This window comes from Etheostoma cragini, chromosome 5 (assembly GCF_013103735.1).
Source record: "Etheostoma cragini isolate CJK2018 chromosome 5, CSU_Ecrag_1.0, whole genome shotgun sequence".
In the NCBI taxonomy this organism is placed as follows: domain Eukaryota; kingdom Metazoa; phylum Chordata; class Actinopteri; order Perciformes; family Percidae; genus Etheostoma; species Etheostoma cragini.
Window position 1 is genome coordinate 22,355,786 of NC_048411.1, and position 72,089 is coordinate 22,427,874.

The 72,089-nt window shown below is 38.5% G+C and overlaps 2 protein-coding genes across 2 annotated transcripts; both read left to right on the plus strand.

The window, feature by feature from the left end:
• Positions 1-37,759: 37,759 nt before the first annotated feature.
• jak2b (Janus kinase 2b) lies at positions 37,760-58,688 on the plus strand. The gene is made up of 24 exons (XM_034871005.1): positions 37,760-38,279; positions 40,247-40,483; positions 41,377-41,500; positions 41,608-41,725; positions 44,159-44,304; positions 44,900-45,191; positions 46,372-46,491; positions 46,748-46,905; positions 47,434-47,545; positions 47,783-47,969; positions 48,081-48,205; positions 48,391-48,525; positions 49,708-49,795; positions 50,761-50,888; positions 51,099-51,237; positions 51,596-51,747; positions 51,871-52,021; positions 52,379-52,515; positions 53,235-53,424; positions 54,042-54,166; positions 54,267-54,439; positions 55,820-55,937; positions 56,873-56,986; positions 58,063-58,688. The coding sequence occupies exons 2-24, from the start codon at positions 40,261-40,263 to the stop codon at positions 58,168-58,170; spliced, it is 3,363 nt and encodes a 1,120-aa protein (XP_034726896.1). The 5' UTR covers positions 37,760-38,279; positions 40,247-40,260; the 3' UTR covers positions 58,171-58,688.
• A 5,310-nt stretch (positions 58,689-63,998) lies between these two features.
• On the plus strand, positions 63,999-69,223 carry zgc:114041 (uncharacterized protein LOC574425 homolog). The gene is made up of 5 exons (XM_034871007.1): positions 63,999-64,178; positions 65,066-65,301; positions 65,377-65,520; positions 67,642-68,418; positions 68,856-69,223. Exons 2-5 carry the CDS (start codon positions 65,103-65,105, stop codon positions 69,035-69,037), a joined length of 1,302 nt encoding a protein of 433 aa, XP_034726898.1. The 5' UTR covers positions 63,999-64,178; positions 65,066-65,102; the 3' UTR covers positions 69,038-69,223.
• The last annotated feature ends 2,866 nt before the right edge of the window (positions 69,224-72,089 follow it).

Below are 72,089 nucleotides of genomic sequence, written 5' to 3' on the forward strand. Positions count from 1 at the left end.
TATAAACAACATGAAATCAAGAAGAGTGTTAACTTTTCCTGCTCCAGCTTTTCCCACCGGGGTCAGAAAGCACAGGGGAGACACTTTGTTGTCTCCCTATGTTTTGTTTCATGCTCACAGATGCCTTTACAACTCTCGATTGTTGAATTGATGCCCGAAGAGTGATATCTACTGTGTGAAATGATGCAATTTGCTCGTTGAAACAATATGGATTTGAAATGGATGTTATATGCGCTCGCAAGATATGACATAAACCTGATGCTATACATCTGCATATGTGATGAGTTGTGAGAATATGTAGGTTACAGTATTACTTGTATGATAAGTTCAGGCTAACTCTGTCAGATTTTTTTTTTAAATCAATCAATCAATGACCAATAAATCTATGATACATTTTATTGACAAATAAACCAAAAACTATGGATCTATTGAAACTGAAATAAAACATAAGTTTACTTCAGAACAATCTTGCCTCAAGATCTATTTATTGGCTGTTATAAAAGTTTATATTACCACTTGTTATTCATCAGTGGATGGAGTTCAATTGTTGCACACATTTCCATTTTTAATTTCCATTTTTTTTCTTAAAATGCACAGAATTCTTTTTATTTTCATTTCCACAACAAACTCAAAAACTCAACTCAAAAAGATCATGTTAAATACTTTAAAGCTCCACAACATCTTCAGTACTAAATGGACCTTTAGGCGAGACTGTTTGGTCCAACAGTTGTTGTCCAAGATCAAAAATGACCTTTGCTCCTTGATTGAAATTATTTAGAGACAATACACCCCATCAAAATAAAATAATGCATTTGAAAGAATTTTAGATTTATTGAGAGGAGTTTGTGGATGAATGAATCGTTCCAGGTCAAGACTGTTCTCTTGGCACAATCAGCTATCTGGAGACTTGGTGACAGCTTGAATAACACACACACACACACACACACACACACACACAAGCACACACACACACTCACTCACTCACTCACTCACACTCTCTCTCTCTCTGTCTCTCTCTCTCTCACACTTTGTCACACTCTCCAGCTTTCATTCTGTTTCATTCACACACACATAGAGAGAGTGGTAGCAGTGTGGCTAGCACTATCAGACCATGTGGTATGGTGTTAATCACACCTATGTCCATTACTGCTTCAGCACAAGGCGCCCTTAGTATGTGTATGCGCGCGCGCGCACACACACACACACACACGCACATACACATTGACACACACACCAAAATAAAGTAAACACACACACCCGTGGAGAGAGAGGAAATGTAGACAGCAATGGTCTGGAAATAGATGGACAAAAGAAAGGAGGAGGAGCAAGTAGTTTCCTACTTTTAACAAAAAATAATTTACAATCTGCTTCACTTCAGTAAAGCTTCAAATAAGAATTGTTTCACAACTTTATTAAATGTTAAACAATTGTTTATGTTTTAAAGGAAATATGTAAAAATATATTCCAATTTTACCATCACATTATAACTCAATAAATAGTTAATCCAACACTTCTCATAAGAAGTAAGTACTTTGAGCCTTTTGTGGACAGCCGGTCTAAACATCCGGGATTTCAAAAAGGTGTTAAAAGTGTCAGCAACAAAGTCAGGGACATTATAGGGGGAGCCAAAGCTGCATTTTTTCGGGGCTGTAAAGAGTCACGGAATTTGAAATTTTCTGCCACTTCTTTTAAGCTATGGTTGCTATCATTGGGAGGGCTGAAGAGTAATAATTCAAAGCAATTACTTTGTGTTTGTTACTAAGAGCATCACCTTACATACAGTGATGTCAATTTGTACATTGTTAATAAAATAAGTGTTGATTCAAGTTTCTTTAAAATTGTAAAAGTTTGTAAATACTAGGGGTGGGAAAAATATGTATTCTTAGATGTATTGCAATTCTCTCTAGAATGATTCAATGCGCAATTCTGATGAGTTAATAACTGATACAAATCAGAAAACACAAAACAGAGTAACTGACAGAGGATAGAGGATTTATGGAAGGGCGGGATTTAATAGGGGGCGGGCCAATCCATCACCAATGAAGATGGAACTGTCTGTTCACTTCAATAATACCTCACACAAGGGTCTACCTTGTGAGAGGTATGGCCTGAGTAATTGGGCGTGGTTAAAGTATAGGGGCGGCTCCATGTCCACACATTATAAGTTTCATGTAAATGGGATGATGTTTGTCATATAAGGATGATTTCCTTTTGCCAGCGGGGGTTGCTATGACCAAAAGTCAATGTTGGCCTATAAATGTTCTCAGGCCTATATGCTTGTCAATCATGAGAAATTCCGGTCAAATTGAATAATGCACACTAAAGTAACAACTTCTTTGTTTATTGATAAATAATGAAAATGGCCGCCACACCCACACCATTGGATAAGAAGTTTTGATTTTAATAACTTTTCATCGTTAACGTCTTAAGGTATCACAGACCTAATTTGAAGTAGATCTGATGAAATCTCTAGAAGGAGTTTGTTAAATAATAGCACCTTGACGTTTAGTTCTACTTCCTGTTGCCACTAGGTGGCGCTATGACTTTGAGTGAATACCGGCCTTTATATGTCCTTAGGGTTTGACTCTTAGGAATCATGAAAAGTTATAATATCTCATCTTTAACGTCTTAAGATGGTAAAAATAAAATTTGAAGTCGATCAGATGAAATCTCTAGGAGGAGTTCGTTAAAGTACCTACATGTGGAAATCGCCAAAATCGCACTAATTTCGAGCTTTCCATTCAATATGGCAGACTTCCTGTTTGGGTTTAGGGTATGGCTCCTATGACTTGTCTTGAATGTCTTGAAATGCCTTACATGTGTACCAAGTGTCGTCTAAATTAAACGTACTGTGGGGGCTCAATTTTTTAAGTTTTATAGGGGGCGCTAGCGAGCCACATACGTGAATTTATACCAGACTCTGTGTGACAGCCAATCTTGGTGAGTTAATGAGTATGTGAAGCCCCTCGAAAAGGCAATTAATTTGCCTAAAGAAAGAAAGTGAGAAAGAAAGAAAGAAAGAAAGAAAGAAAGAAAGAGAATAATAATTCTTTCACTTTCAATAGGGCCTTCCTCGCTGTTGGCGCTCGGGCCCTAATAAAGGTGTCATGCAGGTACATCATAATGTTGTATGCTTTCTGTTAACATAAACTACAACCTGTACCTAATAGAACTTAACCAAGGATGAACTTAAAAACAATCATGTGTGTATTACTGTAGCTTCATTTCTATTCCTCATTTCTGCTGTGTTGCAGGTCTCTGCTGGCCAGTTGGAATTTACATTGATTCTGTATGCAGAATCGTGTTTGTTTTATTGTCCAAGCAAGGCAATTATTAAAGTAGGAAAAATCTGTGATGTGTTTTCTGATTGGATACTAAAATATTACAGCCGTGATGAATAATACAATCAGATGGACTAATGTGTTGTTTTTCTGGAATTGCAAATTCTGGACTGTCCTGGGATTGAAACAGAACAAAATGTGGCAATTGGCGGTCTGAAAGGAATGTTCAAAACATGTCACTGTAATATCCATAATAATCCATATGTGATTGCATTCTTCCTGAACTACTCTGCTGCTTTTTATTTTACAAGAGTGATCTTGTAGCTGGCCGGCTGAGCCTCAAAAGTTAAACAGTGAAATAGATTTATATCTAGAATGAGAGTTTCCATTCCCCTTCTTCCCTCAAAAGGCAAAATCTGTTTGTCTGTGTTAACAATGTCACATCAACTTCAAATATTTGGACTAGTTCAGGGGCACTTGATTTACCTCAGCAGACTGGAACAGCCGCCAACGCAGATGCATTACTGGTGAGATTCACGTAAATCAAGCGCTCTGGTTTCTGCTGTGTTTGCTGGAGGATCAAGCTGCAGCGAAGGACCATGGAGCTTTCAGTCTTGATCAAGATTTAAAATGTGTGTGCGCACGTCTCTGTGTGCATAAAGTATACTTTCAGTGTCACAAGGTTAAGACCAGCCCTCACTACCTCCAGCATGTTGCCCACCATTGTCATTCCTGTCACCCTCTGCTGTATACTATTGAAAAGTAAATCCTAGTTCCGTGAAATAATCTTTTATACATTGACCTGTTTTGGTTATGGAAGGCCTCTGTATAGCCAGCCTCCCCGCGCCCATAGTTGAAAAAGAGACTGCGGAACTAAATAAAAAATCCACATGCCTTCACTTCACATCATGTTTTGACTTAGAGACAAAATTTCACACCCAAACAATGTCCGGGCCTTTCATGTACATTTACAGTAGCCTGAGCGCATAAAAGGCTTGTGATTGGTCACGCAGTGAGTGAGGGCCACTGCTCCAGGACTTGACTGTACACCACCCAGTATTACTCAGTGTGTGTGTGTGTGTGTGTGTGTGTGTGTGTGTGTGTGTGTGTGTGTGTGTGTGTGTGTGTGTGTGTGTGTGTGTGTGTTGGGGTCAATATATCCCTGAGCCAAAGCCCTCTACTACCCTCGAGTGGTCAAAATGCAGAACTGACAGGGCTTACCTGATAGGTACAGGCAGCTGTGTGCAATATGTAGCTGTGTTTCGGTCTAGACTCATTTGTATTTGGGACTTACTCACTTCTGCCCCTCTGTGTGTTTGTACGTCACGCTTGCTTGCATGTCTCTGAGTGTTTGTCTGTGTGTGTGCGTGCGTGCCAGTGTGTGTGTTTGTGTCCTTGTGTGTGTGTGTGTGTAAAGATGTGTGTGTATGCACTGTGCATGCCCATGCCTCTTATTTAAACGAGAGATTAGCGGATAGAGAGGGAGCAGCAGAGCAAAACGAACAAATATCCAAACACTGTGGTGCAGAGGTGGTAGAGGTTTGGAACGGGGGAATGACGGGATGAGGCGTAAAAGAAATAACACTTATGTTTGTGGTTGTTCATAAAAATAAATGCAAGGGGCTGTGTTGGTGGGGGGCATGTTACTTAAGGGCGTTTTCACACGTGTAGTTTGTTTTCTTTGGTCCAAATTAGTTGGTGAGTTTGGAAACTTGCAGAGATTTGCCCTTGGTTGGATTAGTTTGATTTGGTTTCACACTTGGAAAAATCCAACAGTACCAAAATGCACCGTTACAAATCACGCAAGAACGTCCACTACTCTAATTTGTCGGGTGTTTCTGGGAGCGGTTGGAAGAAAGTAAATACAGGAACAAGGTCGTGTTTCCTGGACTAGTGCATATTTTGCATCTCCATGGTCAAACCAGCTCATTTCATTAAAAATGATCAGACATTGTTTTGTTAGGGGTGTTACTACATCTGCTCTGGTAACCGAGACATTGCTCTACGCTTCCCTCCAATTTTAGCAGCAGCTGGTTTAACCACAAAAATATTTGTGACGGACGGCGAGCTTGACGGGAGTCTATTCCTGTGATAGAAACACTGCAAGCTGCTACAGTTTGCTGCTCTGCTGCATCACAGACTGCTAAACACACCTGACTACAGGTGACATTAGATCAGACTCTGGAGTTCGTGTAGTCGGTACGGTTGGAGTACGGGTCACTTTCTCACCACAAACAAAGTTCTGTTGGTGAGCACCAGAGTTCGATTGCGGCGTTCTCACCTGCCAAAACTCCAACAGGTTGTTGGTCAAAACGCCCTAAGGTTCTCAGTAAACTGTAGAAATACAGTGTTCACAATACAAAGTAATATACCAGGATTGTGAGTTTGCATGCATTTGCTTGACAAATGCAGTTCCCTGCCAGAAGATGTTGTGTTGTGGTCCTTTTTTCTTGGCACCCCAGCTACATCAATAGTGACCTAATTCAAGAAGGGGGTGCAATTTTCCGGGCAGGACTGTTGTTTGTTTGATCGTTGACTTTAAGAAAGACAGAGTGATGATAAACAGTTTATAAATATATGCCTTACGCATGATGCATGATTGGCACCCCTGCATACTGTATCCCATGTTCTGCTTGTGCGCATCCTCCGAAATTAAAGCTGCATTACAAGTTGCAATTAAGCACCGGTGGGGTCAGTTGTGAGGTAAAGACAGCAGTAGACTGTTTTGGAAAGTTTTGAATAGAGCTTGTTGCCTCTGCCGCTTTTTCTGCCATACTCTTAACATGCACCCACTGGTATCTTCCTCTGTATTTGCCATAACGTTGTTACTGGATTCCCTTCACCAAAACCTGGTCCTAGTTTGCTTCTGTGGTGTGCTGCCCACTACAAGTTGGTGTTAGTGTTTCACTATCTGGCCTTTACTGCTCAGTCCTGCACAGTTTAGGGCAAAATTTGCGAAAATAAAACCTTGACAGATTAAAATTCACAATTGAAAAATGTGTATTGGATCTTGTTTTCAGTTTACGGTTGTACAGACATTCCTTTTGTTGGAAGTCTTTTGGATTTCTTTCATTGCATTACCGCTGTTGGCCACTTTGACAAATTGGTAGCAGGACTGAACTTACTTAACTGAACTTGTACAGCTCTTGAAGGTAGAATTCCCTCTGATCTTCCCCCTAGTAGATATCCTTTTTAGTTTATTGGCTAAAACGAATGCGCTGGCAGGTATGTAAATCATGTCCCAGCCACTATGGTACCTATGTCTAGGTGTCAGTAAATTTATCAAGAGCCTCAAGAAAGTCTAAAACATGCAGGGAAAGAGTAAAAGGGAGGATATGCCAAGGATGGCAGAAAAAAGATGAGAATCGAAAAAAGAGATTAGTTAACTCTGAAGAGGGAGACAATGAATGAAAGAGAATGGGGCCAACCAGAGAAGAAAAGTGGAGAAAACTGGGCAAAGTCAAAACTTAAAGGGCAAACAAACAGAATGATCGAAACAAAGACATGAAGAAACAGAAGAGAGAAAGCGGAAGAGGATGATATGATTCAAGCCTTTTAATTCATCCTAAACCTAAACTAAATTATAACTTGTTTGAAAGCCTTGTTCTTAATCTTCAACATTCAACACGGAAAACATTGCAGCCAATTATATTTGTTGTTATTTACGGAGCTCCAGGGCCGTGTAACAAATTTCTATCTGAATTCTCAGAGTTTTTATCATGTGTAGTCCTTAAATCAGACAATCTTCTTATCTTAGGTGATTTTAATATCCATGTGGACGTTGACAATGATAGCCTTAGAATTACTTTCAACTCCTTATTAGATTCAATTGGTTTCAGTCAGAGTGGACATAAGGCCACAAGCTGTTTTAACCACACCCTCAACCTTATGCTGGCATATGGCACTGAAATTGAAATAATATTTCCGCAGAATCTGGTATTATCAGACCATTTTTTAATAACTTTCAAATGCCTACTACCCAACTATACTAAATTAGATAAAAGATTCTACACTAGATGTTTGTCTGCCAGTGTTATAGCTAAATTTAAGGAAGATATTCCAACAACATTTAACTCAATGTTTAAGCTTTAATATAACAAAGGACCTTTATGTTAACTTATTCCCTCCCAAATTTATAAATTTGTCGATGGTGCTACAACCTGCCTACGGATGATTTTAGACTCTGTTGCTCCTCGCAAAAAGAAGATAATGAAGCAAAGGAAACTAGCACCTTGGTATAACTGACGCACTCGCAAATTAAAACAAATCTTGCTAAAACTTGAAAGTAAATGTCGTTCCACCAAACGAAGAAGAAGAATCTCGTTTAGATTGGCAAGACTGTCTGAAAAACTATAGGAAGGCCCTCAGAAATGCCAGGTCAGACTATTACTTATCACTAATAAAAGAAAATAAGAACAACCCAAGGTTTCTTTTCAGCACTGTAGCCAGGCTGACAGGCTGTCACAGCTCTATTGAGCCATCTATTTCTATAGCTTTGAGTAGCAACAACTTCATAAGCATCTGAAATGATCAAATTAAAACAATTAGAGATAAAATTCATCACCTTTTGGAGGACTACTAGAAAGAACAAAAAGACCTGACATATACATGGTCTACTTTTATCCTATTGACCTTCAACAATTAATGTTAGACCCCATCCCAACGAGGCTACATAAAGAATCGTTACGCGTGGTTGGGGCTTTGTAAATTATAAAATTTAGTCTAGACATTCTCTATCTGTAAAGTGTCTCAAGATAACTTTTGTTATGATTTGATAATACAAATTAAATTGAATTGAGATGAATTGAATTGAATCAGAAGAGGATATAAAGGGAAAAAAGTTGAGTGGGCAGAGAAAATAGAAGAGCAAGAAGGATGTTGGCCAAAAAGGAAAACAGAGACAGTGGATGAGGTGGAAAACAGCATTATTGAGTGTGCAATAGAACGAGCTGCTGAGAGAGGGAATTGAAAGAGGAAAAGAAAAATGGATGGATGGATGGATTGGGAAAAGAGAGACAGAGGCAGCAGAGTTGGTGAACCGTTCATGTGGAACTCATCTCTCTCCATTGTTGACACTCTGTGACCTGTATCTCACACACACACACACACACACACACACACACACACACACAAAGTGCTTGGTGAACAGGTTGGAACATACACACAAATGTGCAGCCAAAAACTGTAGAGACAGAAAATAACTGTAACTACATTTAGTCCAACTGACAACAACACATATTTGATTTCTGTTGATCTGAAAACAATCCTGGTTCAGAGAACAGGGTTTAAATCAATTGATTTCCAATATTAAAGGAGCGGCAGGAGTTTTAGGGATCTCTTGTCTGAAATAATACCATCTGTAGAATATAATCTGTATAGGGGAGCCTCCAGCTCACCCAGTGGAGTGTGCGTCCCATGTGGGCTGGGTCCTTGGCAGTGGTCCAGGATTGGGTACGACCCTCGCTCCTTTGCTGCATGTCTTCCCACCCCTCTCTCCCCTTTCCTGTCTTCAAGCTATCCTTTCAATTAAAAGCCATAAAAGCCCAAAAGTAATCTGAATATAATGTTCATAACTACTGTATGTTTTCATTAGGGTATAATCATCTGAAACTAAGAATTATTTTGTTTTTGTCAGTATGAGTCCTAGGGAGCGGGGTCCTCTTTTACGGAGTCTGCCATGTTGCACTGCCATGTTTTTTTTTACAGTAGAATCGAATCGAATTTAATGTAGAATCCCTTTTATTGTGATTATCCATATGGGCATTGAGATTAAAAGAATCTCATTTTCCAGTGCCAACATACAGTATTTGTAAAAAATATAACAACATGGACTAAAATAAGTTGTGCAAAAAAAAGGGGGGGTGAGGTGTACAGTTGAGAGTAGCCTAAAACAGACGCCCTTTTTCCCGCCTTCTACACACTTGGAAAGGGAGCGGAGAGTGGAAGAGTATTCTGTTGGTTGTATTCTGTACTTCATTGCAAGATGCCACTTAATCCTACACACTGCTCCTTTAAACACATTAAAAGTTTGTGTTAGACAATTTATCTTTGCAAACACTAGAGAAGAGTTTACATGAGGAAACATCGCTTTCAACTATACGGATGCACTGCAATATCAAGTAATTACAACTATCCTAAACATTAAGGGTGGTTCTACATCAAGCATTGATCTGTTTTTGCTATTGATCTGTTTACACTGGATAAATAATGCCCTTGATGATGTGTTTGCGAAGCCTCAGTTTTACTGGGCTTGGTCGCAGTCCTTTTTTAAGCAGGATTCAATGTGAATTTTCACATACACAATTGGTTGTCCCTATGAAATATTCTCCTTGGAGCCAGATGTGTCATGACAATCTAGATAAAATATAGGGCCCGAGAATCTTCAGTTACTCTGGGGAAATAATGCACTGAGAGTCTCCGTGCATTAATCTCAATCTGAGACGTAAACACCCTTAACATGTTAACTTTAATAAAAATGAAAAAAAATAACCAGTTGAAATGAGTTTATAGTCTTTGTGCAGGTAGGACAAATGTTAATGTTGTGCTGTACAGTCATATTGCAAACCTGTTTTCTGTGTCAACCTCATAAATTAATTTAAATAATCATTAAAACATCCAGTGACAAATTCAAGTTGTAGGTGCAATTATTAAGCCACCCTTTCTGTTTTTTAAACCTGCGAATAACACTGTAATGTATGTTAAGGATTTCATTTTGAAAGTGCTTTTGCCAAGAAATCACAGATATCCTTTGTAGACTCTGTTGATGCAATTTGTGTGTGTGTATTTTGTCTTGTCTCTGATTTAGTTGCTGATGTAAAGCCTGTTTAAAACAGAATCTCAGTGGTGTTGAAGGCAGACTCTAACACACACACACACACACACACACACACACACAAAACACTCTCACACAGACAAGGCTTTCAAATGTGTAGAAGCACTTATACAGATTACGTCTTTCTCTCCACTATAAAGGCTCTCACACACACACACACACACACACACACAGTCTCTCTAACATTCAATTACCTCTATCTATTCTCTATACAAGCCCACACACACACACACACAATCATTCAATTACGCTAAACTTGTTGTTATCGATTTTCATTCACAGAAGCATGCACATTTTGTTCTAACGTGTGTGTGTGTGTGTGTGTGTGTGTGTGTGTGTGTGTGTGTGTGTGTGTGTGTGTGTGTGTGTGTGTGTGTGTGTGTGTGTGTTTGTGTTTGTGTTTGGAGAATGAATGGGTCAGGCAGGTGGTGTGTGTCTGTCTGGCATTTCTATCTTTGTGAGGACATTTTTGGAAAGTGAGGACAGTATGTTCGGTCCCCAATTCTTCAAAGGTCTGTTTGAGGGTTAAAACTTGGTTTTAGGCTTAATGTTGGTCTTAAGTTAACCTTAGGTGTTAGGTGTGGCATTTATTTGTGTTGGTTAAATGTTAAGGTTAAGGTGGAATTTTGGGGGCCTAATGGTCTAAACACACACAAAAAAAGATCTTTGGAAGATCTTTGTGTTGATTTCCTTCAGATCCCTCTCATTATCTTCTTATTTCTATATAACTGGCATTAAGCCTCATTAAAAGTGTGCAATTCCCAATCAAGTTTCAACTAGAGTCATTAATACAGTCATGTCTCAGTTTGTGCCGTGCAGAACAATATTGCATGTGTTTACACTCACTCTCCCCTTTTAAGGTGCTCTAAGCAATGTTAGGTGACGTTACTTCTTGTTGACGATTGAAGTATTTTCAAACAAAATGAGACTTGCTTGTCCCCCCACCCCTACTCCTCATCCCGTCCCCCCCCCTACCTTGTGTGCTTCCACGCACTAACCAAATCCTTCTTGGCTGGAACACGAATTGTGTATGCTTCGTGGTACAGGTTGGCAGTTTATTTTTGTTGCTGTTTGTAGACCCTGGGCTGTGTACAGAGGCCGTGTTTTTTTACAGTGTGTTCTGGGGGCAGGCAGCTTGCGGAAAGTGAGAAGATATTTGCTGTGTGTGGCAACAAATGTTGTAGCCTAAAACATGCGTGACGTCACTTAGAGCACCTTTAACTTTGCAGTATCGGGCTGCACTTTGTCCATGAGGATCTTTGAAAGTAACGTGTGAATGTGCTTGCATGTGAAACTTTAAAGGACCAATGAATATGAAAGCTATACAGAATTAACAAGAGAAGGCTTGTTAACCTGATCTAAATAAATGGCCCTATTGACTCTATTTGCTCACACATAAACATGCACACTCGATACAAGGAGCAAATTAATCAAAAGAAAGCAATCATGGAGTGTTTCACACCCACATGTAACCAGACCCACTGTACATGTATTAAAGGTCCCATGACATGGTGGTCTTTGGATGCTTTTATGTATACCTTAGTAGCTAATACCATATCTGAAATCTCTCTCCCAATTTTCAGCCTTGGTGCAGAATTACAGCCACTAGAACCAGTCCCTCTATGAGCCTTCCTTTGTATGTGCCATTTCTGAGTTTGTAGTTGTTAGGGGAGGAGGGGGGCAAGGTGGAGGCTGGGGAACGCATATTAATGTTAAAAAACCTCATAAAGTGACATTTTCATGCCATGGGACATTTAAGTAATTGCAGCTATATACACACACACACACACAAATACACACACACACACAAAGCACAAAACACCATAACCTGCATCAGGCTTTATATTTTAGTCCACATTCACTAACAAACAGTTTTTGTAACCATCTTTCCATCAGGCATCACTGTCATGGAAAGGTGTTTTGGCAAAGCAGCCCATATTAACAGAAGCTGGTAAGTGTCCAATGTGTCTTGGATGCCTATTACAATCAATGTGCGTGCGTAAGTGCATGTGTGCGTGTGGGTCACTGCTTTCAGATCAGGTCCTGCTCAGCACCATTTTGATTTCCCCACTGAAATCACCAGCTGTACCGGCTCTGCACGAACACACACACACACACACACACACTGTGTCTATTTGTAATGGGGCTTTTTGTGAGTCACATAACACAGGCTGTCTATTTCTCCATCCCAGCTGAAACGGGGGAAACATTTCTGTTGTGTGAGGAAAAATTAACCAGAATAGATGGTTTTCTACCACATCTTTTTTCTTGAATTACATTATTTTACATTTGTCAGGTCTGCTTTTACACAATAGATAATAGTATGTTGTATTGACCATAGATAATGTTTTACACTGCAGTTTCTTTTGAAGCCTCTCTACATTTTTGTTTTGTTGGGTTTAGTAAATGCATGCATTTCCATTGCTGCACAATTTCAATACAAAAATGAATGAGCCTTCTCAGAGTAGCTTTATAGAATGTTTCACTGCCCAATGTGAGTCATTTCTTATGTTACGTGGCAGTTGGTTCCACAGTTGAGGGCCTGAAACAGAAAAGGCTCTGTCACCTTTTAGCTTAAGCCGGGACCGTGGGACATTAAGGAAACCTTGACTGGAGGATATGAGGGACCTGGGGGATGAATGGGGATGAATTATACTAGCTATGTAGCTTGGGGCCAGGGGTTAAGAGCTTCAAAAACTATCAGCAGTATTTTAAATTGTATCCCAGACTGGACTCGATGCCAGTGCAAGAAGGCTAGGACTCTTTTGTTTTTGTGAGCAGCCTAGCTACCGCATTTTGGACCTTCTGAGGCCATGATACCAGTGTCAGAGGGAGACCAAAGTAAAGAGAGTTCCAATGGTCTAAGCGGGAGGTTATGAATGCATGGATAACTTTTTCCAGATCATTATATGACAGAACAGACTTGAGTTTAGAAAGGATTTCTTAATTGATAAAAAATGGTCTTTACAACAGATGATATTTGTTTGTCCAGGATAAGATACGAGTCTAAAATAACACCCGGGTTACGTGCATGGGATTTAACATAGGAGTTGCCAGATTTAAGTGGGATGTACTGTTGGAAGTCACCTGCATAGACATGAAATGACAAATAACATTTTCTGATGAGATTACCTAGGGGGTAGAAGATGAATATAAGATACATTGAAAAACTAGTGGAGCTTTTGTCCCTCATGAACCTCATGTTTCATCTCACACACACGCAGGCAGGCTCGCTGCCATGTCCACATGCAGTACGCGGTCGGAGCCAGCCACACTGTGTAAGACTTGACAGGCTCACACACCCACTAAGAGTCCGTGTTTATAGCCTACTTATTTTTTTTCTACACCAACCAGCTGATTCCACGGAATGGTTAGTGTTGAGTGAACGGCTTTTGAACTACCGCCTTTCACAGCAGTGGGAGGGCCCAATTCTCCCTGCTGTGTAAACAGCCGACACACAGGCATGCGCGCGGCACATAGCGAGGTAAGCTATCATGCTATCTCGCGTTCAGATAACTGACTCATGTGGTGTCATGTGGGGCTCCAAACAAAAACAAAACAAATGTGAGGAAGGTGCCTTTCACAAGGAATGGCAGAGAGAGGTAGTAACGAAGTACAAATACTTTGTTACTGTACGTAGATTTTTCAGATATTTTTACTTTACTTTACTATTTATTTTTTTGGCGACTCTTTACTTTTACTCCTTACATTTCAACAGGAATGTTGGTACTTTCGAACCCTTACAGTTGACAAAATTGGCTTGTTACTTTAATTTTGTACATTAGGTCATCCATCAGGTGTGAATGTGAGTGCATGTCGGAGAATAGCGCGTACACGCGCCTCACACCGTGAGCGGGCGCGCATGGCATAGAGAGAAAAAAGTGAGAGAAAAGAAAATGAGACTAGCTGTCCGGACTAGGGCTGTAATCAACCAAAGAAAATCTTGGTCGACTGAGGGGCAGAGGGGCGGAAAAAAAAACGTTAGATTAATTAACTGTAGGCTACTGTCCCACAGTACTTGTCCTTGTAGGATATTTGCAGTATATTAAAAGTTTTTGACCTAATTATTTTACACTGAAATGCCACTCGTCCGTCATCTCTGACAGCGCTGCATCAGCGCTCGGCTTCGCGGCTGAGACACAAATAGACTATTCGTTTAAAGCTTTTACTCTTAAACACAAAATCCACGTCCACTTTAATGTTTACTGTATGTTTAAACATATTTGTGGTCAAGCTCAGTGCCTCGCTGGGTTGTATTAACTCTGAAACTTTCGCCTTGAGTCCCTCACATTCTGCAGTTATTCCATGCATGATTGTGTGGCGTGCTGGCACTGTATATTAAAAAGTTCTTAAAACCTCAGCCCTCCATAACAGCAATGGGCCTCATATCCTGAGCAATAAAGTCGGAAATTCCTTTCCGTCATATTATTTTTTGCATTTGGATGATAGAGGCTTAACCTCCAGCAGGGTCTGGGTGTGTCTGGAGCATGCTATCGTCGTCGTTGCGGGTGGGGGCGTCATTAGTTATAAAACGATTATTAGACTATGAAATATGCCAATTTGGATATGTTCATATAGCCTACTCAAAACAGACAGGGCAACCTAACACAGAAAAGTTGGCTGACCGTTTTTCAGTGATATGCAAACTAATGATTACAGAATCACAATTGAATTCATATCTTGCTACTCAATCAGAATGTTATTAACCTGGACTCCCAGACTCTGTCACAATCAATTATGTGATGTTTTATGCCTATTGGAAGACATCCATTTACAATGTAGGCAATGGCATATAAAGAGCCTTTTTACAATGTCCACTGAAGTTTCTTAGCTTGCACTCTAGTAAAACTTGTGTGGTTCAGGTAGCTTTGGTTCAGGTCATTCACAAGGCTACTTTTACTTTTATACTTTAAGTACATTTCCAAGCCTGTGTACTTACTTTGTTACTTTTACTTGAGTAAAGAAGTTAAATCAATACTTATACTTTTACCAGAGTATTTTTTAACACAAGTGTTTGTACTTCTACTTGAGTACGGGAAGTGTGTACTTTTGCCATCTCTGGGGGTAATTGAATCCCACTCTTGTTCAGATGCTATGGAGCAGATTCGGGCGAGCAAAGGTGGTTCTGTTTGCTTCACAAGAAAATACACAGTGCACACAGTGGTTTTCTATGAATAGACGGGACAACCCACCTCTTGGGGATGACGAGTTTTCTCACCGACCATGGCCTAGAGCTCTCCTATAGACTTTCCCCCCGGTCCCTCTGATTCCTTGCCTCCTAGCACGCATCCAGGAGGAAAGCCTATTGTCAATATGGTGGCACAGATAAGCCAGCGGCCCTGGACCTGGTCGCTGAACGAGACAGCTCAGAGAGGCTAGGCTTGCCCCAAGCCGTTGTGCACACGATCCAGGGTGCAAGAGCCCCCTCCACTAAAGGGTGTTACGCGGAGCGGTGGGTCCCCTTTCCAATGCTGGTGTGTGGAGAAAGGTGCAGTGCCCACGTTGTGTCCTCCGCCCCTAGTGTTAATTTACCACCAGACATTGGTGGATAATGACTTGGCTCTGTCTACAGTTAAAGCCTACATAGCAGCCATCTCGTCCTGCCATGAGAGCTATGTAGAGAGGTCAGTTTACGCACACCCACTGGTAAAACGTTTTTTTAAGGGGGTCAGACAACAGAAACCCTCGTGTGCACTCTCTCACACCTCAATATGATTTTGCCTTGATGCTCCAAACTCCGCGGAATCCTCCTTTCAAACCTCTGGCACAAGCCTCTCTCAGGATGCTGTACTATGTAACATACAGTATTTGCAGACATAAGAGAGACCCGTGCGAGGCACAGGGCACAAAAGAAATCTTCACGACTGCGCATGTGCAAAAGGATAGCAACCGCTAGAGGGCTATGCCTTTAATCAGAGAATTTTGAGTTAAAATATGTATCTATCGTTTATTATACAACACTCACTGCAGGTGGGTGAAATTCCAATTGTTGTGAAGTTGAAGTAAAATAAAATATTAAGCCATGGGGAAAACAAGGCCATTGTGTCCGGATATCTTGCTTTATTAACAGCTGTGACCTAATTAGAAACAATGCATTGAACAACTGACAGTGAACATGTACTGACTTCCAGAATAACTCAAAGTTTAATACAACTTATGTGGCCTTCTTTCAAAAACTTCCACACATCTTGTCAAGGATAAGTAGGGCAGAAAATCACCACAGCCACAAAGCAGGGAAAAAAACACCGTCTGGCTGCAATAGTTTGCTCACGTAATCCTTTCAGTGGCCCTCACAGATGTTGATAAGAGAGAGAAAAAAGGCCATATTTGCTTGTTTGTTTATTATGATAGGTGTTGAGTAAAGCCCGAAGGCAAGGTAGTCGGGCATTACACCTGGATCCAGCTTAAACCCTATAGTGTGTTTCTGCCTGATTCCTCATAAGCTTTGCTGTTATTACTTTATTTCCCAACAGATGGATTCAAATTGCAACAGGAGAGCCATGGGAGAGAGGGGGAGGTGAAGAGGAGTTGAGGAATAGAGAGAGGAATAGAGGCAGTGTGTGGTAAGGGACGGGAAAATGAAAAGAAATAGAGACAAGAGTGCATAGGATTAAAGAAAGAGGAGACAGAGGAGCAGAGGAAAGTAGATTTGCCTGGAGGAAGCAGAGGCAGGAAGGCGAGAAAAGGGCTCAGCTTTGTTTATAACACCCCGCAACTATTGTTTTAAAAGGCTTCCGCTACCCCAGGTATGATTTAGCATGCAGTGAGGAGTTGCAGTGTTACCTGAGGGTGTGCATGTGTGTTTATACTTTTGCACAGATGACTTCAAGTTTAAGACCTTTCAAATATTTAGCCAAATAATGTGTGTGAGAGCATGACTTCCCCCCTGAGGTCTGTTATCAGCATATGTTGGTTGTTAGTATATACAGTATCTGTAATTGTGTTTGTATGTCTGTTTGTTCAGTGCAGTGAAAATTAAAGCCAAGGTGCAGTTTTTTAACTTTTATTTATTAATGGAAGGTTCACTGAGATGAAGCGTTTCTTTTGCAGGAACATCCTGATCACATTCACACAGTTACACATTCATACGTGGAAGCTGACCTGTACAACCATTCTGATCTGCTTAGGGTGACCAGCTGAGAATGGGTCAAATTTGGGACGAGACAGGAGGGGGAACAAATGTCTGATTTATTATTTTCATTCAGAAATTCCACTGTCTGTCATGTGAACCCAAAAATAGAAATAAGAATCTTTAATGTCATGAACTCAAGTGTCATTATGAAAAAAATAAAACAAACACAAAGTCTATATATATATTGTTCTATTCAATTATGCTGTTAGTTATGTAGTTTGCTTCTAGCATGCAGCCTGATGTCTGACTCCACCTCGTGTCAAATTCCAAACCCCTTCCCACATACACTGAAAAACGCTTTGTTTGCATCACGTAAAACTGCAGTTATCCAGGGGTATGTCCCTACCCAGTCCTCCCGGTACCCGCAGAAACATTTTTAGCTATGCGTTAATCGGGTTCACCAGCCTGAGCCTCCCGGTCACAAGCTTGCTTCTCTAACCTTTAGGCCACCAATGCCCCGAGCTGCCATAACTGCAGTTTATCTAAGGGCCCCTTGAGGCTGGCTCCAAAAGGTACTCAATCCCCATAGACCCACAGATTTGGTCTCTATAGTTAAGTTCCCACTTTTTTGACAGCTGTGAGCTAAATTTATTTATGACTCATGTGTTGATATTATATTTAGGCTTAAAGTTCTGCATAATTAGAGTGTTCCACCTTGAGTGAAGTCCTTTGCCTGATTTTACAGGAAAGAGAAAGAAGTTCAGTGTAAAAGCCTCCACACATAATTAGATTTTTGTTTTTGTTTGTTGTTTGTTGTTTTTGCAAACATAATGAGACATAAACACACTGAATACATATCAAGACAGCAGATGAAATCTGCCCCTTTGCCTGATTACCTGAGCAGCAGAATTTTGAAAGTGACCCTGTATTGTACCAATGAAGTGACATGAGTACCGGAGCGATGTGTTCAAATATGTCTGTCTTTGCTCCAAGTTGCCCCTTCTTTTTAAATAAATAATATACAACCAAGAAAGCCAACATCACCAATATAATCTGAGGGGTTCCTCCAGCAAACAGCAGCAGTTTTTTTATTTATTTAATTGATGTTGTCAGACCTTTACGATTTATAATTCTCTTCATTGATAAATTAAAAAGAGAGTCATCATTTAGGAGTATGACAGTTGGGAAATAAGGAATATGTAATACAGTTTAATATTTGGTTAATTTTTCCTGAATATAGGCTGATTCTGTCTGACATATAAACATAATAATATCTTGTGATGAAAATCTTGAAATTGTGATGCTTAAAGATACTTTTTGTTCTTTTTTTTTTTAACGGACTACCAGTTTCCAAGTGGTACAAGTCCTGACAACAATCAAAAACAGAAAAAGAATATAACAAACATGAGATCAGTTTATAGCTTTGCTTAACTTACAGTTTTGGGTCAAGCATATAGTTACAGGGAAGTTATTTGAAGTTACTGGAGCAGGTTAGGGAAGCAGGTTAGAGTAGCTAAACTGCCCAGGTACAGACAGCAGCTAACCCTGCTGTAGGATCAAGCAATACTTTTATTGTTTTAGCTATCACAGTGGCCTGATCTCCCAGTGGAGAGGCAGGTATCAATAAAGTATCATAAAACGTAAAGAACAAGAAAACCTGATATCCAAAACCTGACCAGCTCTTTTATTTTACCTTTCTCTTTTACATTTTTAATAAATCCATATTAAGCTGAAGATGAGTAAACAGAAAAAAAGGATCAAATTCAGCTGCAATGCAAACTCCTTTCAGTCTTACGGCAAATTGAAGCATCTGAGTTAGCTTCTGAGAAGCATAAGCAATATCTCCTGTCACAAAGTGCCTTTATTGACAATCAGAGCGAGGAGAGAAAGCTTAAATTTGTGGGAGTTTTGAGTGTGTGTGTGTGTGTGTGTGTGCGTGTGTGTGTATGTATATATATACATATATATATATAAATGTGTATATATATGTATGTAGATATACAGTATGTATATATTGCTATAAACCTTTCTCAGAATCAAAGGATTGAGAGAGGGGATTGTGCCAACTAAGAAAATAAAAACAAACTATATGAAGCAAAAGATGGAGAAAATGGGAGTCCCCATACTGTTTTACATCATACTATACAGGGAATAACTAGATGGGCCTGAATACATATAATTACAATTTTAGTTGTGGTCTTCAGATGTAGCACCTTTCAGCTGTTAATCATGTCTCAGATGGTTCTTTGTGGTGTTGTTTATTTGTTGTACTGGGAAAATAATGTCTTTGTTGTTTGTTGTCTGTATAAGGTGATCTGGTGGTAAATGAATTTTTCCACTGGGGAATGAAAGAGACTGAAGATCAATTCTGATGCATTTCAGATTGTATTTTTTATCAAAATGAATACACATTCAGTATTTTTCATAGATCTTGTTATTCTCTCTTCCCTAAAATCTTCATAAAGCAGGCCATTAACAGCTCCAGTGCCAAAAAAAGAACAGATAATGTTCCGTGAAATCAGCAAGCAGAGCCTTGCTTCATGTCACTTGTGTGAGCTGTGTGGCTAACAGTTCATGTCACTTCATGTTATTGCTTCCCAAAAGCAGTTTGGGTAATTATAAGGCTATATCAGTTCTGCGCCGTTCCACAAGTCAAACTAAAACTAATGAACGTCACCAGTGAATAACATTATTTCTTTTTTCTAGCTTTTTTTCACTATATCTTCTGACAGTGACTCCCCATCTTTATGGCTTTTTTTTTTGCTCTATTTCCTGGTTCTTTCATTTGGTTGTTCAGAAGCAGCATAAACAAAGCTTTGATCACCACAGAAAAGTCAGGAGATACTGGTTTATACATCCTGCATGTGACACAAACTTAAAAAAAGAGATTTAGCTACCTGTCTATCTGCTTCTCTCAATGCTTCTCCAGTCTCTATGATCACTTCTCTATTTGCCTGATTTATTGTTTGCCAGTCTGTATTTTTGTTTGCATACTTGGATCTCTTTTACATGCCTGTCACGTCATTACCTTGTGCAGCAGCAGACATCACAGGAGCCAGTGCTGAAAGCAATGACATCAAGGGGTCACCTCCCACGACAATTAAAGATTCAGCATTGTTGGCTTCCAGACAACCAGACAATTAAATGTAAAGAGAGAAAAAGACAGAAAGAAATTAACACAACTGTCTGCCTCCTTTTACTTTAGTGTATTTTATGACTGTTTGTCCTTTGCTTCTATCTTATGTCTTAGTTTTATACTGTAGGTCAGACTGCAGCAAAAGGTTTATCATTTGAATGTAACTATATTCATGTTAATGTGATTATTTCCCATAGTGATATGTTCTATATCTTTATTTTGTTGTGAAAACAGAAACTACATTGGTTCAGAGATGCATGGTAATTATGATTTTTTGTTTGTTTGTTTTTGTTTTTTGAAAGCTCTGATGTGTTTGTCTTTGGTGTCTTAAAGCAAGGATGTATGACAAAGTTTTTTTTTTATTATTTTGATGTTGAAAGTTTATTCTTGAAATTGAAATGCAGTTAGCAATGCAACACAGCTCTCAACAATACATAAGTATTCATTCAGTTTGCAAGTTACACTATTTAAAAGTAACAATGGCAAACACAATGTAGAGTGACTGATGACGTGAGCGATGGTAAGCTGCTGCCAAAGAAATTTTTACCTTTTACGTCATACAATAATACAGCAGAAAAAATTGTGCCATGTTTGGTTAACAAGTATGAACTTTGACACAGTTTTTGGATTATTCAATTCAGAAGCCTACTGATCCACTAAGTAGTCCTTCTTCAGCTACTTCAGATATTGTTTTATGGAACGATGAAGCAAATTTATTATACAGAGGGAGTAACAAACAAGTGGACGCACAAAGGGTAATCCTTTTTACTGAGGGTACACTGAATTAAAGGGGATGTGCCAGCAAAATAAAACTGTTTTCATGCAGATGCTCATCTTTTCCAGCAGCGATCACCACCTCGCACAAAGCCCTGACTTCTGTCTGGTTTCCCAACTTTTAATCTCACTATTTATCCCTCGGCTTTTTCTCTCTATCACCACTCACGCTGTTTTGCTGCATGCTGAATAGCGCACAACGAAAACAATGGATATCACATACGGCAACAGAATAACAACAACTGAAATGCTAAAATACAGATGTGTAAGCATACCGCAAACATGCATGGCAGGACACTCAAAAAAGCACTGTAGAGCACGCAAGAAAAATCCAAACCAGCAAATATTACAAAGTGCTTTACAAGGACAAAAAATGCACAACACAGGTTACTTATGAATTTCATACATAAACCAACCTGTATACACCTATAAATATGCACCTTTACTTCAGTCGCAAAAAAATAATAAGCCTGTTGATAAAATGTATTTCAAAAGCAATTTCAAAGAAGATATTCATACATTAATTTAATTCAATTCAATTCAATTTGTATCTATAGTATTAAATCATAACAAAAGTTATCTTGAGACACTTTACAGATAATTTACAAAGCCCCAACCATTTTAGTATTCCCCCAAGAGCAAGCAGTGTGACAGTGGCAAGGAAAAAGTCCCTTTTAGGAAGAAACCTCGGACAGACCCAGGCTCTTGGTGGGTGGTGTCTGACGGTGACGGTTAAGGGTGTGAATCACAGTGGCAGTAATAGTCACAATAAAGATAATGCAACGGTGACTACAAATGGTAGTTATAGTAGTTCATGTCATAGCAGGGCACTGCAGGGCATCACAGATGTAGCTTGTGCAATTTACACAAGCATGCAGGCACACTGTCATTGATTTGTGGTTCTTGCTTGTTCTGTTTGTTGTGTCTGAGTGACAGTCAGTTTGTCACCATGAGGATTGATGACTAATCAGCAAGACACTGGCTAATCAAACACACACATACACAAACTCATACGCAGACTATAATTATCAGTGATTGCATTTGAATAGCTGCCCATGCTTCCACTGATTAGCATTGTGGCACAAATAACTGTTTCCTTGTTTCTCAAACCACCATACTAGTCTCTACTATTTTATCTGTGAATTAAAAAAATCCAGTACTTTTTGTTGTTGCTGTTTCCGGTTTCTCTCTGTGTGAAAATTAATCACTTTTTGTTCTTTTTATGAACTACAGAGAAGCTGTTTTTTGGAGACTGCAGGTTTCTACGGGGCACAAGTTACAACTCTGTGGCACATTTTGGTTGTTTGGCGTGTCAAAACATGATCATGCTGATAGACAATAATGTAATAAAGCTGTTATCATACCTGGGAAACAAACAGAGCAAAGAGAAAGAGACAGACAGAGAGAAGAGGAAAGGAATGGAAGGGAATTAGCTTCCATTAAGATGCAAACTGCTCCTTCTCCTTTGAGAGTGCAAACAAGTGGGAGAGGCGAAGAGAGGAGGAGGACTACGAATAAATGAGGAGAGGAGAAAAGGAAATGAGAGGACAGGAGATGATGGGCTTGTTGCCTTGATCAAAGTGTGAATATTCACAGCACTCTCCTCTCCAAGATTAAATACTAATTACTCTCAACAGCTGCTGAATGAGCTCGCTAAGACTCATTATCACAATGTACTACATGTGTACTACTTAGGAAACACAGAGCCTCATTGTCAAGACGTCCACCAAGAGGAAATAAAAGCACCTACTTGGGTACAATGATTTCTGCAGGAAAGTTAAAACCTTTATCTTTTACCATTTCTTACAACCTTCAGGTGAAAGACAGGCCTGTTGTGTTAATTAAACAGTAAATGTTGTAGCTGTCACAGATCCAGTGATAATTTAGCAATTACTGAATGTAATACAGATCTGGTTTAAATTGTTCCTTGAGTAGTATGACTGATATTTAAGAAAAAATCAGCAATGACCTGTGAGTGAATGCTCATACCAAAACTGTATGAGCAACCAAACTGAATCAGTATCAGCATTTCTTTAATTAAGAAATTAAAGAAAATACTACATAACGTACATAAACTTCCATGCGACTCACATTTTTATGGATGAAAGAGTCCTGCACATAACCCTCAGTAAAACCACCTGATTTTTACATTTTGGTTTTGGAAATGATTAAACAAATGAGATATATTTGTTGATAAGTGAGTTTTAGAGTTGTTGATAGGCAGATTTCGTCTTTCGGGCAGAGCCAAGCTAGCTGTTTTCACCCAGTTTCCAGTCTTTGTGCTAAGCTAGGCTAACTGCCAATTGCTGTAGTTTTATACAGTAGCCTATTAAATGCACAGACATGTTCACATTCTAATCTAACTGACAGCATTTAAACAAATAAGCATACTGCCAAAATGGCAAACTGTTGCTGTAAAGCCTCTATGTGTAATATTTGACAATTGTGACTTTGGTGCCCCAAGGGGGAAAATTAGAAAAGGTGCTTTTAGAATAAATACAATATTCAATATAATCTTAATAAGATGCTATAAGCACATCAATTCTACACAATTAATTAACATGCATCATCGCTTTGACTAAGTGATGATACAGTTTTTGTTCTACACATACAGTACACTCCGTGGCCACTTTAGCTACAGGTGCACCTAATTGCATTAAATAAACAGCTCTGCCATAAAATTCTACCTGTACAAAGTTTAGGAGTTCAGTTTTTGCCGACATTAACAAAAAATCAATTGTTGTTTATTACCGTGGTCATAGTATATTAAGAGGTGTGCCTCAAAAAATGGAAGATAACGGTAATCATACCAAACGTGTACTTAGTAAAGCACAGAGACAAAATGGAACAGGGACAAAATGGAACAACTTACGTAACATCCACGTACTTAGCGTACATAATGTGCATGCACATAAATTGGGTTGTAGAATCAGTTGTGTGTGTGTGTGTTAGAGGATGGATACCCGACCCGAGCCCGACGGGACCCGACGGTACCCAACGGGCCGGGCCGGGTTCGAACAGATTTTTAGAAAGGATGCTCGGGTTCGGGTTGGGCTCGGTCACATCAGCGCGATAAGGCATTGAACATTTTTTTGTTACCGCATCTCTTATTGGGGCGGCTTATCAATACAGGTTAAGCAAGGTATTTATTTTACTCAGATTTACTGACATAATCCCCCACATATGATGTTAATAAAAGCGGGCTTTTCACACAAACAAACATACATGTGTCATTAGTATGAGAAACAAATGCGATTTTAACTGTGTCGGGCTAGGGTCGGGCTCGGACATAAATATCTTAATGCCTGTCGGGCTCGGGTCGGGTTCGGTTACTGCTCTGTCGGACGCGGGCCGGGCTCGGACAGAAAAATCCGGCCCGATCCGCACTCTAGTGTGTGTGTGTGTGTGTGTGTGTGTGTGTGTGTGTGTGTGTGTGTGTGTGTGTGTGTGTGTGTGTGTCAGTCTTGTGTATGTTGTGGCATGAGGGGGTGCTCTTGAATTGCCAGTGGGTGGGGAGTTTTTGTTCCAAAACAGACTACAGGCTGGGAAGTGAGTTATGAAATCCAGAATCTCAGCAAGCTCTTGGTGTTGACTCATCAGTGCTAATCAGCAACACACTCTCATAGATACACAGGATTTCAGTATGACCATTTTGTGCTGTAAGGGGGGCACAAATCCTACTTTTTGCCATTTTTCGAACGCAAACCATCTCACCAACAGCAGCTCTTGCGCCACAACCAGAATCCCAAAGTAGCATCAACATATTTACATATAAATAACTATAATAGAGTGTGGCAGATGGGGAGCGCACATGTCACAATTAGGTCAGCATGTGGGACCAGAGTACACAGTAGAATGAGACACAGTGCAGCTACAATATATGACTGCAGCTGAACTTTCATGAATACATGCTATTATGGTCTAATACATACACTACCGGTCAAAAGTTTGGGGTCACTTACAATTCCCATACCATTCCATTATAGACAAAATACCAGCTGATCTGAGTGGGTGGCTGATCTTAAATGCAATTTCTACATTGCCCATTATCAGCAACCATTCATCCAATGTTCCAAAGGCACATTCTGTGCACTAATCTGATATCATTTAAAAAACTAACTAGAAAAACATTGGAGAACCCTTTTGCAATTATGTAGGCACAAAATGTAATCTGAAAACTGCTGCCCTGGTTAAAAAAAACAGTAAAACTGATCTCAGCTGGTATTCTGTCTATAATGGAGTGCAGTGGAAATTTCTAAGTGACCCCAAACTTTGGGCCGGTAGAAAAAAGGCAAAGGAAGCTAAAAAAAAGCTATCCAGAAACTGAAGAATGTTGTAATTAGCTGATAAACGGTGTTCAGCAAAAACATGCTTCTCCACTCTTTCAGTTATTTTATTGAACTGAATTAACTGCAGTTTATCCTGCTGTTGTGACCATGATTGTAACAAGAATCCTGAGTGCATAATGGGTGGAAAGCAAACTGCCTGTGTGTGTGTGTGTGTGTGCGTGCGTGCGTGCATGCGTGCAAGCGGGCGTGCGTGTGCGTGTGTGTTTTTTTTAATTTAGCTTTCTCTGTGACTGGCAGTCGGGCAGCATGCAGTTGATGGCTAATCAGTGCGTCACTTCCTATTGGGCTAAAATGTATACATGCACTCACAAATGCGCACACACAAATGCACATAAGCAACACAGCAAGGAGTATAATTGTTTGTGATTGCATTTGGATACCCACACTCTGATGCTGATTAGCAATGTGGCATAAACGGAGAAAGAACTGCAGAGCGAACAAGGCAACAAGAAACCGAGAGTGATCGAGGAAAACTTTTTTTTTTAACAAATTAGTTCTGAATCCACTAAACAGCAGCCCAATATATTTGCATGCGGTACATTTATGGCAACCAATGACTTTAGAATGCCAGTGTTCAGTTTTACAGCTTAAAGCTTGATAAAAAAAAAAAAAAACATAATCTGCTGATGCCATGTGTTGCCAATCAACTGATACCTCTGTTCTATTGAGGAAGCTATTGTAAACATAAAATTTGCACTTACAAAAAATATTTGCACAAATGTGATCTGAATTTGAAGTCACACAAAGAAAAAAAAAAAGTTAATTTGTAAAAAAAATATGAACTTGTTAATTGAAATTTGCACTCTTATAAAATATTCACACACCTGAATATATTTTATTCGGGTTAATTTTCCATCACAACAACAACTCATTATTTAAAACCTATGAAATCAGTCACTGCAACTTCACATATGCGCTCTCTCTCATCACACAGTGGCGAGTCTGCGCGCATTGACTTTTGCTAGACTTTTTGCAATACATTTGGTATAAAAACAATTTATTACCTGTGGACTTAGGCTGTGGAAAGCTGGGTTTCTATCGCTAGATGAGGAACAACGTTTTGCAGCTCGTTATGTAGCATGGAAGCTTGGTGAAATAACAAGCTAGCCTAAGCTAACTAGCAGCCAGCCCACTTCTAAATAAATACCTTTTAATTAGATAGGTAGATAGATGGATAGATGGATAGATGGATAGATATTGATCCCAAGAAAAATGGGAAATCACGTTGTTACAGCAGCAAAATCAGTCACACAGCACAGAATATAAATATAAATGAAATACTAGGAAAAATATACATACATACAATATACATGAAATAATACTAATAGGAATAAAACAAAAGAAAACATATTTGAATATATACAGGATGGGAAAACCAAATGTGCAACTGCTTAAATAATATGCTAAAATGTATGCTAAATGTAAATAAACCAATTGTGCCGGTTGCACTTAGTGCAGTAGTGTGGTGTCCAAAAGTCTTATCTAGCACCCAGTGATGACATGTTAAAAAGTGTTATTGCTTGTGTTAGGAAGAAAGGAAATTATCTGAACTTATTATATTTGCAAGTGCAAATTTTAACATACATACAAAGATTTTTTGTTCAGCAAGTTCTCACTTCATATTCTACAAGCTCTCACCTTTTGCACAATATTTACCTTTGTAGAAGCATAGCCCTTTCCTGTTTCAACATCACAGTGCTCCAAATATACCACTTTATAGCTCTCCACACCTTAGAAATAACCCATATGAGAATTTATTTTAATAAACCAATGTTGACAGAACTGGGCTTCGTTTTTAAGGTCACATTTCCACCCTCAAGTTGTTGTTAGCGGATGCATCAACAATAGATTTTGCAGGCAATCAAGCGTACAGATGTTCATATTCACCCAAATTAAACCACCAAGCAGGTCCTCAGGGTTTAAACTTGAATGTGTGAGGCATATAGTTTTTTTAGAATGTATCATCGTGGCTGAATTACAGCAAATTATTATTAATGAGTAGATCTCGCACATCTCTATGAAAAGATAAACAGTTTTCATCGCAGTCCCTCTCGGTCGATCACATGGAAAGACTGAAGATGTCTCGCTCTTTCTATGTGCGCAGATGGGAACAGTGGAGGAGATTGAATGGGAGAGATGGAGGGAGGGCAGAAAGGAAGTAGGAGAAAATGGAAGCGAGACAGAAAGATGAGAGTGGGCAGGAAAGGGAGGAAGGAGAGTGGCAAAGTTGAGGAGATGAGAGAGGGAGAGCAAAAAAAGGAGGGGGAAGAACACAAAATGACAGCCTTAATGTGTCTGCATGAGTGACAGCCATGTGTGAATATTGCATGTGTGATTAGGGAGCAGAGAAGATGGGGTTTAATTGGCTTTTTAACCGGGCCTCTAAATACTGGCAGTACGATGGAAAGGAACATGGCAAAGGAAGCAGAGAAAGGGTGGGAGGGGCCAAAATACTGACATAACAAGAGCTGAGGGCAAGGGGGGATAAAGTCAGAGGATGGAAAGGACATAAGTTAAAGTAAAGTAAAAGAAAAATTACTTGATCTTTTATTAGCTGATACAGCAGGACATGGAGAGGGAAGATGGACAAAAGCACAGAGAAAATTTGAAGAAAACAAAACTTTGGAGAGGGGCATAAAGAGCAGTGAAACTGCAGCAAGCCAGGTAAGGAAAAAGTCTAATTTTCTAAAATGGTCAGCAATAATGTAAATGCAGACCGTCCTCACCCAAAAAAACAACCATGTAAGTCAATTTTGCAAGCAGCTCTTAATGCCCCATAATTATATTTGTTGTTAGGCGGCAGCATTTCCTGGCTAAAGTAATTAGTGAGAGAGCACACGAGTAAGTGAGGTGACAAAGTAAGAGAGCGCCAAATTCTGTGTAAGGGGGAAGGTTGGGGTGATGGATTGGTCAAACCTTCACAGGACTTTCACTCAGGAGACCGGGGTTTGTGTCCCACGTGAAACTAAAAAAGCAACTGGCTCAACTTTTTTTTGAAGTAAGATAACGGTCATATAGTAAATGTAGTTTTTACAATTGACCTTTTCTGGTATTTAGTTCTAATGATGTCCAATTTATAGTTATGTTGATAAAACATGAAAACTACTAGTATGTTCTTTAAGTTGGTTGGTTTGTAGGTTGGTTTCAATTTCCACTTTATCCCAGATACTGTGATATCTGACATCTCTCCATTAGTGCATGTAGGTACTGAGCATGTTTGTGTAATTGTTATGGTTTTGGGTTTTGTTTGGGATTATTTTTCCTTTTTTGCCTCCTTGTGTTTGTTTCTTAGTTTTCTCCTGTGTTGTTAACTTGTTTTTTTACCTTTATCTTCCCCTGGACCTGTTTTTGGACTGCTTGCTTTTTGGGCCTTTAGATATTTTTGTGTTTTGGTTTTCCCTGGCTTTTGGCCCTTGCTTGTTCCCTGTGTTTTTCCTGTAGTGTTAAAGTAAACCCGTTTGTACCTGCCCTTGCCTGCCTCCTGGTTCTCTGCGTTTGGGTTCTCCATTTTACCGAACCATAACAGTAATTCAGGCCTGTGTATACTTTGTGTAATAACAGAGAGTGAATTGTACTTTCTCCTTGTGGGACTAATAAAGTATACATTATTATGTTAATGCTCTCTAATTCTTGGTTATTGTTACAGTAAACAAACATGTAGTTTTGCAACACTGGCATGAGCAGCACAAATTATGGCTTATTGTGGTTAATATTGTTTGCAGGATTCTGGACAGGTTTTTGGCAGTTTGGGGTTTTTGTTTGCAGCATCTCAAACTAGTTTTTGGCAATATGAAGTTTCTCAGCTCTCTCAACCAGTTTCTGGCAGTGCTGTAGCTGTGAATGGGCAGAGTTGGACCATCTCATCGAGAGCGGCTGCATGCCCACTTTGGCACCATGTCACATATCGACAGGAGAGTGGACACTTTTTCCAACTCCAAATTCTTGCTGCAGGACATTTTCTGGCAGAAGAAATTAGCTGTCCAAGCCAGCCATACACGCTACATGGGCACACAGACCCACACACTCATAAAAACAACCAGTCGCACAAACACTCACAAGTGCAGAAATGCATGAGCAGGAAAGACAAATGAGACAGACTTAGCAGGGGTGGGTGGTTTAGGTGTGAACGTAAATGACAGGCGTATGTACAAGAATAACCAGCCAATGTGTCCTTCTGTTTTCCCCATTTTATATGAACTAGTGCACCGCTCGTTGAAAACCTGTTTAACACTGTTTGGAACGGGCTGATTGCTTTGCCTGTGGTTGGCTTATTGCTGCTTGCAGCTTTCTCATGAACAGAACTTCTCTCATGAACTACACAAATCCTGCAACAATTAAAATCATTGCACTCAAAGTACGCTTGGTGAAAATGTCAGCAATGGAGTACAGGCCATTCAAATGATTACATCCATGGTCCAGGCAACTGAGAAACCGGACTCAGCATTTTCATAAGCATTTTTTGACTGTGAAAGTAAGAAAAAACAAAACAAAAACTTGAAAGAAATTGAGAAAGACAAGCAAAATCACACTTTAGATATGCTATAGTTTGCAAATAATTGGTAATTTTCCTTAAAACCAAAGTAAACTTATCTGTAATGGGACATTTAATACTTCACTCATTCAATTTTATGTGATTTGTAATAGACTGGGCCAGATATACACACATAAAAGTATGCCCAAGTAAGTGTCGTAACCGACTTAAGTCCCCACAATGTGATGAATACATAACACACACTCAAACACACACTTACTCCTCCTGCCGGAAATCACATCTTTCTCACAGATTGCTCTGGTGTGTAATGGCACTCACAAACCATTTTGCATTTTGCTTCATTGAAAGCTAATGAGATGGTGTAAACATGATCTTTCATGCTGAGGTGCCTCTTCTTAGATGCATAGACCAGAAAAATTAAGATTGTTCCAGGTGACAAATACCTTTTATGGTATTTGTTGTGCTGTCAAGAAACATGTTGATCATTTATTTTGCAATGCTTAGATAGTGTCTACCAGGAGAAAATAGAGCATGTAAAGAGGAAGGGTTCACCTTCATGCAATTTTCTACATGGACCATGCTGTGAATGATTGTTTTTGGATGCAAATTGCATTCATTGTGAACCGTTAAAATCCCCAAATTATAGTTCTCACTAATAATCCACCACCACCAAAATGTCCACAGCACAGTGTAAATTTAAAAATGTCTAATACAAATTAAAAAGTAGGTTACCGCATGTAAGTTACACCAACACATTTAGCTTAAATAAAATAGAATTTTTTGTGCTTTTTGCTTTGATTTTTGTTCTCTTTTCTAAGCATACAAAAAGACCAATCCACATTATTAAAGCACATATACAAGGAGTATTAGTTACAGTAATTTTGCTGTGATGTATTGATTTGCTGAGTTGACAAGCTTTTGCAAACAAACGTATTTGCATCCTCTATCTCTAACATTCCAACCAAAGAAACAATAACAAAGGCTGCAAATGCGGAATTGAAACTTTTGTGGTATATGTGTCAAACTTCACTCAACAGATGGCAGAAGCTTTTGCTCTGGCAACTTTGGGACAGATCTTCATTGTATGAGTTTTAATTCATTTTGTGTCTGAAATTAACCGCCTGGCCAAACAGCATTTCAGTGTTGACAGTGGCATTATGAGCTTTGAAAAAGAGGCCTCAGCATTGAGACCAAATGTGGCAAAACTAAATAAATACAATTATAACTTACTCATGATGCTTTGTAAAATGTTTATTTTCAAAACATGTTCTTTCCTGACAAGTGCTTTTTTATTTTTATTAATACTTTAAAGCAGTGGTTCCCAAACTTTTTTAGCTCAAGACCCAAAAGAGAAATTTGGTGTCTCCCCGGGACCCAAATTTACAAAAATACACAAAGAACCATTGTAACATCTACATTTTTAAACTGTGGACAAAAGACGGAACAAACCATGAATTTTAATGTATATGAAGTATATTTATTCCATTATAAAAGCCAACAAAAACAGAAAAGGTTTCCATTGTCCTTTCTGTGTCTCACCCCTTTCTCAACTCATGTTCTTATCCCCTCCTAGGATAAGAGAAGAGAGTGAGAGAGACCCCCCCCCCACCCCCCCACAGCATCTGAGCTGAACAGACCAGTGGAGCAAAAAAGAACGCTCATTCACATAAGATTGATATGAATTTTACTTTACGCCAATTCGCGACCCAATAAAACGGGTCTGCAACCCATTTTGGGTCCCGACCCTAAGTTTGGGAACCACTGCTTTAAAGCTACACTATGTAACTTTTCCTGCTTTGGTGCCCCTACAGGTTGGAAGCAGAATTGTTCCACATTATTATTATATTAGACATTATTATGTCTCATTGGAACCACAGATTTGCTACCCGATCTGGCAAACTTGCACAGTGCGGTTATAGCCGGGAGAGAGCTGCAAAGCGAATGCTTCGGGTAAAAGTGCCGTTTAACGTGTTACGAGTTGATGAACCACTGAAACAGTTTAGGAAACATTATTTTAAGCTACAAAAAGTTACATAGTGTTGTTTTAATATTTAATTCACTATAACTTTACTATACATTTTAGACCCTGAAATACATACAGCAGGATAATGCACCACGTCACAAAGCTCAAATCATTTCAAATTGGTTTCTTGAACATCACAATGAGTTCACTGTACTAAAATTGCCCCCACACTCACCAGATCTCAACCCAATAGAGCATCTTTGGGGTGTGGGTGAATGGGAGCTTCGTGCCCTGGATGTGCATCCCACAAATCTCCATCAACTGCAAGATGCTGTCCTATCAATATGGGCCAACATTTCTAAAGAATGCTTTCAGCACCTTGTTGAATCAATGCCACGTAGAATTAAGGCAGTTCGGAAGGCGAAAGCGGGGTCAAATACAGTATTAGTATGGTGTTCCTAATAATCCTATAGGTAAGTGTAAATCAAAAACACAGTCACACCCACACCAGACAGTCACTGGGGCGGGACATCACTAAGGTCTAAATGCTGTTTCAGAACCTTTTCTACACTGCCAGAACAAAACTTTGAGGTGGAAAGGTGTATTTATTTTATTGGCTCAAAAAGTTTAAAAATGTAAGGTTGCAATCCTTAAGATATCAGAAGAAGTTAATTTGGTGATGCCTGTGGTTATCCTGTGCAAGTGTGCATGTCTTGATTTGTCAACACATTTGTGATGGTTATCACCACTAACCTTGGTGACAAAAGCATTTCCTGTGGCTGCTTCAAAATAAAAGCCGAGCCGGCCATTTGAACGCTTTTAAATGTGAAGCTGTGGAATTAGGAAATGTTGGGTTTGCATTATTGGTAACTTAATATAGCTCTGACATGTTGTATAGAAATTGAACAATAAACCATGAGGCTGATATCAATAAGGGTTAAATTGCACTGGATTACATGCATGCATCATTTCTTGGGAATTCCCCATGCTTAGATAGACAATCCAAATCCAGTTTGCCACTACCAATGAAAACTACCATATAGAGAGACATGTATTTGTTGTATGGTTTTGATTACAAATCTTGAGGATTACAACTTAATATAAATCTAAACTAAATCAAACTAAATAAATTGACAAATCTATCCAGGTTGCTAAAGCTCGCAAATTTCCTGAAAAAAAAAAAGCAAAGTGCTTGACCTCATTGTCGTCAATGAAAGCAGATAAAGACAAGACAAAGTGATTCATTTTAAGTATGATTTAGCAATGTACTGTATCAAAAAATCTGCCAAAAAAACCCTGCAAATTTTAGTATTCAAATGCAGCTCTGGCATGCCTGTGATGGATAATATCAACTATGATATGACATTTCCAAGAAAATCTGAGATTTTAGAAGGTTTGAGAGCCCTTTCCAGGGAGGAAGGAAACAGCAAGCAAGACTACAGATACATATATATATATATATATATATATATATATATATATATATATATATATATATAGTAGAGCACAGATAGAAAGACATCGGTGTAGGGAAAAGTAAAAGTAAAAGACCAACAGTCAGTACCAAGAAAGAGAAAGTTGTATAAAAGTGCTTTAAGGTGCTTATTGCTCATATGATAATAATCATTTAATCTGATCGGTTGGCAGATAGAAGGTCAAGAAGGCAGCTACTCATAATTGTGCCTCCCAGCTTGGCCCGACTGAGTTGTATCAGGTATTGGGTATCGTGTGCATCTATATCTGAGTTTGTGTGTTCTTGTACTTCTATCTCTGTGAGGACCAATTTGAATTGTAGACCTTGAGAGTAAGGACATTGTTAGTAAGTAATGAAATGTTTAGGTGTTTGATTGTAAGAGGGTTAAGCCCTGAGTTTTAGGATTAAGGTACAAACTGGGTTAAGGTTAGGCAAGTGTGTGTGTGTGTGTGCGTGCATGCGTGCGTGTGTGTGTGGCTGGGAGAGAGAGAGATGCGCAGGTGGTGAGTTGTAGGCATGGGAAGTCTTTAGAGACTCTTCAAACCACAGGGGATCAAAAATAATAACATTTCCAACACTGTTCTTTTTATTTCTCTATCTCGTCACCACTCTCTTTTTCTTATACTCTTCTTTTCACCCCATGTTCTTTTTTTGTTTTATTTATGTGCTCCTTCATTCTCAGTTGTCCTCTCTAGTGCAAGTTGTGTACATGTAGCTCCATCTAGTGGCAAATGCCAATTTTCAGTCAGTGGTGTCTGCAACGGATCATAACCGGTATATTGTTGGGAGATTATTAACGTCAGAAACCACTAACCCAGGATTTGTCACTTTTTAAAGTTAGGGAATATCTTAACACATCTTGTGAGAAAACACCTTTGCAACAACATTCTTATAAGCTGCTTATTGTACAGCCCATACAGTGATACATTGAAGGAATACAATTAAAGGTATAGTTTGACATTTTGCTAAATATCTCAATTGGCTTTCTTGCTGAGACTTAAATGAGAAGATCAATACCACGCTGCTGTTTGAGCATTAAGCAGATTGCATTAGGCAATTAGCTTGTTTAGCATAAAGACTGGAAGCAGGGTTGTAAAGCTAAAAACTATAACTTATTGGCAAGGAAACGACAAAGTGTATCTCCCAAAATGTTGAACAATCAAATCAAAGGCATTACTTCTGACTGTCCAATAACAGATCCATAGAAGATTAAACATAATCTACAAAGAGATACACACAAATTAAGCCCAGCAACTTTATGTGGAAGGTCACAATAGTAAAAAATAATATATGCTTCAACAAAGGCAGGAAATATGCAGCTTAAGACAGCAAGCTACATTGTTTGTTTTTTTCTCCAGATAACACTATCAGAATATGATTTCATTTTTGAGTTATGATGCAAAATACAAATCTAAATGAGTGACAACTTTTCTGCTGCTGTCTCTCCAAACTCTTCTCCCCTTCATAACTTCCCTTTCTGCTACAGCCCCACCCTTGTTTTGTCTATTGCTATTTTTCTCAGTTCCCAACTTGTTCTTCTTCCTCTATCTGTCTCCCTTGCTTTCATTTCCCCCTTCCAGTGCCTGCCTCCCACAATCCTTGTCTCATTTTTCTTTGTCTCTCCTATCTCTGTTGAGGGCAATCCGTCTGTGTTGCTGTTTTAGATCCACTAGAGGGATGAAGTTTTGAATCGAACAGACTCTCCTGTTCCTGCATGAGTGTGCTTGTGCCTGCGTGCGTGTGTGTGTGTGTGTGTGTAGGCATGCATAAGCGCTGTCACCTAAACACCTGAGGACATCCTACAGACATTTTCTCTGTGTGTGTGTGTGTGTGTGTGTGTGTGTGTGACACCTGAATGCCCCAGGACTCTCCTAACACCTTTATTCACCAAGGGATACAAATTTTTGCCTCTTAGCAGCTTTTGATCTATCTTTCATTGTACATTGTAATTTCCCCTTGTGGGAATATCAAAGTTAACATTATTATTATTATTACTATTTTTATTATTATTATTATTATTATTATTATTATTATTATTATTATTATTATTTCAATCCAGTTATCTATCTGGCTATCAAGGAAAATAATGCTACAAACAAAGCTGTAACATAATGTATATTGGCTGTGACCGATTCAATTTGTGACAGACATTAATGCCCTTCTCAGGATTAATTGAAATGTGATCCCCTGACTTTCAATCTAGTACAATTATCTATTTTGAATCTATAAAATCTATACATCAAGGCTATAACATCATCAGTAATTAAAACGTTGAACCTAAGTACAACCTCACAAAGCTGCCAGTGTGACTTGTTTTAGATGCTTGAAAACATACACTTCACTAAACTGAAGCAGTTGTTCCCTTACGCCACCCATATACCAAGTTACAGTATTCCCTCTTCCAGAATAACAAAATAATTTTATCAGGTTTGCATAAAATGTTGTTTTTTTATTATTATTGTTGTCAGCCTAACAAATGTGAAAATTATACTTTGAGACACTCATTCTGCAGGTAAAAGTCCGGGAGGTCTGACATGTAGCCTCTACACCAGTCCATGATGAATATTGCAAAAAAGGAATCCAGAATAGACTCCCAGTCACAGTTTGTTTTCAACCATGCGAGAGAATTTCAAAATGAAATCAATAAACTAAAACAATAAACTGCCATCATTGTTAAAAATAGCCTACACATTGCTGACAAATTTAAGGAAACACAAGCAATATCACAATCTACATCCCAAACCCATTATAATAAAGTTTAACCAATACTCCTCTGACAAATTAGCGTCACTAAAGCAGCCTAAATCTCATTTAACATTATGATGTTGTGTTCTGGCTGCTTCCTTGTAAAACTGTGCTGTAATCTGTGCAACTTGTGGTTCATTTTAGTTTCGGTGGCTGTTGGTTAGCTTGCGAAGGTTGCGGTTTGTCGATTCATAAACCAAGGTAGTGATTCTGATGCTGCCTTCATGGACTCCTCAAAACCTCCAAATTCCTAGACTCAATGTTGTATAATGATGCATTAAAACAACAAATCAAACCGCATCTTCAAATTTATAAGAGCCAGAAAACGGGAAAAAAAAGTGGGCAAAAAAACTCAGGATTATTCTGATAATCTTTGACAACCTCAAACTAGGCAGTTCTTGGGTATAAATTTAGTGAATAGAGAAGTTGCTTCCAAGTGACAGGTTGTTCATAACCCATTGTGTGCCCTACTTTTATAGAAATCAGAATCAGCTTTATTAGCTAAGTATGTGTAGCCTACACACACCAGGAACACCAGTTCAGAACAGGCAAAATAGACACAGACACATCCTACAGTTAAAAATAAGGACAACAAAGCTTCCATATAACTAGGCTATAAAACAAGCATAAACATAACTATTATGTATGTAGAGTCTTTTAACCAGACCTACAGTACATTAAGCCAACGCAATGCGACAAAAGGAGAACTGTCTTGAATGTGTGTTCTGGGCTGCCAATAATGTCCATACATTGAATATTTTTAAGCGTGGTGACCCTTTTATTTCAGGATTGTGCATTCTCACCATTTCACAGCTATATTTCAGTTGGTCCATTTTATTTCAGGTAAGTTTTGTTCTGCTTTCCAATTAAACACCAATAAAACAATACCACTGACAAGCCAAACTGTTAGCTTTCCCCTTCGCCACACACCTGTGTACCTCTGGCTGTTGATTACCTATATGCTTTCCGAGAACAATGCTCCACCCAGTGATCAAACAAAAAACTACATAATCATGTCACCAACAAAAAACGCAGTTTAATTAGGGCAAAACAATGTTCTAAATACACACACTGTCCATGTGCATGTTAAACTGTTAATGTAAACTGTAAACAAGAATACAATAGTGCAAATAGAGCTGAAATAAATAATGAATGGCCATGTATTAGATAGATAGATAGATAGATAGATAGATAGATAGATAGATAGATAGATAGATAGATAGATAGATAGATAGATAGATAGCAAAAGAAAACAAATGCTTACAGGGACGCCATGGATCAGGGTTTGGAACCATGGGACAAATAGCACCATTACCAGGAGCATCAAGTCTTATGGGAAATGTGGTTTGAATTTTGAGAAGCACCACAACCAGTAATGATAGCATGAATGCTAGATTGGAGTATATCAGCTTAGAGCAAAAATTTAAAGAAAAATATACAATACGTATCAGATGAAAATAAGAAGAAGAAAAAAAAATACAATACGTATTAACAATATACATTTTGTTGATGATTTTGAGACACTAATTGGCATTTTGTCTGTCGGTAATTTTGATATTTCAGACAGCACCTGAAGGCAGCATTAGTATAGTGGGAGAGGCTGGTTTGTTGACTGACTTGGGGCCATAGACCATATACAGTCTATGCTTGGGGCTTCGGTTGCGCACGCAGTAGCTGCCACTGATAAATTAGCTACCTTGTCAGAGTTAAAGGCATTCAGCAAAAGATGTCAATAATGTAACTAATGCTGTTGCCACAGTTTCTGGCTCAAGAAGATGATTGACTGCAGACGAATTCCATGTTATCGGACCAATTTGTAACCTAGCACGACGTGGTTTTAGCTAGCATTAGCTTAAGTTATTAGAATGACAAGATAAGTTACACGTCTAAAGTTCCTCCGGAGTGAGATGGGTAACGCTAGGCTGACCAGAGGTAGTTTATGTAGCAGGTTATCCAGCTGAGTGTGGCATGGAAATAAGAATATTTCCAGATGGATTTCTGCCATAAAATAAATTGCTTATTTTGGCCTGTAGTCTGAGTACTGGTTTTAAAGAACTGAAGCAGCAGTGTCTGGCCGTAGCTGTCAAACTCTCGCTCGTCCTGGCTGCAGCGTTGGCCTAGGAAGCTAGCAGCAAGCTAGCTAGCTGGCTCATCTACCAAAGTAAGTGTTTACACTCATTAACATTTCGTTGATATCTTATGTCTGGTTTATTTAGGCGCGCAAACATAAACCTTTAGCATTAATTGGTTAAGTTGCTAAAATACATTTGCATAACGTTACTCGCTTGTTTGTATGGTAGCTAACTCATACAGAGGCAACGTTAGCTAGGTCCGTAACTCCTACCCAGCTAACAATTTTTGGTTCCCAGAACGCTCTGGGAACATTCGTTTTTGGTTACGGTAACGTTCCCTGAAGGTTAGGTTTGGTTGTAGATAGATAGATAGATTAACGTAATGCTACAGCATTAGCTGTAACGTTAGCTGACGGCAGCACACAAGATCACGGCCTTGATAAGTTTGTCCTGCTGCAAGGTTTCTGATTCCGTTTAACTGTCAATTTGGGATTTGCAATTTTACATAGCAACCTTTAAGTGAGCACTGAATTTGCCATAACAACAAGCAGCGTCCAGAAACTGTTGCATGTTCCCCTTTAGTTCCAACATTATTCACAGTCTTGCTCAGGTCTAAAATGCAATATGTATGTGTATGTATGTATGCATGTATGTATGTATGTATGTTGTGGTCCTGAAAGTCAAAATAACATGCATTGTGAAGCTTCATTAGAAACATCTTCTGTAAAAAGTGAAGAGAATACCAAACACTCTACACCATCATAGGTGCTTTCCTTTTTTTCAATTTCTGTAAAATGCTACATCAAATAGACAGCTGAATATTTAAGTATAACTTATTCGTTACAGTATAAATGTTGAATCGGTTAGACCATTAAAGGTCACTTAGTCACTTAGCTAAGTACAATGCTGACCTTAAAGTATTTTAGTTCCTCAAATGCAGGGATTTAGCATGTTTTACTGTTTTATTTTGTTGTGGATTAAAGCTTTTCTTTTGGATTGTTGCAATGTCCTTGGGATTTAGGGAAATTGTGATGTGTATTTGTCACTATTTTTCTATAACACCATAAGGCAGGATCAACTAAATAATCGATATGGGAAATAATCATATTTATCACCCATGGCGTTTGAATCAAGATGGATGCAATTTCAAAATGAAAAAAAAATCCACAAAATGATCTAAATTTAGCCTAATATAAACATTAAACACAGCGTAATTAATGTTTGGAGGTTAAACACCCCTTTAAGTCAATATTTGGAGGCACCTTTGGCAGCGATTATAGCCACAGGTTTGCACAGCTGGACACTGCAATTAGTTGCTGTTTACAGTACTCTCTCAAGGGCTCTGCTATATTGGCTTTTCTTCAAAACAATCGCAACCGTCTTGGCCGGTGCTAAGCTTTGGACGGAGCAGTGGTGCCTCTGCAAAATATCTTTAGTAAGAAGTTGTTTTGGTGGAATGTGTACGTTCAAAGGTTGTGCAACAGAAAGCTCAGATTTGACAGATAGTCCAGGTAGCTGTCTCGATTTACCCTGCAGATATGTGAGGAGCAGTTAACTGTAGTCCTGAAAAATCGGCCGAAGTTTAGAATGCCGACAAAAAAAAAAAGCGGAAGGTAAGGGACATCCGGCCAAAAATGAGGGACATCTGGCTAGTCCTCCAGTGGCACCAGAACCATCCCGTAAATGAAATGTGATCGATACAGACTAATTTATAATTAATGACATTTTTTTAAATAAATCTTAAACCAGATAAGCACGTTAAAAAATGTGATTCAAAAGGGCCAAACATCTTAGTACTCTATTTACAACGATATATCTTTGTGTTTCGTAACTCAAGGAGAGTCTCCCTATGTTTTGGATTACATTTACATTTACATTTAGTTTTTTGCCAATGGTTCCTCTACCCTGCAACTTCATGTACTTTTTTTTTATTTTATGCAACAATTGAGATCATATTACCTAGCTAATCATGATGATTGATACATCACACTTTGCTAGAAAAACAAAAGATGCAATTATACTTTTTTGCTGACATTTTGCCTTTATCTGATAGAAGGGCAGGTGTTGTTGATGGCCTCCCTGCCAGCCATGGATACTGTGACTGACACATGCCCTGCAGTGCACCAAAATGGGACGGCCCATCGGGAATTTCCAGACACAAGGCCAGCCAATGCTGTTATGAAAATTCATTTCTACCACAGCAGCCAAGGAGCGGCCGACTGCAGCTTCCTCAGCTACCCACCTGGGGACTATGTGGCTGAGGAGCTTTGTATAGATGCAGCCAAGGCATGCAGTGAGTAGCCATGCATCCCTGCAAAATACAGCTCCATTCATTTGTTTTTGCTGTAACCTAGGGCATAGGTACACAGAGCAGGGCTATGCAGGGGGAGGCTAGACTAACCTGCATGTTGTTGGAATCGCATGTTATGTGTTTAATGATAAACACAACTGACATTTTAGACAATCTTTATTGACCTTTTGGTCCTCTTTGTTGCTACTAGAAACAGAAAGTTTTCTAGTGTTTGTCCTAAAGCATTTCCCCTTAATTTACATTTTCTACATTTACGCTGGCTTGAAAACGTTTAGACACTTATCCTAAAGTTGATTTAAAAAGAGGAATAAGAAAACATATTTTGGAAAGTGATCGTAAGGCTTTTATTCAAAAACTTTAGGGAAATACAACCTTTAAAGGACACTAATTTTCTTTGTGAATGAATAATGTATTGTAAATAAATAAATGTTCTTCTTTAAATATCTTCTTGAAAATAACTGGCCTTTGAAAATAAAAATGTTCCTGCTTCTATGGGAATTTAACATAAGGGTGTGTATACTCATGCCCCCTGTATTTTAAAGAAGAACATTTTTTTATTTACAATACATACATTATTCATTCACAGGAAAATTGTTGTGCTTAAAAGGTTGCATGTTTCTAAAATTTTTGAATTAAGATCAATTTCCAAAGACGTTTTTTTTATTCATCTTTTAAATCAACTTTAGCATTGGTGTGTAAACCTTCTCAAGCAACTGTGTATATAAATAAACAAGGAACATTGATTTGGTTAAAGCTAGAAACACACAGTACAGTAAAGCAAACCTATGCTGTCTTAAAGAACATAATTCCATTATAGTTAAATGACTGAGTGCAAGTTTACAGAACATAGTGTACTTTCTTATTGTCTGCTTTAGGTATATCGCCTCTGTACCTGAACCTTTTTGGTCTCTTTCGAGAGCGAGACCGCTTGTGGTTTTCACCCAACCACATCTTCCAGCTTGACGAACTGGCTTCTGAAGAGGTGTTCTTCAGAATAAGGTAGCATACATTATGTTGTGTCTGTTTGCCTCTTAAGTATCTTTTCCAGATTGAAATGTAAAAATCCTCGTGACTTAATGCATTTTCTCTACAACCGTTTACAACAGGTACTACTTCCCTGGCTGGTACAGTGGTGGGGCATCCCGAGCATATCGATTTGGGGTCACCAAGGGGTCAGAAAGCCCTGTCCTTGATGACTTTGTAATGTCTTACCTCTTTTCTCAGGTGAGCACTTCAGCATACAGCCACCCTCTTAATTACATAAACTGGTTTGAAGTTATTTATTTATTTGTGGATCCGTTTAAAGTTGTAGTCTGTAAGATTTGAGTTAGGTTGTTTCTAGCAGCATCTAGCTGATTTAGGAAAATAATCTAACTGCAGTTATTTAAAACATTTTTTTTAACCAATATTGCGATTTGAAAAGCGATATTTTCTATATCTGCTATTTTATTCAACAAAGATAAACAATACATTATTGTGTAGTATTACCAACACGATATTGGATAGATTAAGGATAAACTGTTTATTCCTGTAGGTTATCATATTGATCAAATTAGGTGATCTATTATTATTATTATTATTATTAGTTATTCATAAACTACTTCTATCACAGTGTGATGTAATTATTACCATGAAAACACAAAGCCCTGACAAATAAGCCTGGTGTAAACATTATTATGAAAGTCAGTAACAAATCACATCTGGAGCTAAAGTACAGATTGCAGAAATGCACATTTTAAACACTGTCTGTGAACTTCACTGGACAGTTTTTAAAATGTGTATGTGCACAGTGAGTATGGCAAACGCCTTTGTCTGCCATGTTGTCCTGCTTATCCAGTGTATTTATCAAAGCCATGAGCCCAGGCTTGGTCACTGTACTGAGGTGCATATTATCTTTTGCGCTAAACTAGTACTGCTTAATTAATTTTCACGTTCTTTTCTGAAGTACATTTATATGGAGTTACGCTTTTGCTTAAGCAGTCAGGGATCCCTGTTGGGTTGTATTTTGCTTTCTTGACACAGTGGTGTTCAGCTTTATGGCAATGCTATTATAATTCATATATCATAATAATAATATGTCATGAATGTTTGTCCCAAAAAGTGACTCCGTACAAAGGGTGGTTCATTACAGAGAAGACAGACCGAGCCAGAGGCAGACGGGGAAACCAACTCGTGCTGATTGACGTAAAAAGCATTACTAACTGTGATGCAATGACTATGATTTAAGAAAGGGAAGGTCGCCACAGACAGAGATTCTATTACTTGGCAAAGCAGCAAAGCAAAGTTCTTTCATCAGGCGGTATGCTCAATCACAATTGTTTTAACTCACTCTTCGATAGATAGGAACTTGACAGACAATTAACTACATGGGAATAGTATGTACTACAACTTTAACAATAAAATTCAAAAGCAGCAGCCCAGTATTTTTCATTAGGTGTCAGAAAAAAAGCTGCTTGTATCCTTAACAAGTGCGGGAACATCAGTTTGTTAGATTGCTAGTTAGGTCACATCATCAAGTTGTAGTTTTTTCAAAAGCATTGTCCAGGGATCTTAATAAAGATAGAAGTAACAAACTATGACAACTTCATGTTTGTCCATGGATGTCTTGGTGAGAAGGTGCTTTGGAAAATAAGGCTGTGCATGCAAGCAAGTGGCACCAACAAGAGAGCTGACACTTTCAGCGTGTGCAGTTGTAGCCTCCATGTAAGAGGGAACTACGGTAACTCTTTGAGGGGTGTATTTTACGTACAAGTTGCAAAATTTCTCCCAGTGTGCACAAAACCTGAATGAGAGAACCAAATTAAATTCCCACTCGCTGTTTTTTGTTTGCGCTTCAAGAATCTTTCATGCTTGACAGATCACAGCAGGCTCAGAGTGGTGCTGTTGTCCAAAGTTAGTGGGGTTAGTTGGGGCCTGTTATGCATTTTTGCCCCAGGGCAACCAAACAGTTTAATCGGGCTCTGTGCCAATTGGGCTCACAGTACTACTATTTTAGTGGGACATTTGAGTCAAGTACATTTTCAATGTTGCTGTCTCTCTTCTGTTTTCCTTTGAACAGAAACAAGTCAATCACAGTCAAGTCAAAGTATTTTTCCACTCCGCAATAGCTATACAATATCTGTGTTGGATAGTAGGAAAAATGGACATTAGAGACTTTATCAGATGGATCATCACAGCCCTGCATGCCCTCAGCCAAGAGATGACATGTATAAACCACATTGCAATAGAAACAATGTGTGTAGTATAGGTGAGTCCAGGTATATCGAGTCAATATGGAGCTGAACCCTGAGTTAAGTGAAGGATTATGTGGAATTATGCCTATGGAAATCTTTTCTTGTGGCACTGGACAAGCCTGATTAGAAAGGGAGAAGGGAAACACTACAGCAGGGGTCATTTTGAGCATGTAGCACATTGTGTCTTTGCAGCTATTAAGCACTTACACATGCTTGCGTTCACTTTGGACAGATGATGTTTTGCTCTGTGGAGGATATGTTGAATTCCTCACATTCTAATCTAGAGCTATTATGACTTGCAAAGGAAAGTTTGTTTCGGCATTTGCCAGTTGGAGGTTAAATAATAGAACTACAAATACAAGTCCAAAGGATTAAGTTTTGCAAGGACAATGATGTATGATATAATTTTACTCTGTGTGCAAAGTGGAGGAATGACTTTGTCAATGGCTTAGTGAAGATCCCCAACTCCCATGAGACTCAGGAAGAGTGCCTTGGTATGGCTGTACTCGATATGACAAGAACAGCCAAGGAGAGACAGATGTCACCGCTGGACATCTACCACACAATAAGGTACCATTGGAAGATAAAGACTGCTTTTGATCTGATTATTTGGGGGTTACCTGAAATGAAAAACCGCACTGAAACCAGTAAAATTCCATTACAAAACAAGCCAAACTTCTTGAACATAAGGGTGTTTCTGTCTTAAAAAAACACCTGTACAAGAACTTAAAGAGTCTGATATTGGCAAAGTTATGCTTCAAAGCAGGAAAAATCTGTCAGAATACATAAACAAAACTAAGAATTTGTCGAGAGCATTCAGTGACAATTCATTGGAGAAATGTTTCGATGCTCTGTGATACAAACATGTTCTTTTAATACAGTACTTTTTAAGCTACAAAAAAAATTAAGATTTGGAATCAAATCCTAGTGACTTGCGTAGCGTTAGTCAGACCCTAACGTTATTTTTAGTTGACACAAATGTTTTGTGTGCAATGTCTTGTTGAATGTTTCAAACAAGACAGCATTAAAATGATTTAAAATGATGATGAAAATTTTCATTAATAAATAACTTTCTTTTTTAAATGCATGAGATATTCTGAATTTTATTTTAAAAGTATTCATGCTGATACATAAAAAGTAATGTGTCTCCCATGCTTACTTTTAGCTACAAGTCCTTCTTGCCAAAGGACATGAGAGCTCAGATCCAGGACTGCAACTTCTTGACACGCAAACGAATCAGATTTCGCTTTAAGCGCTTCATTCAGCAGTTCAGTCAGTGTCGGACCACAGCGCGCGACCTCAAGCTCAAGTACCTCATTAGCATGGAGTCCCTGGAGAAGGCCTTCTACACAGAGACATTCCAGGTCAGGGAACTGTCCAGTGGACAGCTCATTATCCTGGTGGCAGCGGACAGTGGGATCCAGTGGTGTCGAGAGAGACTGAAAAATTCTGACCAGGTTGGTATCATGAGTGCTGTCAGTAAGCGTTGTTCTTTTGTATATGTTGGACATGCAGCTGACTATTAAATGAGTGGAGGCCTTCTCAGATCACCAATATAAAAGGTAACAAATAGGGATGAGCCGCGTAATCGGCTGAAACGAGTATCCGGTACGGATATAGCACTTTTGCAGAGTAAAAGTATTATACGAGTAATACGAGTTAATATCTGTACTCGGATTGAATAAAACTCTCAGCTGACCGCGCAGCGTTCTGTGATAGTCACAGTGCCCCCCCCCCCCCCCCCCCCCCCCCCCCCCCCCCCCCCCCCCCCACACACACACACACACACACACACACACACACACACACACACACACACTTTCAAATATCTCCAAATTTGCCACTTTTTGGAATCTCTTGTTAGGAAGAACAGGATACATTGAGAGCTATCAGAGCTGGAAAGTGCTATTGTCTCAGCCAAGTCTCTTAAGGGGCTGATTTACAAGATTCATTCTTTACTGCTGTACTGAGACTCTTCAGCCTGTGACTTGTTGAAGATGCTGTGGGAACGTGATCTGGAAGTCACATTTAGCTTTGCAGATTTGGAACAAGATTTGCGATAAAATCTCGCCAAAATGTACATTGGTACATACATTTTAAGTTTTTCCATAGCACTTATTTTACACCTGTTCGCCTCCAGAATTTTTTTTTCAGACAGTTCAAATCTAAAAGGGTACTGTAATTACCTGTTCTGGGCATGCAATCACATCCATCTTTTTGACACGGACGCCAAATATGTGTTGATAATTCTTTTATTTCTAGCTAAAAAAGGGATAGGTGATCCTGTAATTCTTGCATGATCTTGTGATATAGCAAGAATCCAGCTGGCATTCAAGGTAAAGCTGCATGGTGCATTTAGGTGCTTCTCGTTAATTCATGGTGCATTCAGGGGCCCCTGGTAAAATCATGGTGCATTCAGGTTTACCTCGTAATGATGTTATCTTACACAAAAAAAAGAATGATCCCTGTCACTTTGACACACTGAGGCATAAACCTTGTTAATTAAACACTGGTGTTGGATTGTTACTTTGTAACTCCCGATACCCAAACCCCAGGTATGGGTGTCGTGACTAAAAAAGTCGGATTAGTACATCCCTCCTCTAACTACAAAAATTGTTTATTATGCTGTTTGTCCAGGAGCTGCAGACCTTGTGTGACTTCCCTGATGTTACTGACATCAGCATCAAACAGGCCAGCAGGGAGGGTGCTGCAGAGAGTCGGGTGGTAACCATCAACAAACAAGATGGCAAGAATCTGGTAATTTCACTTTAGTCTGTTGTTAGCAGGTGAAGAAACATTTTGAGCACAGACAGTTTCAGTGACAATAGTTTGCTATCTCAGTAAGGGCTGTAAAAGTAGAAAAAAACATGGTAGTCATAGGCAGAGATTTAGAAGCATTTGGTTTGCTACCTGCTTTCAATGCAACAATAAATATAACATGCAGTCTGGAGATAGTTGGAGAATGATGGAAGTTTAAACATAATGTCTAAAAGTGTTTTTTGTATATTCTTAGGAGCTGGAGTTCCCCAGCCTGTCTGAAGCCCTCTCCTTTGTGTCCCTCATTGATGGCTACTATCGACTGACGTCAGATGCCCATCACTACCTTTGTAAAGAAGTGGCTCCTCCTAGGCTTGTGGAGGCTATTGCTTCCCATTGCCATGGCCCGATCTCGTAAGTGAACAATAAGAAAGCTTAATTTTACAAACCGCATTAGCAGGCCGGTCACTTTTTTTTATTATTATTTTGAACACAACCTAATCCTTAACTATGTTATAGGAATGACTTATTTTAACTTGTGGTGCTTACACTGCCTCATTTATCTGACAAGCTAGCCGATGGCTCCTCATTTGCATCAGGGCCAGGCACAAAAATAAGTGTAAATTTGCACAGCTGCAAATTTTATTTATTTTTTACATCATTCACATTCCTACTCCTAATTTCCATGTTTACAGCTGAACTGCACCGGACCTGTCTGTGTTGGCTACAGTGAAAATTGCCACTTTTAAATGCAAAATTCTTAACAGGATAATATTGTAAATCATCTATAAACAGTGTTTCAAACTTCCTGCCAAAATGTACAAGCATTCCTCAAGTGTTTGGTATTTACTGTATGACAAAACCGAACCGGTAATACTGTTTTTCCCTGCAGAGATGAAGGTCAGCCTGCTGTGACTGTTCTGCATCTTGTTTTTGTTGTAGAATGGAGTTTGCCATTAACCGGCTTCAGAGGTGTGGGAACAAGCGAGGGTTGTACATTTTGAGATATAGCCCTAAAGACTTCAACAAGTATTTTCTGACTTTCCCTGTTGAGGTAAGTAACATTCACCTGTGGTAGTAATAACTTGTACACGGTACAATAATGTGTTTTTTAAAAAGCTACTTGTTTTACACCCCACAAGTTTTTTCCTTGTAAAATTGAATCCATCTGGATCGGTGTCTCACTCAAAATCAGACTAGGAAATTGTTGTTGTATTGCTGTCAATTCCATGACGGAAAACATATTTATGTTATTTCCACCATCTGCCCTCCTCTGTGTCTGCTACTGTAGGTGTATGCTTCTGTAGAATACAAGCACTGCCAGATAACCAGGTCTGCCAGCGGGGAGTTTAACCTTAGTGGAACCAAAAGAAACTTCAGCAGCTTGAAGGAACTTCTCAGCTGCTACCAAAAGGAAACCGTGCGCTCTGATAGCATTCTTTTCCAATTCAGCAAGTGCTGTCCACCTAAATCCAAAGGTAAAACTAACGTTCTATGGATTTATCAAACTATAAATCTCATTCTTGAAAGTTTGATTGTCAAGATTGTAGACAAGACTTCTGTTACAAGACTTGTCTCTCCAACAACAGAAAAGTCATGCCTCCTCGTGTGCAGGAGCAACAAGGGTTCTGAAGTGCCTCGATCTCCGTCTCTACATCGACACAACATCAGTCAGATGGTGTTTCACAAGATCAGGAAAGAAGATCTGGAATTTGTAAGCTCAGTTTGCATGTTTAGGACTGTCATATGCTTGTATTTACTAAAATGTATCTGTCCAACAATTGATTAGCACTAAATTACTATTCCACTATCCTATTCCGAGTATTTTTCTAACGCATCATGCTCAGATTTTGATGACGGCAGTTGCCTGTTAAGAGTCATTAATGGGCTTCCTTTCAGATGGAGAGCCTAGGCCAAGGGACATTTACCAAGATCTTCAAAGGGGTCCGCAAGGAGCTGGGAGATTATGGACAGATGCACCAAACCGAAGTTGTCATGAAAGTTCTGGATGAAGCCCACAGGAACTACTCTGAGGTTTGTGACTTTTAAAAGTGTATAAATTGTTTTGTTTGCAAGGACATGTTGTTTTTATAGCCACAAATTGGTAATTGGCAAAAAACACAAAGTTAAATATAGCGCTATCAGTTTAACGGCGTTAATGCAGACCCATTTTAACGCTGTCAATTTTTTTTATTGCGGGATTTACATTCTTTTTGGCCTAGCAAACTTTGTAGTTTTTTTCACATACTGTTGCAACTAGTAAGATTAGAAAAACTACAACACCACACCGGATCTAGCTAGACCGCAAACAAAACAACAGACATGCCGCACTTACTTGTTTGGGCTTGCAAGCCGGCCAAAGAGTAGTACCGCTACAATTTGAGTGAATGGCGCCGCTAGACGCCGAAATGGATGCCAATAAGATTCTGAATGGAAAGTTTACTTTTTAAAAGTTGCTAAATGGTTCCATTGACAAGACCAAATTTATCTGTGTGTTTTGTTGTTGTAAACTGAGCTATCATCGCAGCAAATCCAGTCTCAAATACCACATGATGGCCAAGCACACAGCTGATGCAAATTCTCCGCCCCCTCGTCAAAGTATATTTATTTTTATCCTTTTATTGATGGACAGTGTTACACTGTGTGATAGATTATTTGCTCAAAGTGAGAATGTTGCATGTGAAATTGAACGCTAAAGTAGGCTATATGCCAATGTTGTTTTCAATATTTTAAAAAACATTTGCGCAAAGCGAGCCAATCCACTTTTCCATGTTGATAAGAGCATAAAAATGAGAAAAAATAATGGGACGAAAAGAAATCAAGGGACGTTTAGAATAGATAAAAATATGTGATTAATTGCGAATTAACTATGACGTTAATGCTATTAATCGCGATTAAATATTTTAAATGTTTGACAGCACTAGTGAAATATATTGACGGTTGGAGCAATTTTACTTACAGTGCATTAAGGTTGAGAAATAATTAACTGCTGGTTAATTCAGGCAGTGTCTGACAATTTATTTTACTTTGGCAGTATTCCTGCCCTTTTTCTGGATGTTCCTTTTATAACTCTGCAACGGCAACAGCTTTCTCCTAGTTGTCCTAATTCACTCTTTTTGTAGACCTGAAAATCGTGTTGTTGTGTAAATTGTTGGTTTGTCTTTTGTCTATCATTAGCACAAGCTATTTGGTTTTCTGTCTTCTCTTGTCCTACAGTCTTTCTTTGAAGCTGCCAGCATGATGAGCCAATTGTCCCATAAGCACCTGATCCTTAACTATGGTGTGTGTGTCTGCGGAGAAGAAAGTAAGTCAGTCTTAGAGCCCCACTCTCAACTTGTCAATACTGTATTTCTTTAATTGTCCTTACAGTGAGAAGAAAGAAGAGAATGTTTTAATATCAATTTGTTAGATGGACGTTTGATAGACAACTTTAATTACAACAAATTTATTAAAAATCAATCAAGATTTATTTATATAGCACTTTACAGCTACCAGCAGGTAACTTTGGTTATGCTAAAAATAAATTGTAAAAGTGTATATGACTTTGCACGTTATGATGAAAGTACATGATGGCCATTCTCATGCTCACTTATGTCTCAAAAGTTGTTGTAGCAAATGTTGGGGTTGCTACCACTCACAGATTTGGTACTAAATTCAACAAATTCTGAACACTTGACAAGAGAAGAAAATGGTTAAAAACAACAACAACCAAGACTTTGAGGAACACCTGAGATAAATCCATGCTGTGATTTGGATTTGGTATTGAAAACTAAATATTTGGAGATTTATGTAGGAATTGCATTTTGCGGGGATTGGATGGCGACAGCTTCTGTTCTGAAAAACGCTCAGAAACCCTCTTATTTTCATCATACATAGGAAAGCCACACACCCCCTAATTTCCCTTTATCCCTAGTTTTTAGTTGTAAGGTTCATAGGGCTTTATCTTAGAGGTCACAATAGGTCATTGTAAACTGTGATGTCATGTTTCAAAACATGGTCTTACTACAATGAATTACTACTACTTTGGGACTATCACATTAATATCACACAAAATAAATAAAAATTGGGTTCATATCTCATTCAGATATCTTGAGTTGAGAGGTCAACGGATGTTTTTGGTCAATGGCCATGCAAAGTTTTTCCCTCGCCAGGCCTTATTATTACTTTTTTGTTATTTAGCCCCCTTTGCAAGGTATTTTAAGAAGTTAAGTATTCTGTTGTAATTGCTTAGATTACCTTTTAACGTCAGCTGAAAACAATTTTTCTCAGATATCATGGTGCAAGAGCATGTGAAGTTTGGTTCGCTGGACACCTACCTGAAGAAGAACAAGAACTCGATAAACATTCTGTGGAAGCTGGAGGTGGCTAAGCAGCTGGCCTGGGCCATGAACTTCCTGGTAAGGATCTGTGGCTAGTACCAGATTTGATGCCAAGTCTTTTAAAGTGTTGATAAATATCAATTTGTGTGCTGCTCATATTTAATTTGGGACACAAATTGTAGTAAAAAACTGGAAAGATTGTAAACAGAAACTGTAAGAAGAGTGATTTGAAAAAAATATTTTTTCAGTGTTGGTAAAAGACTCTGAACCTTTTTTCTGAACCTGCAGGAAGAAAAACATCTTGTCCACGGGAATGTTTGTGCAAAAAATGTTCTTCTGATCAGAGAGGACGACTGGAGGGCCGGGAACCCCCCCTTCATCAAACTGAGTGACCCTGGCATCAGCATCACGGTCCTGCCCAAAGAAAGTAAGTTTATGACTAAACTCATCTTAACTGTAATATGCCTCTGTAATCAGCAGGGGGCGGCTGTATACCAAGGGTATGATTGCAATGAGATGGTACCGTCTTAAATCCGTGTTGCACTGGGTTACTTCATTTTGTTTTTAATTATAGAGAACAGTGATACAGTAAGTTAATTCCATTGGGATGCTATTCAAATAAAGAAAAAAGAGTTGTGTTACAAAGGAAGGGATTCCTTTTTTTTTTATTGCTAGCTGCAAAATGAGGCAATTGGATCATAAAATCCGAATGAATCAACTGTTTTGCCTGACAATTTTGGTGGTTGACTAACCGTGGTGGGTTAAATGGTTTTGTTTGTGATCAGTACTGATTGAGAGGATCCCTTGGGTGTCCCCTGAGTGTATTGAGGACACTGCCAACCTGAGCATGGCTGCAGACAAGTGGAGCTTTGGCACCACACTGTGGGAGATCTGCAGTGGTGGGGAGAAACCTTTAGCAACACTGGACAACTCTAAGGTAGGGCTGGGTGGTGTGACCTAAAATATACACTGGATCAAGCTAGTACACGTGCAATTAATAATGGTTACAGTACTGTATATACTGTGCATATTATGGTATAATAATAATTTTGTCTCACAGAAAACCCTGTTTTACGATGACCACCACCAGCTTCCTGCACCAAAGTGGACCGAACTAGCTAATCTGATTACCAGCTGCATGGACTACGAGCCAACATTCAGGCCCACATTTCGTGCAGTTATCCGTGACCTGCACAGCCTCTTCACACCAGGTTGGTGTTTTCTCTCCTACTGGTGTCAGGACAGAGAATCTAGGTCACACCAGGGTAGAATTTCAAATGTCTTCAGATACACACCCCCTGCACAAACGCATTTATTAGAGTATCTTCACAAATAAAAAAATAAAAAGGGAGTCACGGTCCTTGTCTTTATTAGGTGCCATTAGCTGCTTATTGTAATGAAGTGTAGAGAAAGTGTTCAAGGAGTTCTTTAGCATTTCATCTCTGGATGATTAGTGCAGAGATTGATTAAAGACACGATTAGCCTAGCTTGTAGATGTTGATTCACTTAACTTCTAAACTGTCCATTTGTCTCTTGCGTGTACATGATTTTTGTCTATGTGTCCCTAGACTACGAGTTGATTTTGGACAGTGACATCCTGCCAAACAGGACGGTGGGCTCCGGTTGGTCCACTGGGGGCTTTGAGATTCAGGAGCCGGTTCAGTTTGAAGAGCGACACCTCATATTCCTACAACAGCTGGGGAAGGTATGAAGATTTGAACTCAAAATCTCAAATCAACCCATGTTAATATGCTTAGTCTTGTGACTCCTTTATCCTCTTGCAACAAGTTTTTGTTAGGGATTTGTTTTCATTACATTTGTTCTTGAATTAGGGCTACATGATTCTGAGAGAACTGAGAATAGGGATTCATCACTCTGAACTGAGATTTCTAAGTAGTTGCCTTGAAATTAAGTATTTTCAATATGGTGCTTCCATTGCAAGCTTCTTTTCATCTAAACTTCTAGGTCTTGATACATTTTTAGCGTGCATTTCTTCAGAAGGGATTAAACCCTAACCCCAAGTAGAGTTTTCTTCCATGTTAAATTTATTATGTTTTTTTAAGGCTTAGACTAATCATATTCTTCATACAAGGGGTATTATGGATATTATATTTATCTTTTGAGTGGATTATCATAGGATTAGTTTATAGTAAACAATTAACTTAGATGCTAATATTTTTTTTCTTCACGTCACGTCATTGTTTTGGATAGTTATGTAGCTACCACTTTTTCAGCCATTTACTAATTTTAAGTTTAAGTAACATAAGCCCCTAAGTACATGTATCACAACTTCACTGGTGTGCTTGAATTTTGATGTACTTGCATTGAACTGGTCTCCACCTCGCTCTGCGTGAAACGGAAAAAATATAAAATCGAACTATGAGTAAAAAATGATTGTTCATTTAAGTCGGTCTTCTCTTTAAGGGAAACTTTGGCAGTGTGGAGATGTGTCGATATGACCCGCTTCAGGACAACACTGGAGAAGTTGTGGCTGTGAAGAAACTCCAGCAGAGCACTGCAGAGCACATACGAGACTTTGAGCGAGAAATTGAGATCCTGAAATCTCTGCAGCATGAGAACATCGTCAAGTACAAAGGCGTTTGCTACAGTGCAGGTACAGTGGATATGTAATTAGAACCTTCAATCTTCTAATATTCCAAAAGTTTAAAAAATGTTTTTGGGAGGATAATTTGAAAATTAGCTGCTCACATCTTAATCACTTTTTATCCTTCCAACAAATTACATTTGCCTGCCTATATACTGTGTGCATTTTTTAACCAGCTTCACTGACTTGCAAAACTATAGTTGAACAATTTGCACCAAACTGTTATAACGTCAATGCATTTACTGTGACTTTACTTACTATAAACCTACCTTATTGAACAATAAATGTAGTTTTTTTTTTTATCTTTGAGCCCCTGACTGTGATTCTGAGTGTCTATCACATAAATAGAATTTATATATGAGACACCCAATATAGTATATTATATATTGTTTATTTTTTGGGTTGATACTAAACATACATGAAATATAGCCATTTTATACATCCCAACTTAATGATGAACAAGCTATATCAAACAACTATTCTTTTTCTTATACTCAGTGTCAGCATTATTATTAGTAAATGAGGACAGTACACTTTGAGTTGTCAATCAGCCAAATTGTTTACAAGTTCAATACTTTGAGGCTGCTAGGTCCTCTGGATGACAGATTTTTTTTGGCTTCTCACAGGTAGACGAAATCTCTGTCTCGTCATGGAGTATCTGCCCTTTGGAAGTCTGCGAGATTACCTCATGAAAAACAAAGAGAGAATCGACCACAAGAAGCTTGTGCATTACATGTCACAGATTTGCAAGGTACCTCATTTTTTTGTTCAGTGTTGTCCCAGTGCTCTGTAGAGCTCCCAACCTCTGTAGCTACAGATACAAAAATATGTTGTTTTCTCTGTGTTAACAGGGTATGGAGTACCTGTCAAGTAAGCGTTATATCCACAGAGACCTGGCAACACGAAATATCCTTGTGGAGAGTGAGCTGAGAGTGAAGATTGGAGATTTTGGCCTCACCAAAGTTCTGCCTCAGGACAAAGAGTACTACATGGTCAAAGAGCCAGGGGAGAGTCCCATATTCTGGTCAGACTCCATACTTATTTTTGTTGTTAATGTATTTTTGTTGCACCCTCCTCATGATGCTGTACATAGTGCTTCTACTGAAGCAATCTTACTTTAAAAAACAACAACCTCTAAATTAGATTTTTGTAGGGGTTCAACACATTTCCTGTTGTTGCTAACACATAATTCATAAGGTTTAATCCAAGTTAGGAATTCTTGTACCATTATTTTATTTGTGATTTGTACTTGCTGTGATAATTGTTTTGGAATCAAAAAGAATGCACCTTGTCCTTAGGCCTGTACTACGAATCAAGATCAATATGCCCTGGATTTATTTCAGTTAACAGTTTTCACCTAACCTAACAACCGTGGTCCCGCATAACCTGTGTCACCACAGTGGTTAAGAACTAGTTAAATTAACCCAGGGTTTCCCAAACCATTAACGGGCGCGTTCCAATAAAAGAGGCAGAGTTTGCACATCATGACCATCGCAACCATCTATTAGAGCCACATATTTTATATGAGAAGAGCAAACCATAACTCTATGTAAATATGAAGAACGCAGACACAATTTTACAAGCAAAATGCAGTACAGTCGCTACTTCCTAAAACAGGAAGAAAAGCTGGCAGAAAAATAGCCAAAGCTGTAAATGCGTAAATCACAACGCTTATAAATATCACTTCCCCATCAGTCAGGCACAAGATCTGACCATAGTTATACTTGTGCTTTCCACAAGCTGCTTGCTTTAGCCTATTATTTCAGTTGCTACCCTGGCAGTGGTAAGTGATCGTGAAAGGAAATAAAAAAAATTAATTTTTTTTTAAACATAATTCAAACCGATGTGCGCATTGGCAACATATAGCTCAAGAAGCTGACAAATAGCCTGTAAGTAATTCCCTCTGCTGAAAATCTATATCTGTAATAAAAATAACCATCAGGAAGTATTAACGGGGTTGTTGGTTTCCTAAATGTTTAGCTTTAATGAGCGCACTGCTCTCGCTCTCGCTCTCTCTCTCTCTCTCTCTCTCTCTCTCTCTCTCTCTCTCTCTCTATGCGCACCAAGCTCCACGGATCTTCCAAGAACGGTGACGCCGTTATCAATCTAGTATTGACTGGTCAGTTGGCGGTGCTTTTACACCGGTTGATCTCTAATATCCAACATAACCTGGTCCCAAGCAGGTTAGGAGTTCAGCATAAATTACCATGGCAATTAAACCCGGTAACGATTGATCCACCGTCGTGATACCAAAAAAAAACCTGGTTTAAACCTGAAGTTACTTCGTTTTGCCAAATCTTGCTTGTAGTACAGGCTTCTAGTGTTGAAGTCAACTTGTAAATTCACAACCTTCTCTAGAGGAGCAGAACAGGGACAGGCAATCACACAGTGTGCTATTTTGTAGGTATGCCCCTGAGTCGTTGACTGAAAGCAAGTTCTCTGTGGCGTCAGATGTCTGGAGCTTTGGAGTGGTGCTTTATGAGCTCTTCACCTACAGCGACAAGAACTCAAGCCCTCCGGCAGTAAGGGCACTCACACACATTCACTGGCTTTTTCACCTCCTCTTTAACTTGATTCATGGTCTCTGCTTTATTGACTAACTGGTAAAGTCTTGCAAATCTGCACACATTTTCTGCACGTCATTTACTGTGCAAAGATTGTTTTAATAGCAAAAAATAGGATTGAAAAATGCAGCAGCCAGAAGAATCTAATGATAATATCGTTATCTCTGTAATTGTTACAACAAACAACACACAAAAAACTACAGATTCAACCAAGTGCCTCACTCTTTGCAATATGTGTACACTCTATGCTTATTAGAAAATACGGCAGTCTAACTGGTGTGGTATAGTGGCCTAAAGGCTAAGATACCATACCACATCAAATGCAGTGTCTGTATCCAGCTAGCCAGGTTAGATTTGTTACATGTCATCCCCTTTTTACTTCTAATTTCCTGTCTGCCTCTCAACTTGTACTGTGAATTAAAGCTTACAAATGAATTGAATAGTAATATATTGTAACTGAGTAAAACGGCTCACTAGACACAAATACATGGAAGCCACTTCTCTGTCTGATTCAGTTCCTCAAGATGGGAATGTGACCGCATTCAAATGAGTTCAGTGTAATTTGTGCATAGTGTTGTCTCAATTAAACATAATTTCATTTTGGAAAATAAATTAAATGTAGTGCTTTTCCACGTTACGCCTGACAAAGTAGAGACTGTGACTCCCTTGCTGAGGTCATACTGTAGTTTGCCAAGTTGACACTGATAACATTTTTCTCCCCGTGTTTTACTTTGTGTTTGTTCTCAAATAACAGGTTTATTGCTCAAGTTGTAGGACATCAATTGTTGTACATTTACCCGTATACTTTGTATTATCTGTAAAGATCTTATTTTCTGTAAATCAAATGGATCTTTAAATCTGTTTTTGTCCCGGCTGTCCCCATTCTCATCCAGGTTTTTATGTCCATGATGGGAAATGACAAGCAGGGACAGCTGATTGTCTATCACCTCATTGAGCTCCTCAAATCAGGCAGCAGGCTGCCTCAACCTCTGGGGTGTCCCACAGAGGTAGGAACATGTACTGCTTTCAACAAAGCTTTAATATAAAAACACTGGATTAAAAATATAAAATACAAGACGTTTCAGTCTTCATCCAAACACCTTCATTAGTTGTTTAGTGTGCACACAAAGTAACTCTGGTCTTAATACACAAGGCAGTCACATGATCTCACGGCATCAAGTAACATGACTGCTAAGATTCCATTTGTGTTGCCAGAGAAGCTGGTGTCCCAGTAGCTCCAGATGTCCCATCACGAAAACTTTTGTGTTTTCATATCTTTAATCCAGTTTTTTTTATTTTTTATTAAAGCTTTGTTGAAATTAAAATTACCTTGATGCATTTATGAATTTCCATAGACAAGACTGCGGTTTGCTTTCTGACTAGATCAACTTGTCATGTACACTTACTACTACTACTACTACTACTACTACTACTGTATGCATATACTGTATAATTACACAAACACCCTATTTCACCTGTATTTCAATGTACAGTAGATGGACACATGCATACATATTTAAACATTTATAATCCTCAAAGGGGACGAGTGCTGCCAATTAGCTTTAGTTAGATGCCCTGTGTACATTACATTTGTTGCATTGCTTCTCCCTATGTAAAAATCTTTAACCTTACACTTACATGTATAAAACATAATAGGCTAATCTTATACAAAAAAAATTGTTTTTGATGCAATGGCCAATGCAGCGCCTTGCCGCATGACTGTGTGCAAAACTTGAATCAGGTTCAACTTTTTTGCCTGTAAAGCACCTCAACATGTTTGGCGAACATTACCATTTTGCCAGAAATGTTCAGCATTTTAAAACTATTACCTGTTGTTGGGGAAGCCTAATAGCAGACTGGTTAAGGAACCAAATAACCCCAACGTTCACAAATCAACTCTCAACCAGGTGACCTTTGACGCATGTCAGTACTCCTTTTCCCCACATTCCCTGTCTCTCTCACACTGATTGTTACCTTAAATGCAAAAACCTTTCGATGCCATCATGAGTGACTGTGTAAGGATTTTGCTCAACTCAGAAATTAATCCACAAATAATCATTTTTATTCCTCTTCTTTCTCTCAGATTCATGAGATCATGGAGGAGTGCTGGGATAACGACCCCTGCTTGCGTCCTTCTTTCAAGGAGCTCGCCCTGCGCATCGACTTGTTCAGGGACAGTAAGGAGTTTTAGAAAGAAACATTAAGCAAAGTGGTCCTTCTCCTGCTGAGTGCCAGTGTGTGGCAAAGCAGCTTGTGACTGGAAGAGTGATTTTTTTGGAAACAAGGACCAGCATAAAAAGTAAAGGGGCCTTGAGGCAAGGCACTAAACACCCATTTCTGTAGTGGAGTGGCATAGTGGCTAGCAGCAGAATGGAAATGGAGACTTGGATGCAAAGAACTGTTAAGGTGATGTTGGTTCTGTCCAAAATGCATGTGAGAGAGTGTGCGTGCGTCCGTGAGAGTGTGTTGTGTCCATACAAACGGCTAGCAGGGCTAGCTCTCGCCATCCCCTTTTCCCTTCACATTTCAGAAGAAATGGTCTAATAGAGCCGATTGTTTTCTATGTATATGTGTATATACATACAGTATATTTCTGTACATGTGTCCAGATTGTTTTTATAATTTTATAAAAAAGAAAATATGGTAAAATACTATATTTGAACTGCTACATGATGTCAGTATAAATGAAGTACATACAAAGGTGATTTACAAAGCTGTTATTGTTTAATGTTTCCATTGTGAGTGGTGGTTTGAAAATTAAAGAACAATTTAATTAGTGCCAGAGCACCGACAATGTTGGTCCGCAAAGGTCCTATTGAAACTGGAAGGCATTCCGCATATGTGTCATCTCTAGACTTAAACAAAAACCTCTTAGAGCCATCTCCTAAACCCAACAGGAAGTCAGCCATATTGAATTTGCTGTGCAATATTTGGACGTTTTTTACCATTTCCAGGGATTGTACATAACGTTCTTCTCTTACAGATTTAACAGGACTGATTTCAAAATTGTTACAATCTAAAGACGTTGGCAAAGCTACGTTGCAAAGATTTTGAGTTTTCAATTTATATCTGCTTTGAAACTCACTTGAGCTCATTATTATTATTATTATTATTATTATTATTATTATTAAAAAGTATAAATAAATGCTATTCAAACAGCACACTATGTACTGTGTGACACCAAAACCCAGTGGTGGCGTAAGTACATTTTATCAAGTATTGTACTCAAGTACAAATTTAAGGTACTTGAGAATTTCCATTTTCTGTTACTTTAATAATAATTCTACTCCACTACATCTCAGAGGCAAATATTGTACATTTTACTCCACTACATTATCTGACTGCTTTAGTTACTTCACAGATTACAGTTTTTCATCCCCTTTTCTGTCCAGTGAAAACCATGTATCTTCAGATGTGTTGATTTGAATGTTTGTGAGAAACTGAGGGATAAGGTGTTCCTTTGTGTTGAAAAAAATCTCATTTCTGAAGCTAAATAAACTATTTGAAATAAGACTTCTTGTGGGCTGTTTTTCTGACACCGTGAATAGTTGACTTTCAAGAAATACGTGGTTTTCACAGGACAGCGCTGCCACAAGTGTATGATGAGCTAATACAATAGGATGCATTTCTGTATATTAACTACCCAACAGCATATAAAGGAGTTAAATTGGCACAACGTTTATGAGTGCATTTTGCTGATAATGCTTAAATACTTTTACTTGCACAGGGGGGTATTAGTATTTCACTTCAGTAAAGGATTTGAATACCTCCACCTTCAAAACCTCAAAAACAAAATGCTGTTGAAAATTTACAGAATGTGTCCTAATTAGAAACCCTTTCTTTAAGTCTCACAATGAAATCTGAAGCAATATTGATGATTAAGACTAGAGAATGTAGTGTGTAAAGATAAGTATGTGTATCAGTGCATCTTACAAGAAGAAGTTGATTAGATAACACAAATTAAGCTGATAGCTAGTTCTAGATTTAACACAGATGTCGGTTTACATCCACCCTGCTAAAAAGTATTTTAGCATGTTAGTGTTTTTACTCATTTCAAGACTGATGTCCAGTCTGTTCAGTCTGGCCCCCTTAAAAGTCTGCAATGTACTTAACTCACCTCATTATGTAACTGCAGTAATTGAGATCATAGGTTTAAGGGGGACATGAAGGGCTTTCCACCAAATGTCTTAATGTCACTTTTACTGTACAACTTAAATGTCCCGGGAGGTCATTTGTTTTACGGACAGAGGAGTAGTCAAACGTTCAAATTATACAAGAAACATTTGCAATAAATATAACTACTTTAAAAAAAATGTGTTCAGCTACAGTGGCCCACCCAACTAAGTACTGGCATATTCACTGTACTAAGTACAACACTGGGTACTTCAAACTACTACTCCACTAAATTTTTAGTATTGTACTATATAGTATATGTTCACTGGGTGGCCTTATTCCACCTAAGGAAAATCAATAAAACTGATTAAAAGTCTAAATACAGTATATACCGTATATCAAAATGATTTTTATGTCTAAAATTTGAGATATTAAAGTTTTGACTTTCTAAGTCAAATTTAAGGAACAGTAATTATAAAAAAATGTTATTTACCAAATTATTCAATTTTTGAACTTTTGACTTACTATAAGTATTCTTATTTTTCCTGGGGAAAATTTACTTCCATAGCTTTGCAGGTCCAAGCTTCCAAAGACAACTAAGCTTAATGGAAAAGTACAACCTGATCTCTTTACAAAAGGATCTTTTTACCAAACAATGAATCTGCTTATTGTCCCTTGTGAAAATCCAGCAAAATGCACTAACCCCCCAATTAAGGCACTGTAATAATTCAAAATCAGTTAAATGTGCAGTAATCAATGCTGCACAAAGATTGAACTCAACTGCCATACAAATACAAACGTATGGAATTATTTTTGCGTCTTTACAGTTTTTTTTTATTGCTAAACGACAGTGGGCACAACTGGAGTTATGTGTGAAAACTCTAACTGCGGTCTGCAAAGCAGCAGTTCATGTGGACTAAACTCTAGTTTGTTTTTCATTGCTAGAACCCAGTTTTCAAAACTACACACTTACGCCATGGCTTAACCACAACCTGCACAACACTGTGGATTTACAGCACTTTCTTCAAATGCTAACACACTGCTGTCACAACTGTTAACCACGCATTCAAAACAGAATAGATTTCAGTCTGTTGCCTATCAAATACTGCTGATTGCTATTTCAACTGAAAGACTAAGCAGGTGTTTTGTTCTAGACTAGTTAGTGAACATATACAATATATGGTTTGTATAGAGAAAGCTCAGAAAGCCTTTTTTTATTTAATCACCAAGTGAAAATTAAACAGTTATACCGTTTGAGAGAAACAGGTAAAAGAACAAAGATACTAATATGTACAGCTCAGGTGTCTGAGGTTACATACACTGCTAAAAAAAACAAAAATGTGCAAAACAGTATCTTTACTATAGTAGAACTGTTCTTACTGTTTTTCAGAAAGTAATGGAGGTGAAAGCAATGGAAACACCACATTCATTAGTATTTAGAGATGATGCAGACATCCAATAAGATGAAGAAAACTTCCCCCGTGATGCTGGAGAGAGGCAGGATCAGTCACACTAGTCTTTGTTACTGTTATGTACCTTTAGTTTTTTTTGCCAGTAATGTCATAAATTACTAAAGACAAAATACTATATTAAAGCAAACTGCTGATTTTCATTTCATATTCTTGTTTACCTTACATTAAAATTGGTCTATTGTAAAACTTATATATATAAATAGATATACTTTAAAGAAACTATTGAGTAGTGTGAAGTCACTCAAACTGTTCAAACTGTAAAGATGAGGAAGTTAGTATTTTCTGTGTTGGTGTTTGATGCTGGTGATTTTACTCTGTGTGTTCAGAGTGACAGTGTGTGTTATCTAGATGAGGATTTTTCATAGTGTTTGTTGCACTGAGCCTGTTTTGAGACGTGTGTTAAGAGTTTTGCAGCTGATGTGAACTGTTGAGCTCAGGTGTCTGTTGGTAGTGTAAACTGTAGTTAGAGTTTTGCCCATGTAGCTCCAGTTGTGCCCACTGTCGTTTAGCAATTGAAAAAAACTGTAACTCTTAGCAAAACTTCTTAAGTATCAAGCAAAAAAATCACTAACTCAAGCAAAACAATTGTCACCTCAAAAGGTAAAACTTAAAACTTGCAAACAAAACTATTTGTGTAGTTGTAAACTACTGATCTTTTCTCTTTTTCAATATGCTGTCCTTTTGTTCACACTTCCCCATGATTTTTTTTCCATCACGTTTTGCAGTTGTGCCCCCAGCTTTCTCATTTGTAGCATTGAGATACGAGGGACAGAGAAACTACAAGTACACAAATTAAACTAACAAAAGATTATTGTAAGTGTTAATTGACTATTGCAGCAAAATGTGATCAGTACATACTCCATCCGTTGCAGCCCCGGCTGTTTGAAGCCTTTGCGCACGTAGTGTTTCCTCCACAGTGAGACCAAAGGCTTCTATCCCTCCACTGTGACCACGGCCTCTTGGTTGGTCTGCCTGCTAACAAACTTCCTTAAACAATACATACAAAACTATATACTGTTAAAATAACTCACTTTTAAGTACCCATTAGCAAATGTTAAGGCTTTAAAAACACTATGAACACTGTCATGTTATTAGAGTTAGGAAAGCCAGTCTTTGTCATAAATAGGAAATACAGATGAACATTCTTGTCTCATGTATACACAAAATATGATAGGGTTATCGCCCCGGGCTCAACTTTAAAGGGACTCTCCCCTGCACCATCTTTAGGCCTGCAGCGTCACTCTGCTCGCTCTCTCTCTCTCTCTCTCTCTCTCTCTCTCTCTCTCTCTCTTACTAGGCACCTCTCCCAGGGCATGGGGTCAAGTTGACGGTTTTCTGCAGGTTATTTTCTTGGCTGTAAATGTAGCTATCAATACTGAGTTTGTTTTTATGCTATGCCATAAAAAAAGCACATAACTATAAAGATGAACCTTAAGTGGTAGCATTGCCTATTTTTGTGTCAACCTCTACAGAATAAACACACACACACACACACACACAGTACTGTAACATACAGTAAACCGCTTACAGTCAATGAAGCCAACGTTATTTGGCCTGGCTAGCAGTGGTTTAGATAACGTTGGCAGCAGGGACGTGCACAGACATTTGGAGGGGCCAATGCTCTAATCTGGAAAAAAAAGCCTGGTTTGATAACTAATGGAATGATTTTGCACCGTAAATAATATGTATGTATATATACAGAACAATTACAACATGACTACAGCTAGTAAAAGTATTTTACTCAACTGGAACTTTTCATACACGTAAAATAACTAATTCACAATGCTGTACAAAGCACAGACACAGTTGACTTACTCATTTTTTATTAAATGAAACATTATTTTAATGAGTTATTAGCCTAACACAATTTAATGAAAATGCATCTTATAAAAAAGACCTACTTCACATTAAATGAATAATGTAGGATGGTTGCTTGATAATAAACGCTTCTCTCGCAGCTGGCCTGCTGCAGTTTTAATCCAGATCTGCAAAGCTTTTTTTATTTACTTTTTATTTAAAGTTTATTACATTAACCAATTGGGACATGAATGTATCATCTAAAAACAAAAAAGGCGCCTTTCACTTTCATCAACGTCACATCTGAGTGTTGGTTAAAAACTCATGATACATATTGACTGTGAACGATAAACATGATTCAGAGCCCACACATCACATCCAGCTGTCTATTCTTGATTATGAAATTATTGTAACAGTTGTCCTTTTCATGGTTCTGTATTGTTAATACCGGATTTATTTTCAGTACACACAGAAAATAGAGAGCTAGGTGACCATGACAAGATATTTACTGAATTTTGAAAAAAAATAAATTGCGTTGCGTTGCGTCGCGGATGTGCTATAGCTTAATGACGACGTTTCACGTTCACCCGTTGGGGGGGGGGGGGGGGGGGGGGGGGGGGGGGGGGGGGGGGGGGGGGTGTTAACGGCTGCGTGTTGTGATGGCTTTGATTAATGTTTGAAGAAAATGTGAAATGAGGCCAACGGTCGACTGCGTCTGTTGGGTTTAACTTCAGTCTGACGACAGTGTTAAAGGACATGTGTGTACTGTAGCAGCAACACATGTTGAGGACGGAGTTGGATCGTAGCACAAAGAAACGTGAGCTTCATTTTTTTCTATTTTGTTTTAAACTTGGTGAGTAAAATAGGAGGCCAACTGGTCATACGTTTGTGTTAGTTAACTAGGTTTGTTTTTTGATTAAACTGCTAAGAAGCCTTGTGCAACTATACACAGGAACATCAGTAATTCAGACAGTTAACCTTCTTAAATTATTCCCTTGTGTTGGTTTTGAGGCTGTACTTTATGATGCTGTTGTATTGGTCCATCGTATAGGCTACTAATTTTTTTTGTATGTATAAAGGAACAATAACATTAGAAAATTCCTCAAAATTGGAGTTATTATTGCTGAACTTGTTTGTTTGATTGCATGGCCGGTGTTACATTTTCCAGTGGGGGGATGACACTACCTAAGTACAATTTTGAGGTAGCTTACATTATTTAACTACTTCCTTTTTATAATCCTTCTTTAGAGGGAATTATTGCACTACACACTATTACACTAAATGTATCTGAAAGCTACAGTCACAGGGCTTTACTAGTACACTCCATTAAAGTTCTTGTTAAATACAATGCACCAATAGTTCCCACTACAGGAGTACTGCAGAACCAGTTCCTCTACCCTGTTATTATTGAGATATTTGCTGATAGTAGCTTCTTTACATTTTTTACATTGTGCTATTGTTGCCTTTTAAGTAAAAACTGTCTACGTACTCCTGACAGTGGGATTTCAATCTCACAAAATGCTAAAAAAAAAATTAAATCCAATTTAAAGATGGACAACACAACTTAAAAGATCCAATGTTTGTTCTGTTTGACACAGTTACTTACAACTGCATGTTGGCTATCTATGTGAATTTTGCATGGTCATTTTCATGAGCCTTGTCTACCCTGGAGCTTTATCAGTTTGTTGCATGACAACGATTCAGCGCAGGCAGGAGAGCAGCCTGCAGAGTAGCAGTGAAGATGAAGTCCAGCAGGACTCCTCCGGAAGGGGGGTACGGCTGGGTGGTGGTCATGTCGGCCTTTTTCATCATGGGTCTCACTGCTGCCGTCCTCAAAAACTTCGGCCTCTTCTTTCTGGACATCCAGAGCCACTTTGGAGTTCTGACCAGCACCACCTCATTGGTCACCTCTACTGCAATCGCCATTTTTCACCTGGGAGGTAATGATATGGTTTTCAGCTTAGATGTTTTCAACTCAAGAATGTTTTATTTAGTGTTTTCATTATCTGTTACAGCTCCCGTTGCCAGCGTGCTTACCTTGCAGTTTTCTCAGCGAGTGGTCATCATAGTCGGAGGTCTGCTGTCTGCCTCCGGGATGTTGCTGGCGTCTCTGGACCTCAGTCTGCCCTGGCTCTACTTCACCATGGGCATCCTGCAAGGTAGTACTCTCAGGACATAGTGTGACCCTCAGGAATCATTGATGCTCTTTTCACTTACTTTGTTTGGTCAATTAGTCTGAGGAATACCACCTTAAAATGGCCACCTAATTACACACTTGGGGTGCTTTAAATGGGTAGTTCAGATGAGTGTTGTTGTCCATGTGTATTACCTTCTTTTGATGGTGGTCGACATGCCCCAAGTTTGAAGAAACAGAGAGGACAGGCATGGAAGCTAACAAATATACTGCTGTGGATGGTGGCAGCAGCTTTATTAAACACATCATTAGTTTAATGGAACACTGCATTTATTGCTTTACATTGACGTCAGACAGTCCTGTTTGAGTTTACGTGGGGAGGAATTGAAATCTTTATTTATATTCTTGTCAAAGCCACCAGACTCCATTGACAAAAAAGCAATTTTTTCTCACAGAACACCAAAATAGGGCTGTCTGATGGCTAGGTAAAGTGGTAAATATAGTCTAAATATTGCGTACACTTTATCTGATATTAATTTCTTCCGGTGGGCCTTCGGTGGGAAAAAATGTTTTGCTGCATCGACAGTAGTACATTGGGTAGCTTCCGTGTCATGGCTCCTTCCCCCTTCTCCATTACTGGGGGTGTGCCGACCAACAGTCATCTATGGATAAGTACCTCATACAACCCCTCTTCAAAAAATCCAAACTATCCCTTTAACTGTAGTGGTATGCAACTCTGGGGTCAGGACCCCTCAAACAGGTTTCAGGATAAGAAGGGAAAAAAACTGAAGTGCTCGGAAGTTCAAATAAATCATTAAGGTGCTCTTTGGAAAGGAACGCAAAAGAGAGAAAAAGGTCCAAGGCTATCTTTTTCCAAACACATTAAGCCTTTATTTAAATGGCTATTTCATATCAAAATCTCAGTATATTGAAAATCAAACTGCGTAGCAACCCAAGCGTAGCGGCACAAAAGACCTTCTCCAGAGTGTAAAGAAGGCTGCTTGTGCTGATATACGCGTAAAGGGAGTTGCTGTATTTTTGCACACTTTTAAATAAAGGAAGGAGTATTGTATGGTCTATAAGGGGCAAAAGAAACCATAATGAGTGATTCAGGCCTTTTCACCCTGATGGTGTAGACCGTGAGCTAGATGGCTGTGATATAGCGGTATAATAGACCCCACAATCATTTTTCAGAGGCAGTTGTATAGCTTTCACCAGCCAACATACAGGAAACCATATATTGTCGGCACTAATACAGTGACGATTTCTTACAGAAGGAGAGGACAGAACATTTTGGTTCAATAAATACCGGTATATGTTTTTTTCAAAAACAGAAATCTTTCTTAAAGAGAAAAGGGGCTATGTGCATGGCCAAAACCACTCATCTAATGCAAATCAGAAAATTAATTGGCAAGTATTTTAAGAATTGTTAGTTTCATTCCTTTTTCAACCCTAATTGCTTAGAATGAGCTCCTTCCAGCCTCCTGAAATCAAATACCGTAAATAAGCCATTACCATTTATTTGAAGCAGCCTTTTATTAGAGGCAGGCCTTTATTTCTAATTCCATCTGTTTGATAAGTATAATTGTTTTAAATAAACCGTTGTAAATGAAAAGCCATAGTGTTTCAGTGGACAGAGAGCATTCATTTTTTTAAGAAACATTTGCAAAAATATCCCCATAAACAACAGCCAGAAGGGGAAGAAAGCAATTTGAGTCAGAAATAATCAAACACCACCATTATGTCAGTTTGAACTAGGGTTGGGCCCAGCTTTTAATTGACTACCTGTCTTTATTTGAGGAATTAAGGTAATATCAATTGAACTGAAGGCATTTAGGGTTAGGACTGTTGGACTGATACAATAAGCAATTTGATGATGACAGCTTAGTCTCTGGGAAAAGTGTGACAGGAATTATTTCTGAGTTTATTGACAAAACAATTAACCAATTAATTGAGAAAGTCTTAACTGACAATGAAAATAATTTTTAGTTGCAGCCCTGATGCATATGTTGCTTGTTCACACTAAGTATTAAATATTCTACAGAAATGGTGGGTGGGTGGTTTGAAGGTGACCACTTGTTTGTTTAGGACCTTAATCATCCCACAAGAAATTAGAGGGTTAAAGGATTCCATCTTCTTTTTCCAGGAACAGGCATTTGCCTCTCATGGATCCCTGCCAACAGCATGGTGAGCCACTACTTTGTGCGGTGGCGTCCCATCGCCTACGCCATTGCCAGCTCTGGGGAGTGTGTCTTTGCCGTCTTGTTCAGCCCCTTCTTCCAGTGGCTGATTGAGAAATTTGGCTGGCAGGGTGCCTTGCTAATCATCGGAGGCCTTCAGCTCAACCTGTGTGTCTGTGGAGCTCTGATGAGACCCCTGGAGGCAACCCAAAGCCCGTTACAGAAAACTAAATACAATCTAGAAGGTGATGCTGCTATGCTCCCACCAAAGAGGATCTTCCAGTTCTCCCTGATGAGAAAACCTGAATTACTCCTCTACATCCTATTTGCCATCTTCGCAGCGGCAGGGTTTTTCATCCCACCTCTCTTTCTAGTGCCCTTCGCAAACAGTTTAGGGATGGATAAGTACTGGTCAGCATTTACCCTATCTATCCTGGCATTAGCCGACCTGGTGGGGAGGCTGCTCTTTGGGTGGATGGCCAATATGAAGCTGGGGAGGAACCTACAGCTGCTTACCATTGCGGTCACTCTGCTCGGTGTGGTGCTCCTGCTGCTTCCCATAAGCCACAACTACTGGACCCTCCTGGCCTTTGCCTCGCTCTACGCGCTCCTGTTTGGCTGCGTGGTGGCCATTCATGTCACCTCCATCGTGGACATTGTATCGCTCGAGGGATTCGACAGTGGACTGGGGCTTTTTATGCTTTTCAGGAGCATTGGTGGATTCATCGGCCCACCTGCTGCAGGTGAACAATCTGTGTTTAGATTGTCAGGTAGAAAAGAAAATGTGGCAGACTAAATATGCAGCCACAGCTAAATGAGTTAATGTTGTCATGCCAGCTAGACCTGCCAGTGTTCATGGTAAGGAGTCTTTTTATTATTAACCTTATTCTCCAGTGACTAACTGATTTGCCACCTGTATATCAGATAGCAATGCTAGCAGTGTGAAATTATGATGCGTGGTTTTGCTCTGGAATATCACACTATAAGAAATTAATTTTAAAAAGTCATAGTATAGTGTGCCATAATAATGCATAGTGTAGTTTGTCAGAAAAATTCCATAAAAGTCATAGTTTAGTATGTCAGATAATAAATTGATAAAGTATGTCAGACTGTTCATTTATTCATCAGCTCTTGCACTCTGTGATCTTCTGTTTCTTGTTCTTCTGTGTTTCTTGTGCAGGCTGGCTGGTGGACCAGACAAATAACTACAGCGCTGCCTTCTACCTCTCAGGCATCTGCTTCATATTATCAGCAGTGTTTGTTGCCCTGGTTGACCACCTTGTTCAAAGGAGAACACTAATGGAGCCTGAAGTTCAACAGGCAATCATCCAGGACAACTCAGAAGCAGGAAAAGTCCAGTGAGACTCTGTTTCATGAGGATGTTTACTAATTTTATGAGCCTGGTTTACATCATTAACCGTGTCAGTCCCAGCCGAAGCTCAACAATCAGTAGCACCGGCCCTTGTATTTAAGCCACCATAAATCTTGAAGACCACTATTCAAATCAGATAAATCTTTATTATCAAAGAAATAAGTGTGATAAGTCCTTACATGGGATGAAAACATAAATTTACAATTGGTCAGAGGTTTCAGGGGGAGAAAAAGCTCTAAAGTTTCCACAATTGTAAAAAAAAAAAAAAATCTTATCCAACATGGGGCTAAGGTTAGCACAACAAGCGGATCAGCGTGCGAGTCAGTCTAGCGCTAATGAAACGGGGGCGCTGAAAGACCTGCCTGCAGGTTCCCAAGGGCATCCGACTGGGGGGGTGGACGGAGTACCCAGAGCCCACATATGAGGAGGGCCAAAAAATATGCGAGAATGAACAGCTGTGCCAAACTCTTGTTTACTGCTGTTATTAAGCAGCCTTTGGACGCGTAAGCAGAATGGGATAAAACGATCACTGAAGCAATTGGCATTTACATTGGCATAATGTATTACTTTATATATTATCTTATCTAGCCAAGGTAGAACTACTTGGGACACCTCATAATGCGTGTTTTATTTTTTAATCTTCCTGTTTATTTTTTTTTTTAATTTCATAGCATATTAGCGATTCATGCAGAAAATACTTTATTATTTAATTTTATTAGAGTACAAAGAAACCTCACAAAGCTATTGGGAATAAATGTGATTGTTGAGAATTGTAATAAAATATTTTAATAAATTCAGGTGACATTACCCGGTAAATAATTCTTTTCTCAGGTCTAAAATTCACACTATATACTGTCATAATATGGCTGTGAAGGTGGCAATGAATTTCATCCTAGGCGGTATTAAAAAGGTCTTAAAAGTGTTAAATTTAACTTGAAGAACCTGGGGTACACTGTAACATTTTCTCTTTATTTTATCTTGCTTACGTTCCCAGTTCTTGTTGCAATTAGAACTACAAGATTTACTTTACTGTCCCAAAGCTAAATGCACATCTCAAATGGCTCTCAACCCTCGGCTGACTTTTTCATAAAATGTCAATAGTATGTCAAAAAAAACGTTATAGTGTAGTTTGTCTTTAAAATGTCATAAGAAGTAAAAGTATAGTATTTCATTAATGCCATAGTATAGTATATCATAAAAAAGTAATGTATGTCAAAAATAGTCATATTATAATAAGTCTTTAAAATTTCATAAAAAAGTCATGGTATAGCATTTCACAAATGTAGGAAAAAAGTCATAGAATATTTCGTAAAATGTCAGTCATAGTATGTGACATGTATGTTTTTAAAAAGTCAGTGTAGTCTTTCAGTCATAACATAGTATTTTTTCCAAATCATAGTATAGTATTGTCATTAATAGTTATAGTATGACATCAAAATGTCATAAAAGGTCATAGTGTAGGAGGTCCTTATAATGTCATAAAAAGTATAGCATGACATAAAGTCATAGTATAGTATATCATAAAATGTCTACCCGTCATATTATAGTATTTCATTAATGTCATAGTATGTCACAAAATGTAATAAGACATCATATTATAGTACCTCCTAAATTAGTCATAGTGTATGTCACAAAAAAATCATATAGTAATTAAAATGTCAAAAACAAGTCATAGTATAGTATTTCATAAAAAAAGTCAAAAAGGCATATAGTATTTTATAAATGTCATAAGAAAGTCATAGTATAGTATGGCATTAATATGTCAAAAAATCATAGTATAGTACATCAGAAAACAGTCATGGGTTATTTCACAAAACATTTCAGTGTCATGAAAATGCCATACAAGTCATAGTATAGTATTACATGAAAAATTTCAAAAAACTCATAGTATTATATAAATGTCATAAAAAGTCATAGTATAGTATGTTATGAAAAGTCATAGTATGCCATTAAAATATCAAAAAACATAGTATAGTACATAATAGTCAGTTTGTCACAAAACATTTCCTAGTGTCATTTAAATGTAATAAATCATAGAGTATTTCATAAAATGTCGGCCATAGTATGTCATTAAAATGTCAAAGTCATATTCTGGTATGTCATAAAACATCATAGTATTTCATAAATGTGTCAGTCATAGTATGTCACATATATGTTTTAAAAAAGTCAGTGTAGTCTTTCAGTCATAACATAGTATTTTATACAAAATCTTAGTACAATCTTGTCATTAATAGTTATAGTATGGCATCAAAATGTCAAAAGTCATAGTATAGTAGGTCCTTAAAATGTCATAAAACGTATAGCATGACATAAAGTCCTAGTATAGTATATCATAAAATGTCTACAGGTCATATTATAGTATTTCATAAATGTCATAAAAAAGTAATTGTATGTCGTAAAATGTCATAAGACATCATATTATAGTACCTCCTGAAATAGTCATAGTATATGTCACAAAAAATCCTAGTGTCATTAAAATGTCATAAACAAGTCATAGTATAGTATTTCATAAAAAAAAGTCAAAAAGGCATATAGTATTTCATAATTGTCATAAGAAAGTCATAGTATAGTATGGCATTAACATGTCAAAAAATCATAGTATAGTACATCAGAAAACAGTCATGGGTTATTTCACAAAACATTTCACCGTGTCATGAAAATGCCATACAAGTCATAGTATAGTATTACATGAAGAATTTCAAAAACTCATATTATAGTATTACATAAATGTCATAAAAAAGTCATAGTGTGCATTTAAATGTCAAAAAAGATAGTATAGTACACAATATTCAGTTTGTCACAAAACACTTCCTAGTGTTATTAAAATGTAATAAGTCATAGTAAAGTATTTCATAAAATGTCGGCCATAGTATGTCATTAAAATGTCAAAGTCATAGTCTAGTATGTCATAAAAATGTCATAGTATTTCATAAATGTGTCAGTCATAGTATGTCACATGTACGTATGTTTTTAAAAAGTCAGTGTAGTCTTTCAGTCATAACAAAGTATTTTATAAAGAATCTTAGTATAGTATTGTCATTA

Coding starts and splice junctions, on each gene's coding strand:
- zgc:114041 (XM_034871007.1), top strand. CDS start 65,103: ATGAAGTCCAGCAGGACTCCTCCGGAAGGGGGGTACGGCTGGGTGGTG. Junction 65,521..67,641: donor CACCATGGGCATCCTGCAAG/GTAGTACTCTCA, acceptor TTCTTTTTCCAG/GAACAGGCATTTGCCTCTCA. Junction 68,419..68,855: donor CATCGGCCCACCTGCTGCAG/GTGAACAATCTG, acceptor TTTCTTGTGCAG/GCTGGCTGGTGGACCAGACA.
- jak2b (XM_034871005.1), top strand. CDS start 40,261: ATGGCCTCCCTGCCAGCCATGGATACTGTGACTGACACATGCCCTGCA. Junction 46,492..46,747: donor AACAAGATGGCAAGAATCTG/GTAATTTCACTT, acceptor GTATATTCTTAG/GAGCTGGAGTTCCCCAGCCT. Junction 48,526..49,707: donor CCCACAGGAACTACTCTGAG/GTTTGTGACTTT, acceptor CTTGTCCTACAG/TCTTTCTTTGAAGCTGCCAG.